Genomic DNA, 72,089 nt, shown 5'->3' with positions numbered 1-72,089 from the left:
TGTTAAAGGGGTCACTGCATCACAACACATAGAGTAGGTATATATATATATATATATATATATATATATATATACATACATACACACATGTCAGTCAGACACATATGTATCTATATTACATGGAAATATACATAGCAGAATAGGCAATATTTAAATTGTTGGCTTCTGGAAATCATTACAGAATCAAGACAGTAAACCATTGAAGAACAGTTTGATTTATAATGACCTTTCCCGATGCCTGCGCACTGCAGTACTTTCCTCTGCCCTCAACAGGGCAGCTAAGCACGCTTGCGCAGGAGCTCGATACAAGGGAGCCATGAAGCAAGTGTGGCGCCCCTGAGGGTCCGGTCGCCACAGAGGTACTGCACCTCATCCAGAGGTGTGGTATCCCACACTCAGGTAAGGAGGGAACACCACACAGGACTCCTATCACTTGCACCCAATACACAGACTGGCCATGAAAGGGTGTTGGGAGGCAGATGGGAAAGGTAGAGTGGGAGGAGCTAAGGAGATGGGGTGACAAGGAGTGTAGCCAATCAGATTGAGGAAGGTGACAGTTGGTGGGAGGAGTTAGCTCTGAGGTAAATAGCTCTTTCTAGAGAGTAGTCAGTCGGTGACAGGATAACGGAGGAGCAGGACTGACGCAGTGAGAGCTCCAGTCAGTGAGAGAAACATCCAGAGGGAAGCTCCTGAGAGAAGAGAAGGGGTCTTTGGGGCACGGATCATGCGTTAAGCCAACCGAGGGACCCGCATCCTGAAAGGGAGGACCAGGTCGCAGTGAGGAAGCCGGCCCCTCAAACTAGTGAGTACTACAAGGCTTAGCTGGAAAGCCGGAGGCTGAGGTGACTAAGTACCTCACCCACAACCGTACACATTGCTAGCAAAGGTGGCTGTAGAGGATCCCGGGGCCTGAAGCCCGGTGAGATACGTGGCTGCCGGCTTGGGGACATTGTGTGCAAAGGCGCAGGGCAGGAGAGAGAGAGGAGTGAACAGCGCAGAGAGACGGCCTAGAAAGGTTAACACAAGGAGGAGTCCTGAAACGGTGTCACCAATTTACCTGGGAGTTGGCTGGACCCCCTCACCCGGAGGACACAGTACCAAGCGGGTCTTCAAGTAACAAGAAACTTGTGAGTAAAAATCCAGAAACTGCACCGAATTGTGTCCTTTGTCTTTGTACATCTCTCCTGCCATACACCGCACTCATCACCGGCTCAACTGCCCTGGGACACAGCTCAACCTGTGGAGAGCTTTACCATCCCCGCTGCCCTAACACCTGTCCCAGAGGAACTGCAGAGCAGCGGTCGGCTTAACACCCGCATTGCCGAATACCACAGGTGGCGTTACGAATCCCCTTTTCATAATTCAATTTCCTACCATCTTCCCCTTACATCTGAACTTCCATCATTGACATTGGACCCCCAGGGCCACGGACCAGGTCACCATCACCACCGTGACACACTTCCCCTTTGAAAGAGAGCCTGAAAGGCCCGGTACCGAGTAACCCCCGGCCCCGCTGGGCGCTCCATAAGCATGATGGCAGAATCGCAAGAAGATGGGAGGCGCTGTAACCGGACCTGTGACATCCATCGTACATCCATCCTTGAGGCAGCGTTGATTTTTTTCTGATTTATAAAAAGTAACAATCATCTTCAAAGTGTTTTGAACACATTCGGAAATTGTCGTTCAGCAACTTGGTCAATGTTGTCAAATTGTACTGTGATGTAGCCAACAATTTATTCTTTCCATAGAGCATGGAAAACCATGATTATTCCTTCCAAAAAGGTCTTCTTGTTTGTATGACTACCATATTCACTAACAATGCAGCCAGGCATTTCTGTAAAAAAAAATAAATTATGAAATTAATAAAAAATTAAAAGTCAGAATTTTTTTTTAAAATGGCTTTTTATATCTATAAATACGGCATTTCCCATTAATGTACTGTTTTTTCTTAAGTGTATATGCCATGCACAAACTCCATATACCATCTCCCCCCGTATATGCCATGCACAACCTCCGTATACCATCTCCCCCCTGTAAACGCCATGCACAAAACGGTGGAGAGTCGAAAATATTATTCAAGCACGCTGAAGTCACTCAGCACACAAGCATACTCAGATAATGCCTTATATGAGCATGTTCGCTCATCACTAATGCCTCTGGCCTAAGGAAAGTGACATATCCTCAAATTCTGTGCACAGTAGCCTGCTAGTGACATTCAGAAGCCTGGTCTTTGTCCAGCAGCGATCTTCAATTAGACAATAAGTCGTATAAAGAATCACTTATAAGATGCACTTTTCACCCATATTTGTTGGGAAAATGGGGGTGCGTCTTATAATGCGAATATATGTTACCGCTACTGTTGCTGCAGGCCACAGGCTGGGAGGAGGGGGTGTCCGGCGGTGCTCCGAGTGCCCGGTGCTGCGGGGGGCTCTGCCGACATTTTGTGAAAGGCCAGAGCCCCCACAGCTCGGCGGTGCATGCGCAGATGGAGATCTCGGCACCAAGATTTCAGAGCTGAGATCTCATCTCCCGAGATCTTGGTGCCGAGATCTCCATCTGCGTATGTGCCGCCCCCGGCGGCCATTTTCCTGGAGTCCACCGCATGGGAAACCATGCAACTGCGGGGGCTCTGGCCTTTCACAAAATGTCAGCAGAGCTCCCCAAAGCACTGGACACCGCCGGAGACCCTCGAAGCAGTGCTGGAGACCCCCGCAGCAGTGCTGGAGACCCCCGCAGCACCACCAGGCACTCGCAGCACTGACTGACACCCCCTCATCTCAGGAAAAGATGGTCCCCTATCTAAATAGACACCCGCTGAGAGAAAAAGCAGCTCTGTTGCTTTCCAGTTTTTCTGTTGGTTTTACAATCCCCTCCCCACCGTTTGCTATACCCCAGGTTCGTAAGAATTTGCGTTCCGCGTTAGAGCATGGGGACGTGGTTTCGGAAAAGTTGGGCAAAGAGGTCGCGTTGGGCCGTATGGCGGGCCCTTTCGGATCCCCACCATTTGACGACTTAGTGGTTTCTCCGTTGGGGGTGGTACCCAAGAAGGAGCTGAATAAATTTCGGCTCATTCATCATTTATCTTACCCCCGGGGCATGTCGGTGAACGATGGTATTGATCCGGAACTTTGCTCGGTGGTCTACACTTCTTTTGACGAGGCGGCACGGTGGGTCAGGAGGTGTAGCAGCGGGGCCCTTATGGCAAAGACGGATATTGAGTCCGCTTTTCGGTTGCTCCCGGTTCACCCAGATAGTTCGAAGTTGTTGGGTGTTTTTGGAATGGGGAGTTTTATGTTGATCGCTGTTTACCCATGGGTTGTTCATTGTCGTGTGCATATTTCGAGGCTTTTAGCTCCTTTTTGAAATGGGTGATACACGAGGTATCGGGTTTTGTGTGGGTCCAGGTGAGTCATCGTATTGTCTAAGCATTTTGAGGTCATTGGAGTGGGTCATGGGGCATTTTGGTGCCTTTGGCTCCGAACAAGACAGGAGGCCCAAGTACTTGTTTGCGTTTTTTGGGCATATCATTGACACGGTAAAATTGGAATTCCGTTTGCCAGAAGAGAAAGTCATTGCCTTGCGGATGGAGGTGGCTAGGGCTCGCCGTTTGAAGAAATTGTCTTTGAGGGACTTACAGTCGTTGCTAGGCAAATTGAACTTTGCTTGCCGTATCATTCCGATGGGGTGAGTTTTTTCCTGAAGGCTGGCCAGTGCTACTGCGGGTGTTCGGGCGCCGCATCACTTCGTTCGGCTCTCTGCGGAACACAGAGCTGACCTGGCGGTGTGGTATATATTTTTGGAGGAGTAATACAATGGTCGTTGCTTTCTCATGGAGGAGGTGGTGGACATTGATGTTTTGGAGTTGTTTACGGATATGGCAGGTGGGATCGGTTTCGGTGCATATTTTAAAGGTCAATGGTGTGCAGCGTGTTGGCCCGATGGCTGGTTTTCTTCTGGTTTGGGTCGGAATGTGGCATTGCTGGAGATTTTTCCGATCTTGGTGATCGGGCTGGTTTTCTTCTGGTTTGGTTCGGAATGTGGCATTGCTGGAAATTTTTCCGATCTTGGTGGCGGTTAATCTGTGGAAACATGAGTTTCGGAATAGGCGGGTCCATTTTAATTGCGACAATCAAGGGGTTGTGTGTGTCATTAACAACATCTCGGCATCTTCGGCTCCAGTAGTTCAAGTGCTTCGTCAATTGGTTCTGACCTGTTTGTCCTTGAATTCTCAGGTGTCGACGGTTCATGTGCCTGGGGTCAAGAATGAGATTGCTCATTCCCTTTCTCGCACAGTGGGACCGTTTTCGCGCAGTGGCACGCACTGGCGCCCGAGGCGGAGATCCAGGGGCTGGAATGCCCGGAAGCACTCTGGAATGTGGTATCCGTGCTGCCGAATCGCTGATAAGGGCTTCGTTAGCCCCTAAGACATGGGCTTTGAACCAGGCGGTATGGGATACTTGGGAGGGTTTATTGACTTCTGATTTGGGCCCGGTTTCACCAGATCATCAGGTGGGCATTTTGCTTTCATGGTTGGGCCGAGGGGCTGTAACAGGTTGGTCTTCGGCAAAGGTTTCTCATATGATGGCTGCTTATGCCTTTGATTTCAAGATGCGTGGTCAGTCGGACTTAACGAAAGTTTTTCTTGTCAGGCAGGCGGTTAAGGGTTTCAGGAGAAAAGGGAGTCAGGGGGACAGGAGGCGTCCTGTCTCTTTTGGTCTTTTGGAAAGTCTGGGGAGGGTCTTGGTTTCATGTTGCAGATCTTTTTTCGAAATTTGTCTTTTCAAGTTGGTGTTTTCCCTGGCGTTTTTTGGGGCCCTGAGGGTAGGCGAGTTGGTTGCGCCCAGCAAATTCTCTTGTGGTGGTCTTCAGGTGAGAGATGTGGTGGCTACTGAGCGTGGTGTTGAATTCTGGCTGAAAAAGTCAAAAACTGATCAGGAAGGCAGGGGCACGTTGGTGACTTTGGGTCCGGTTCGTGATTCATTGATGTGCCCAGTGGTTTGTTTACGGAATTTTCGCGCTTTGCGACCTAATCACGATGGGCCTTTATTATGCCATGAGGATGGTTCCTTTTTGTCTAGGTACCAGTTCACAGCTGTTTTTAGGGCTGCGCTGCGGGAGTTGGGTTTAGACGAATCTCGTTTTGCAGCTCATTCCTTTCGTATTGGGGCAGCAACAGAGGCTGCGGTAGGCGGGCTTGGGGTGGAAGCGGTGCAGCGCATTGGCAGATGGCGGTCGAGGTGTTTTCGCGGCTACGTCAGGCCAGAGGAGGCGAATTCAAGCTCGTGTCTTTAATATGTTTTGTTCATGTTCTTGCCGGTTGCTGAGGTTGTTTTTTCCATCTGCAGGTTCCACCCCTTTGCTTGTTTGGATCTTCGGCCATTCGTACATCCATTGGGGAGCCTTGCGGGCCGTGTGAGGAAGGAGGGCAGGCAGCTCGGTCTTCCTAGGAGTTCGGCAATCGTCAGGTGGCTCGGATTTCAGGGGATGTCCTGGAACAGGGTGCTTCGCGAAATCAACAATAGCGTGCATTTAGACAGGGTTCCAGACATCCTGGTGTTACACATGGGGGACAACGACATGTGTGTTAGGCCCTTCAGGGAGTTGGTCAAGGACATTAAGCTTGATTTGTTGAAGTTGTGGATGTCTTACTATCGTGTGGTTGGAAATTGTGCCACGCCGGAATTGGCGGCATGCCAGGTCTGTGGACAAAATTAATAAAGCCAGGATCAAGGTGAACAGGTCAGTGTCCGCTTTTGTTATTAGAAATGGTGGCCTGGTGGTGAGACATTTTGAATTAGAAAGAGGAACTGAAGATTTTTGATTGGCGGACGGTGTTCATTTGAATGGTGTGGGCAGTGATTTATGGGCTCTTGGTTTGCAAGGAGGTATCGAGGGGGCCATAGCTTTTCATTGTGGGGGGGGTCTTGGGCCTTTGAGGTGCTCCAAGGCCCTAGTTGTGGTGGTATGGGGGGAGTCCTTGGAGTTGGTTTACAATTGGTACAGGCATCCATGGGCATTATGGTTTCCTCTGTCTGGAATTCAATTTAATTGGATCTGGTGAAATGGGGTGGGGAAGTCGGCTAAGAGGTCGAATCCCCAAGGTTTTGGAGTGAACATTTGGTATATCAGTGGTTATGGTGCTCCCAAGCCAGTGGGGTAACGGCTGGGGGTAAATAATTTGGTGGTTGTTCACTTCCTATTTGGTACTTACCAGATTTTTCGGAGCTTCAAGGACTCCTCCAAGGGGGTATAAAAATGTTATTTATCTGAAAGTTTTGTTGAATGTTATTTAAATAAAAGGCTGCTGTGGCCATAATTATTCCAAAGAAGTTCAGTGTCAGTGGTTTTATTTAAAGGGGCTTCGCTTGGTGTGGGGGGTTATCACGGGGAAAATTCACCAATACCAGTGTCAAGTGAAGGCCGGAGCAAAGCCGCCCCTCCTTCCCAGGCGTTGGCCTGCATGACAATGGCTTTGGTGAGGAATAGGGATATTCATTAAGGGGAAGGGTTAAGGAGGCAGTTATAAGGCATGGGCTAGGGGTGGGACTTACCATTTCCCGCTCTCCTTGTCTGGATCCGGTCCCGCCCGCCCTATTTTTTGTTTTGTTTTTCTATTCGGTTTAATCACACGCGTCGAGGTGGCCTTATGCGGTTTGGGGGGAGTCCTTGGAGTTGGTTTAAAATTGGTACAGGAATCCATGGGCATTATGGTTTCCTCTGTCTGGAATTTAATTTAATTGGATCTGGTGAAATGGGGTGGGGAAGTCAGCTAAGGGGTCGATTCCCCAAGGTTTTTGGAGTGAACATTTGGTATATCAGTGGTTATGGTGCTCCCGAGCCAGTGGGGTAACGGCTGGGGGTAAATAATTTGGTGGTTGTTCACTTCCTATTTGGTACTCACCAGATTTTTCGGAGCTTCAAGGACTCCTCCCAGGGGGTCTAAAAATGTGATTTATCTGAAAGTTTTGTTGTATGTTATTTAAATACAAGGCTGCTGTGGCCATAATTATTCCAAAGAAGTTCGATGTCAGTGGTTTTATTTAAAGGCGCTTCACTTGGTGTGGGGGGTTATCCCGGGGAGAATTCACCAATACCAGTGTCATGTGCACAGCATATATTTTGCTCATATCCTTGCCAGTAACAGTGGCTAGCGCTGAACGCTCCTTCTCAGAACTAAAGTTAATAAAAAAAGTACCTGAGGTCTACAATGGGACAACAAAGGCTAAGTTTACTAGCTATGCAGTCCATTGAAAATGACCGTGCTAGAAAGATTAACTTAAAATTATTGATGAATCTGCCGAAAAGGCCAGAAAAATGAGTTTTAAGTAAACTGTTCACACCTCCACACGGATTTGCTGTTTTAAATCCATTTCCAGTGAACATTTCTAAATTCAAACATTTGAATGGCTGACTAAAGCCCAGTTATCTTGATTTGATTTATTAAAATGGTTTTTAGTATTTGGCAATAAAAGGTACAACTGTTTACTAATTATTATTAAATGGGTTGTCCAAAACTATTCTATTTTTTTTTACTATAGGTCTATGTTTACTTAACTTTGTTGCGTTATGGGGGGGGGGGGTCCGGGAAGATTTCTTGCACAGGGGCCCTCTGCAGTCTGTGTCCACCCCCGATATGGAGAATTTAACAGGGTCAGAAGATTATGTTAAGACTATGGGTCTTTTCTGAGGGAAAGCCGTACAGACTTCATGCACCTTTTGGATTGAGAGTATAAACACGAGGCTATAAAAAAGTTTCTAATCAACTAATCATCTCCCTGATAACAAAAGCACATGTGACTTTTTCCCCACCCTTTAGCTCCCAATTTAACTTTATCAAAACTATAGCTAAAAAATACCTGCCAGTTTTAAATCAGGATGATAAATTAAGCACAATTGTGAACAATCGTTGTCGCTATGTAGCGAAAAAAGGTTTTAGCCTTGGTAATGTTCTCTCACCAAGTTTATGGAGAGATTTCTACATCTAAATCTTGGTTTTCCACTGAAGGTTTTTATAAATGCGCAGGAAGTCAATGCTCTGCATTTGCCTTTGCAGTGGATAAAACCAAAGAGATATTTCCTTTCTCTGTTCCAAGTTTCGCCTTCAAAATCTCTTCATTTATAAACTGCAACTCATCGTTTATTGCACTTTTTTTGTACAGCATGTCAGAAACAGTATATTGGTTGTGTTAGGCATTGGGTTTCGACCTCTGCACAGGAGTAATCCCGAGCTTGCCTTCTGCGGTCTCCTCCTATTCAGTCCTGACTGCAGAGGAGGCTGCTCAGCAAAGGCATCGTTCCCGGTGTCTTGCTCAAGCTAGTGCAGTCAGGTTGGTTGCTGCTGCCACCTCTGGTCCAGCTTTAGCAATCCGCACTAGCCAGCAGCGAGCAGCTCCAGAGGCTGTCTTTTTTGCAACCTACTGAGCATGCCCAAGGGACGACCTCTCATTGGCGGTCGGTGGTCACATGCTCAGGTCCTCAAGCAGCTCGGATTGGACCATCAGGAAGGTCCCGGAAGAACACTGCTATAAAAGGTTAAAAGGCTAATATAGACTCTGATGACTAGTTGTGTCTGATGACGGATGTATGAGACTGGTGACTGACTCATTATGAAACCCCTACCATCGGTTGTGTATGTGTTAAGGTTTAGGGAGATAGAGTCAGCGCCAGTAGTGGCATAATCTATGTGCCACAGAGCATCCCGCTCTCCACATGAGCGGTAGTGCCAGTCAGCACAAGGCACCACTGGACCGCACTTGCAGCAGCGTTCCTCGCAGTGGCGCCGTGCGCAACTCAAGTGCTTACCTCTCTGCTCTGGGTGGTTAGTGGCATCCGCTGAGCCGATGCAGTATGCACGTGGTGTAATTATATTATTAAGTTCAGGCATCGCAGTTGCGGTGTCGAATGCTAGTGGGACTATAGGGACTCTACCTTGCGTCCTTGAGGCAAAGTCCTGAGTCTCTTAACTAGTGTTCACCTTGTCGAGCCCTGTGAGGTTAACAAGCTCCGGAACTTGTGTTCTGCGGGTCTGTGCAGTTTCTGAGTTCGCTCCTGTACACACCGGGTCAACGGTTACCCTGCCGGTGTTCAGTCCGTGTTCGCCATTACCGAGCAGCAGTATACCATCTCTGCGAGGTGGACTCCGTGTTGCGGATGCACCTTATTATATTTTATTTGGTGCGTTCCGCCAACCCTAAAAGGTTGTACAATTAGAAAAATAAAAAAACGCATTGCAGAACATTTAATAAATATATTAAATAAAAATGCTTACTCAGGTGCAGCAAAACATTTTGTTAATGTGCATCAGGGAGACACCTCAACTTTCAGGTTTTTTGCTTTTGAAAAAAATTTTCAGCCAATACGAGGTGGCAACAAACAAAAAATACTGTTCACGCTTGAAGCATTCTGGATTTTAAAACTGGACACGAAAATCCCTCAAGGAATGAATTCCAGAAATGATTTGTTCTACATTTACTAATGTTGGGCAGTTCACTTTGAGTTTCGCAATCACACCATGTGCATGTTTAATTAATGATTGACATGTTTTGATTGGTTCTTTGTCTGTATATAATGTTTTATCAATCTAGGTTATGTATCCTATGACTAAAGGTACTGTCACACTTAGCGATGTACCAGCGATCCCGACCAGCGATATGACGCGGTCAGGATCGCTGGTACATCGCTAAGTGGTCGCTAGTGAGCTGCCACACAGGCAAGTCTCACCAGCGACATCGCTGGGGACGGGGATCGCTACTTACCTGTCACACCAGGCGATCCTGCGTCCTCCCGCCCGGCTCCACGCGTCGCTCGTCCTCACAGCAGGAAGCGCCGCAGGAAGCTGACGACGAGAAACAGTCCAGGACGTTCTCGCGCGATCAGCGATAACCAGCGGGGGAGCCGGTCGTAGGTAAGTATCACACACACAGATATCGCTAGCAATATCGCTATAACGTCACAAGTTATAGCGATATTGCTAGCGATATCTCTTAGTGTGACAGGCCCTTAAGAGTGCAATTGACGCACCCGGAACGCGTCAGGCTCCGTGTTTTTAATAATGGCTTGATTTGCAGCAATAAAAGTTTTTTAATTTTTAATTTTTTGGTGTGCCGTCACCTTTTCTATTTTTTTCTGGTTACTATGCTTACTAGTTTAGATGTGTACCCACCCGCTTTGATTATGTGGCTCAACTGATGTGATTACATGGACTGAGTTCGTGGCAGCTCCAAGATTCCCTTCCTCTGCACCTTTCTGCTAAGTGGTGAGCTCCGAAACTTCGTGCAATATGAACCGAATTCTAATGTGATTTAGATATAGTTTTTGCAAACTCTCGTGGTTTCCCAACAATTTTTCAAATGACTTCATCCATTGATGCTGGACTTGAAAAATTAGCTCAAGTCTTTTATGAAACAGATGTCACAGATGAAGAGTCTTCTCATGTGAATGATTTGTTTAATAAAATGGATGAATTATTAGGTCAAGAATTAAAAACATGGAGGGACCATAATACCTTGAGGAAGTATCTTGAAAAAGAAATGATTCCACATGGGCTAAGGTTAAAAAAGTTACCTACTAATATATTTTCAGATGACTTTCTTGTCAAATGGAATTTAATCCTCTCTCGGTGCTCTTTTAAACTCACGGAGTTAATTATTTCCCATGAAGAAACAAGGATGGCTGATTTAAAAGTAGAGATTGATACCACTAACAATGAATTGAGTGGTTTTTCTACTTGGAAGGACACTGATAAACGCATGGCAAAAATGAATGAAAATATTCACATTATGGAAGACAATATTCTGAAAATTAAAAAATCCAAATTGGCCAGAGACACGCATGACTATAAAAATAATAAAGTCTACAATTGGAAAAAAGTCTGTCCTTCAAGAAAGTCCATTCTAAAGAACCAACCATTTGAGCAAAATAAAGGATATAAAAATAATAGAACTGTGACCTTTTCCTCATCTGAATATTTTAGCACATGCTAAAAAGGAAGAAAAAAAGGTTTATAAAATCGAAAGAGGGAGGCATATCTAAAGAAGAATATAATGCTGTCTGCAGAACCTGCAGGGCACAAATCAGATTATCTAAAGCTGAAAATGAATTGAGGCTTGCAAGAGATGTCAAAAGCAATAATAAAGGATTTTGGGGATATGTCAAAAGTAAAAGAAAAGTCAAAGATGCTATAGGGCTTTTACAGGATGAAAATGATGAAATGGTAAGACAGGATGTTGAGAAGGCTGAACTTTTAAATTCCTATTTTGCATCTGTTTTCTCTCAGAAAGGAAATGTAACATCAACTGTTATTCACTGTCCTATTAAGGGAATAGAAGAATCCAGGATATCTATAAACAGAAAGATAGTGAGGAAACACTTAGCTAGCCTAAATGAATTCAAGTCTCCAGGTCCAGATGAATTACACCCCAGAGTACTGAAGGAGATAGCAGAAGAAATTTTTGAACCCCTCTCCATAATCTTTGAAAATTCTTGGAGAACAGGAGAAGTGCCAGAAGACTGGAGAAGAGCAAATGTTGTTCCTATCTTCAAAAAGGGGAAGAAGGTGGACCCAGGCAACTATAGGCCGGTGAGTCTGACTTCTATACCAGGAAAGATCTTTGAACACATTATTAAACAACATGTATGTCAATACCTGGATAAGAATGAAGTGATTAAACAGAGTCAGCATGGGTTTGTAACTAATAAGTCATGTCAGACTAACTTAATTTCCTTCTATGACGGAATCACTGATTGGGTGGATCAAGGAAATGCTGTAGATATTGTATATCTTGACTTCAGCAAAGCATTTGACAAAGTCTCTCATACAATCCTTATTGAAAAAATGACTAAGTATGGAATGGACAAGGCAACTGTTAGGTGGATTCATAACTGGCTTAGTGATCGGACCCAAAGAGTGGTCGTAAATGGCTGCACATCCAGTTGGAAGAATGTCTCAAGTGGGGTACCACAGGGCTCTGTCCTGGGCCCTGTATTGTTCAACATCTTTATCAACGATTTAGATGAAGGAATTGAGGGTAAACTGATTAAATTTGCTGATGACACAAAGCTAGGAGGGATAGCTAATACTAGAGAAGAGAGAGGGGATTCAAAAAGATTTAAATAAACTGGAGAAGTGGGCAGCAACTAACAGAATGGTTTTTAACAGGGAGAAATGCAAAGTACTACATCTGGGCAATAAAAATGAAAAAAGCATATATAGAATGGGAGGAATAGGGCTAAGTGACAGCACATGTGAAAAAGACTTGGGTATACTAATGGATCACAGACTGAATATGAGTCAACAGTGTGATGCAGCAGCAAAAAAGGCAAATGCAATTCTAGGATGTATTAACAGAAGCATACAGTCTAGATCACGTGAAGTCATTATTTCCCTCTACTCCTCTTTGGTCAGACCTCATCTGGAATATGGTGTCCAGTTTTGGGCACCACATTTTAAAAAAGACATCAACAAACTGGAGCAAGTTCAGAAAAGAGCGACCAGAATGGTGACCGGTCTGCAAACCCTGTCTTATGAGGAAAGGTTGCAGGATTTGGGAATGTTTAGTTTGCAAAAGAGAAGACTGAGAGGAGACTTAATAGCGGTCTACAAATATCTAAAGGGCTGTCACATTGTAAAAGGATCATCTTTATTCTCATTTGCACAAGGAAAGACTAGAAGCAATGGGATGAAACTGAATGGGAGGAGACACAGATTAGATATTAGAAAAAACTGAGTGGAACAGGCTGCCACAAGAAGTGGTGAGTTCTCCTTCAATGGAAGTCTTCAAACAGAGGCTGGACAGACATCTGACTAATGATTTAGCGAATCCTGCTTTGAGCAGGGGGTTGGACCAGATGGCCCAGGAGGTCCCTTCCAACTCTTCGATTCTATGATTCTATGAATCAGATTCTTCCTTTTGTAACATGGAGCGCCATCAAACAGATCTAAATAATTCTGCATTTTCAAAAAAACACAGGAGGTGCAGGAGGGGAGGTCAAAGAAAAAGAACCGCATGTGTGGAAACAGTATCCCATGAGGGAAAGAAGGATGAAGTAGTGAATTTTCCTCCCTCCAGTGTTTTAGTATTATGTCCTGCAATATTATCTCAAGAGCAGTACAATGTTCTCTCAAAAGGACTAAATTTCATACCCACCAAAAAATTTGACCTGTTCGAAACTATCAAAGATGTGAATAAATTCACACAACTCCTGATGGTTAAACAACATTTTTTTTTTAGATGATCAAGCTAATTTGGACACTTTGGACACATCTCAGAAGTCTTTTGAAAATTTGTCTTCCTTCCAATTTAATGAATTAAAAGCTGTGATGACTCTATCCACGTTACAGGACCCACGGTCTGATCCAGACGCTGTTCAAGACTCAGATATTCACATTTGTCCACAAAATGCAACTTATCCGCTACAATCCCGTGTTCCCTGCCTTGATCTGTTCCAATCTTTGGTGTAAAAAGATCTTAGGAAGTTGAAGCAATCCACAAATCAAAGTTCTTTTCACCACAATCTGTCTTTAAAAGAATCTAAAGCTATTTCTGAATTGCACAGTAATTTTAACATTGTCATTAGACAATCAGATACAGTTGCATGGTAATTTTGGATGGTGGTCTATATGTACAGTCTGTGAATGGTGTTCTATATGATTGTTCTACTTATTTGCCACTTCAATCTGACCTTATATCTGGTTTCAAATTAGAATTATCAAAATTAATTCAAGATGGTTTGATGTCTGGGATACTCGACTCCAAGGTTGCTAAATGGCTGTTACCTGATTTTCCAATTATTCCCATTTTTCACGGATTACCTAAAGTACATAAAGAGGTTTTTCCTCCACCTCTCAGACCAATTATTTCCAGTATAGGGTCTTTAAATGAAAACTTGAGCTCCTGGGTGTACAGCCACTTGCCTCCTTTGGTTTTGAAAGTACCAGGATATTTAAAGGATTCAACGTCAGTTCTGACTGCATTGGATAATTTACAGAGGTCTTCTGATTTGTTTTTTCACTTGTGATGTGGTTAATCTTTATTGTTCCATTCCTCATGATTTAGCTATCAATGCCATTAAACATCACTTGGATAGTTACAGTAAGTTTTCAAGTAATTTGAAATTATCAGATCGCTCACATACCTGTTAGGGCATAATTTTTTTATGTTTAATAAAAGAAGCCGCATTTTTAATTTACCTGCAGGGGCGAGAGAGTCTTCTGGTATGCGCAGTGGAAGAAAGCGGTCCCGCGCTGCCAAAAAAACATGCAGGGAATGTTTTTTTTGCAGACGCCGGACAGGCATTTTTCGCCGTATCCAGCAAAAGCCGGACACGCCGCATGACCATCAGGCGCAATGTGGTGATAATGCTAGTCTATGGCAAAAAAAACGGATCCGGCTTTTACATTTTTCGCCGCATCGCGCCTGGTGCAGAAAAACTGAAGTCTGAAAGTAGCCTTAAACAGGTGTGGAGTCCAGAGTACTATGTATTGCACATGCCACTTTTTTTCTAGCCCTTTTGGGCATTGATATACATAGCTCTGACTCATCCCTTGAACTCTTCCTTATAGATACTGGGCACACCAAGCTAATCAATAGGTGCACATACTATTGCAAGAAATCTATTACAAGCACGGTATGTCACACATCCTTCCTGAATGTTTTTCTGATCTCTCTTCCACCCACCTCCCCTAGAATGGATTGTGCGTGATGTCTGGTGTTAATAAGCTGCGCTATTTGAGGATATATTTATATAACCATGCATTTTTCGAGTGTATATACTTTGCTTATCATTACCAACTTTTTGTGGAAATTTTGCTTTATGTTCTTTATTTTATATATTTTTTATGTTAACCCTTATACCTGTATATTTTATTTTGTTATTTTACCCTGTAGTAACTGAAGGTCATCAATTGACCGAAACGTTTTGCCTTCATACTACAATAAATCTTTTTCTGATTATACTTAAGTTGAGTGCTAAGTTTATACCTACTATCTATATGGTTTGGGAACCTAACTTTAGCACCACCCTCTATAGTTGTGCTCACGGTGTTTTGTTTCACGTACTCTACCCATACGTGTTAGCACACTACACGGTCATGACCACAGTTTTCCTACAATGCAGAGGAAGCCGCCAGTATTCTCGCACAATCCAATTTTCCTAGTGGTTTTCTTCAAATCCCTCCACGTGAAATCCGTGGGTGGGACCTGGAATGAGAATTGAGATTCTTTACCAATACTGAATTACATTGTGCTATGCTGTCCGAATACCTAAGGGTCTAAAGGATCCCAACGGGACTCTGGGTTCCTCTGCATCCTACACTGTTCCGGAAGTCACCTGATTTCTGTGCGAAGTTCGAAAAAATACTAAACAAGTGTTCTCTTGACCTCATCACTTTGACAGTAGAATTTCTTCAAAAGGCAATTTCTACCAGTCCTGAACAAATCAAAGTCATTGAAACTCAACTATCGACAAATGTCACGACTGAAGTAAGCTCTCTAAAGGCAGAGATCCAGGAGCGAATTAATCACCATAAACGCAATATAGAAACCAGAAAATGGAATAAGTTCGCTAGGGACGCAGAAGATTATAAATTGAACCGGGTCTACAGATGGCGAGACAACTTGAAATCCTCCAATACCAGGCCAAGTCTAACAGCCTCTTCAGGCTACTCAACTTCCGGTTCCGAACAGGAACAGGGACTAATTGCCTCTACTTCAGGTCCTTTTTTAGGTCAACGCAGACGGTTCACTTACAGAAGAAGACAAGACGGGGACAGAAACATAAGAAGGAAACAGGATCAAGGACGAATCACACGATCCAAGGTACGAACAATTTGGTGATCAACATCTCCTCAAGAACATTGAGTATTATGGAAAATGCCATCTTCCAAAAAGGTCTTTCCTTCTGTCCATCATATATATTCCGTACCTTTGATCAAGAAATGGACCTTCAACAGTTTTTCCATTTAATAAGACTCAAGGTCCATTTCTCCAACACCCCCCACCCCCAGTAATGATTGCATTCCACCAGTCACGAACCCCAAACTCTTATCTTCTCAGAGACTGGGTCTTCGTAATAAAAGTTACTTTTGTCCCCCTTTGTCCTCTTATGCAGTGGAAACCTTTTTAAATTTTGTCCAGAATTCTTTTCAAACCCTGAGGGATAATAGCGATATGGGCTCTCTATACTATCCACCCAACCTCACATCAGAGGAACGTCATGAATTTAGGTCCCTACAGCAGGACAATTCCATTATTATGAAACCAGCGGACAAAGGTGGAGCCCTGGTCATTATGGATAGAACAATGTACATGTCATGTCAGAAATCATGCGACAACTAAGTGACAACTCTGTATATCGCTTACTACAGAAAGATCCAACTTATGACATCGGTCGGGAGTTTGACATCATCCTCCTTAAATACTCTGCGTTTAGGGGTCTTAGACCAAAAAACTTGTGATTTACTCACCAATAAAAACCCGATTACACCAGTCTTTTATACCCTCCCGAAGGTCCACAAGAATTTAGAAAGACCACCAGGTATAGAATCATAGAGTTGGAAGGGACATCTGGTCCAACCCAAAGCTCAAAAGCAGGATTCGCTAAATCATCCCAGACAGATGTCTGTCCAGCCTCTGTTTGAAGACTTCTATTGAAGGAGAACTCACCACCTCTCGTGGCAGCCTGATCCAATAATTGATCACTCTGTCAAAAAGTTTTTTCTAATATCTAATCTGTGTCTCCTCCCATTCAGTTTCATCCCATTGCTTCTAGTCGTTCCTTGTACAAATGAGAATAAAGATGATCCTTCTATGTGACAGTCCTTGAGATACTTGTAGACAGCTATTAAGTCTCCTCTCAGTCTTCTCTTCTGCAAGCTAAACATTCCCAAATCCTGTAACCTTTCCTCATAAAACAGGGTTTGCAGACCGGTCACCATTCTGGTCGCTCTTTTCTGAACTTGCTCCAGTTTGTTGATGTCTTTTTTAAAATGTGGTGCCCAAAACTGGACACAGTATTCCAGATGAGGTCTGACCAAAGAGGAGTAGAGGGCAATAATTACTTCACGTGATCTAGACTGTATGCTTCTGTAAATACATCCTAGAATTGCATTTGCCTTTTTCGCTGCTGCATCACACTGTTTACTCATATTCAGTCTGTGATCTATTAGTATACCCAAGTCTTTTTCACATGTAATAGACCAAAAATAAAATTCACTGCGCTTACTCTCTAAGAATTAGCATGAATATATACCAAGAAAAACATTGTATCAAAACGATACTCAGGATAGACCATTCACTGCCACTGCCTGATAACGATTAGTTAAATAGCAGACAGTGGCTGTGCCGCGAAAGCACTATAGGAATTAGCCTCACACTACTAACATCAGAGAGTGATGGAATGTAACCTCCGCTGGTAAGGCTATGAGATAAGGTTGACAGGTTCTGCTGATTGATCAGGAGACCGTCACAAAGATGCTGTATAGATTAACAGCCTGCCACTGTTAATAGACGGTGGCGAAGTGAAGCACTTACTTGCTGAACTTGTCAGGCACCATAGCCAGATGGTCAATCAGAATGCCATATAACATAAAGATGGGAGGGGTATAAATTGGCATTGGAAAATTTCCTTGCAGGCCTTAATGAAAACCATCTCGGCCTAGAGTTCATTTTCTCCTTCACCTTTGATGTCTGATGAACTCCCTCTGCTGGTGAAAGGAGGTAGTGAAATTCATCTGGATGGGAAGAACCTGTCATCTGAACAGGTGGAGTGTGATTGGACATCCGGAATTTCTGAGTGGATATAAGGCAGCCGACGCCCTGCAGGGTTGCTGGTGATCCTTTCTGCTCTGAGCTCTGGCATCCAGTTTAGTTCCTGTCTACTAAAAGCTAAGTTTTTGCTCTGCTATTTTTCCATGAGATTTTGTCTGTTTACTTAGTGTTTGTGTTCAGCCTGCCCTGGTTGGGACGGGCTGAACTCCATTTTTGTCTCTGATCAGTTGATCTCTTTGCTCTGTCTTCAGAATATACCTGAGAGCTGATATAGTGATTTTTGAAGTCTAGTGACTTCAGGGCCTTTTCTATCAGACGTGTTGGACATTATTTTTGGCAGGGATTTTTGCGTGATTGCAGCCAGCATCTTTTCTGTCCTTTCCTATCTAGTTAGTTGGGCCCCATCATTTGCTCAACCTGTCTTTCTGTCTGTGTTTTTGTTTTCATCTGTTTTTCACCGACAATACATGTTGGGGGCTGTCTATTGCTTTGGGGTCTGCTCTGGGGCAGTTTAGATTTCCCCTTTCTTTCTTTAGGCTTATTTAGCTCTCCGGCTGTGACAAGGGGTCTAGGGCACCGTAGGAACCCCCCACGGCTACTGTTAGTTGTGGTGAATAGGATTAAGGGTCTGCAATCTGCTAGCTACCAACCTCTCCGGTTTTCTGGACTTAGCTTGTGTTTTTGTTTTTTCCTCCTCCGGTGACTCATTCATAACAGATATTCGCAGCTCTCCCGGAATGTGGAGGACATGTTAGACATAGAGAAACCTGGCCCCAGTACTCGGGCACCCACTATAACTAGAGCTAACCCTGGTAAACCAGTAGGCAAAGCAATTAGGGGCTCATTGAAGCCAAACCTATTGCCCAACCAAACACATCGTGTACCCACACCTAGTGGTACCAGTACCTCTAGAAGTCACTATAGATCCAAAACCAGTAATACACTGAGGAGAAATAGAGGTCCTGTATTCCAATCCACCATTTATAGGAATTTTTTTCGGGTAAACTCTGGAATACTAAAAGAGGTAAGAGGGGTGGGAAACTCACCAAAAAGAAAATAACCCAAGGCGATCCATCGCAACAACAATCTTTAACCTTAGCTCCCACTCACTAACCTCCAATGAGCAATTATTATTGCAAAAAGGATTAAAATTTGCCCCTACAAAAACTACCAGTTCGTTCAATCTATTCATTAGTGTTAAAAAATTCTTACGGAATTTGGCCCTTAAAAAGTATTTCATTAAAAGAACTAAGTCAGTGCATATGTCCACTATACCCACTCAAAATAGCAAACCATTCATTCATACAACATTGGCCAATCCGTCTGTATTCAATCCAGTCAGTGAATATTCTAGTGCGTTCCATTCATTCCAAACCCTGGACACCTCTGATTTGAGAAAACTATATAGGGGGAAACCTAAATTTTCAAAGAGTAACCTTAGCAACCAGGAAAAGAAAATCACTTATTGATCTTCAGGAGAATAATAATATAATCATAAGACCGGCAGATAAAGGGGGAGGCATTGTCATCCTTGACCGTAAGCAGTACCATCTGGAATCAACAAGATTAATGGAGGACACTATTACTTACCGTAAATTATTAGGTGACCCCACTACTGCTTTTGTTAAACAACTGAATGAATTGGCTATATCAGGCAGAACCTCAGGAATCCTTACTAAGAAGGAATATTCATTCATCACCAATAAAACACCCACATTGGCAGTCTTTTATCCGGTATCAACTGTCTAACAGCTAACCTGTCCAAATATGTGGACACACATTTACAAAAAACTATGTGTCTTCTGCCAGCATATTTAAAGGATACCACCCACATATCAAGTTTTGCAAACGGCACAATGGAAACCGAATTATGTTCTAGGCACACTTGATATTAAATCCCTCTACACGGTGATCAACCACAAAAAGGGATGTGAGGCAGAAATTTATTTTCTCCAAAAACTGGGCATTTATGAAGAAAACCAAGTCAATTTCATTGGAAAAAGCATTGAATTTATTCTCAAACACAATTATTTTAAGTATGAAAACAATATTATTTACAGATATGTGGGACTGCAATGGATACGCGGTTTGCGCCCAGTTATACCAACACATATGTGGGCATGTGGGAGCAATCCGCTATCTATACTAATGAAGGTCAATTGTTAAAGGGATTGGGTTTATGGTGTCGCTTTATAGACGACATTTTTTGTTATCTGGGAGGGGTCTAAATTGACATTGGAAAATTTTCTTGCAGGCCTTAATGAAAACCATCTCGGCCTAGAGTTCACACCAACTATTAGTCAAACCAATGTCAAGTTTCTTGATCTTACAATTTTCATTGAAAATAACCAACTAGTGACGAAGTGCCACAGGAATTCTGTGGATTCTAACAGCTATATTCATCTAGACAGCTGCCACTTACAGATCTGGCTAACTAATGTCCCTAAAGGACAATTCATTAGAATTCGGAGAAATTGTACTAACAACGATGACTATGATAATGAATCTGGACATCTTATCCATCAATTGGTAGTCAAGGGGTATGATCTTGATACATTGGAGAAAACTCGACTAAACATTAAAAACATCTCCCGAAATAACCTGATTTATAAATCCATCCCAAAAAAGAATTCTCCCAGTCTTCAGGAACAAATATACCAGTTACCTCTTATTACCCAGTTCCATTCAGGACATACTAAGTTTAATAAAAATATTAAAAAATACTGGCCGGTACTGAAGAAAGAAAAAATCATTGGTAACCTTTTGCCGTCTCACCCTAAATTTGTATATAAAAAAGCCCCAAATTTAGGTCTTCTTCTAGCTCCGACCACTAAAACCATTTTTCCTCCAAAAACATCTAAAAATCATTTTTTGACACCAAAATTGGTTTTCTTTCATGTGGCAAATGCGCATGCTGTCTGCGGACAGGCACTAAAAAAGAGTTACAAACCACTTTTCATAATTCGGATTATACGAAGGAGTTCAACATTAAGTCTGCTATCTCATGTCAATCTAAAGGAGTGATTTATTTACTGAAGTGCCCCTGTAATAAGATGTATGTGGGCCGGACAAAACGAAGAATTACAGTCCGCATCAAAGAACATTTGGACAACACTAATAAGGGGTTTAAAGGTCACCCCCTATCCCGCCACTTTACGGATACCCACAATCGATCTTGCCATGGTATCTCCTTTAGTGGTATCGAATTAGTCTGTCCTAATCCAAGAGGTGGGGATTTCTTGAAACAGATGTCCAGAACTGAATCCAGATGGATTTTTCTTCTGGATAGTATGGCCCCTAAAGGCCTTAATTATGACACGGAGATCTATGCCTTTTAAAACCTGAATTCCCTGTTCCTCTTTTCTCTTAATATAAAAAATTTTAAATTAGCATTTTACAATTCCCCTTGCACAAAATTCCCAGTGGGCATTTTTAGGGACTTATATTCATCTTGTGCTTTGAAAAGACACAGGAGTCTTTTATCCCTTGTTTTTATATTTTTTATTTCTTTTCCTTCAGTAGGATTCCTTTTCCCGCTTTCCTACCCCATTTTTATTTTTTATTTTATGTTTTTCTTATTTTGTTTGTCATCTCAAGAAGTATAGTGGATATGGGGTACTCCCCCCTTTTTTTTATATACATGCATTTAATTTTAATAACGGTTTAATAAATTATGGTTTTTAATTTAAATCTGCATAGTTCATTCTATATATATTGCGCACTATATTTAAGTTTATGGTATTCAACCACTCAGATGTCATGTATTCTGCAGCTCCTAGTCCGTGCAATTTCACTGTCAAGGTGGGCTTATTTTTCCAACCAGGTGGGCGGAGCCAAACTGGGAGGTATGGGGTTTATTAGGATGGACAGGGGCCAACACCTATAACCTTGATGAAGAGGGACCGCGTCCCTCTAAACGCATCGTTCGGATTGACCCTGAGCACCACCCGTCTAGCACGGCGGCTGGTCACGTGACGTCACGCCCCGGCTCTCCGTGCTCTGCAGTGTGTTGGTGGCGGGTACTTCGGCCGGAGCCCCGCCATCAGCCTCTGCTCATTCCAAGCTCCCCGCCTGCATTCCTCACGTGCCAGCAGCACGTTAACCCTTAGCAGCACATTGGAAGCTTACATCTTTATGCTATACGGCATTCTGATTGACCACCTTGCTATGGTGCCTGACAAGTTCAGCAAGTAAGTGCTTCACTTCGCCACCGTCTATTAACAGTGGCAGGCTGTTAATCTATACAGCATCTTTGTGACGGTCTCCTGATCAATCAGCAGAACCTGTCAACCTTATCTCATAGCCTTACCAGCGGAGGTTACATTCCATCACTCTCTGGTGTTAGTAGTGTGAGGCTAATTCCTATAGTGCTTTCGCGGCACAGCCACTGTCTGCTATTTAACTAATCGTTATCAGGCAGTGGCAGTGAATGGTCTATCCTGAGTATCTTTTTGATACAATGTTTTTCTTGGTATATATTCATGCTAATTCTTAGAGAGTAAGCGCAGTGAATTTTATTTTTGGTCTATTACTTGTAGTTCATGTAACAGGATTTGTGCAGTGCCTGTCTTCACCTGCAGCTTCTCCATTAGGTGTACTCTTGGAAGGAGCGCCAGTGTGTATAATTGTTTGTTTCCTCTTTTTCACATGTGCTGTTGCTTAGCCCTATTCCTCCCATTCTGTATATGCTTTTTTCATTTTTATTGCCTAGATGTAGTACTTTGCATTTTTCCCTGTTAAAAAAACATTATGTTAGTTGCTGCCCACTGTTCCAGCTGATTTATATCTTTTTGAATCCTCTCTCACTCTTCTCTAGTATTAGCTATCCCTCCTAGCTTTGTGTCATCAGCAAATTTAATAAGTTTACCCATTGTGGCGTCTACAGACTATCCTGTCACCCATAGCAGTATACCTAGAGAAAATACTTACTCCATTGATCAAGGAAACAAGATCCTTCATTTTAAAGACAGGTTCTTTTCTGAATCATATTCAACAACTTGAGACTATTCCACAGGGTGCACTATTGGTGACACTAGATGTCAAAGATCTCTACACCTCATTTCCCCATTCAGAAGGTATAAAATCGACATCACACTTACTATCCTCTACTAATATGGATACTGACCAAATATTATTGTGGGGCGATCTTCTTAAATTGGTGCTCACCTCTAATTTTTTCCTATTCCAGGACGACTTCTATCTCCAGATACGCGGGACCGCAATGGGCTCCAATGAAGCAATCCCTTATGCAAATGCATACATGGCTGATTTTGAGGAAAGCATTATCTATAAAAATGAGTTATTCCGCAACCACGTCATCATATGGAAACGATATATAGATGACATTTTCTGCATTTGGGGGGGCTCTTTGGAGTCCTTGCTTCTGTTCTTCAATACCTTAAACTCATGTTGACACGGTATTCAGTTTACCATTGGACATGACCCCTGGCGCATCAATTTCTTAGATACCATCGTCATCAAGGATGCCAATGGTAATCTTTGCACTGATCTCTATACCAAAGAGACAAACCGTAACAGCCTCCTCCATTTCCACAGCTTTACACCCCACCTCTGTTAAACGTGGAACCCCAAATCACAAAATCAGAGAGTGAAACGCATTGTGACGGATACCAACACCAGGGACCAACGTCTCAATGAGATAACCCCTTTCTTCAAGCTTATTGGTCATCTAACCTCCCTATTGAAGGAGGCTAGAGATTCACCTACCCGGTCACAGAAGAAAACTTCTCCCTGTATACCATTCGAACACACCTTCCACCCCTTTGCATACATTCTCCATAAATCCATTAGGAAAAAGTGGCACCTGCTATCCACAGCTCACCCAGATGTACCAGACTTTAAACAACCTTTCCTCCCGTGTTCTAAGAGAGCACCAAATTTAAAGGATACTCTCATTAAAGCTGACATCGGCCCAAAACCCGCCATACAAAAACAACGTTTTCTACAGAGGACTAATAGTAGTAGAAGCAGCAAGGCACTCAAAAAATTAGTAGCAGGTGCACAAGTAGGGTCTCCAGCCCACATAGTAATATAAAAGAACTTGGCACTCAGATTGGCAAATAGAGTAAATCTTTTTGTTTTATTTGCATCCAGATTATGTATTAAACGTTTTCGATCCGACAATGGATCTTCATCAGAACGTCTCTGTATTTAGTACATAAAGGGAAGTAATGCGCTTGGTATAGCGATCTAAGTCGCTTATTTTGTGGCGCTGTTCCCTCTGGCCCAAGTAGCTAGCGGTGTGACCGCTGAATATGCTAGGTAAACCGCGGTGTTCCCGCTGAAATGGATGCAAATAGAGTAAATCTTTGTTTTATCTACAGAGGCCTAAGACGGGTACTGGTACTTTTCCATGCCTACTGTTGTGATTGGGTCACCAAGGAGGAGAGCAAGTCCAAGCTAAGCCACAGAAAACCAGAGAGGTTGCTTACTAAGCATATTGCAGACCTCTGATCCTATCCACACAACTTGCAATAGCCGTGGAGCGTGCCTACGATGATCCTAGATGCCTCGGCACAGCCGGAGAACTAACTAAGCCTAAAGCAAGAAAGGGGAAATCTAAACTGCCCCAGAGCAGACCTCAAAGGAATAGATAGCCCCCAAACATATATTGTCGGTGAGTCAAGAAGAAAACACAAACGCAGGTAGGAAAATAGACTGAGCAAACGATGGGGCCCACACTGACTAGACAGGACAGGAAAGACACTGTCTGCAATCACGCAAAAAACCTGCAAAAAAGGTCAACACGTCTGATGCAAAAATACTGAAGTCGCACGACTTCGCCCACTATATCAGCACTCTGGTATATTCTGAAAGCAGAGTAAAAATAGGCCAATCTAATAAGGGACAAAAACAAACTGGCACAATCAGTAACATATGAATGGTGATTCAGCACAGCCCCAGCCGGAGCTGGCTGACCCACACAATACTGAAATAGACAAAACCAGATCAAATGTGAACAGAAGAGCAAAAGAACACTTAGCTGAGCATGCAGGGACTGAGCTGGAAACTAAGATCTCAGGAGGCAGGAAAAAAATCACCAGCAGGGATAGAGGGAGTCGGCTGTCTTAAATCCAGTCTGAAACCCCAGATCTCCAATCGTCATCATCATTATCAGGTGGCAAGCCTCTGTTAATCAGATCAGCTCCATTACCTCCAGTAACCACCAGAGGGAGCCCAGAAAGAGAACTTGCAACCCCTCCGTCAACCTGACCAGCTCCACCATCTTCAGCAGTAACCACAGGTAGGCCAGAAAGCGAATTCACAACAGCCTACACTGTGTACAGTGTAATAACGTCCCTAAAGGAGACAAATTTGCTCATCCTTAATCGGGCAGAGTTTAAGATCCAGAACTTCTTTACATGTGACTCTGCTTACGTGGTTTATCTGATAACATGCCCCTGCGGTCTTCTATATGTAGGCGAGACATCCCAATCAATACGTGACTATCTCAAAGCACAAATTGACAATAAGATGTAAGAATCTCCTCCCCATCCCACACCATTTCATCTCAATGGGCCACAATATTTCTTAATTAAAATTCCAAGTGATCGAACAAGTACCACCTCCACGCAGGGGTGGCAACAGTATTCTACATTTAAAAAAATCGCGAAGCCTTTTGGATCCATACATTGGAGACAATGAGTCCAAAGGGTCTCAATAGGGAATACGAACTATCAGCTTTTAAGAATATCCGTATAGAGGTTTTCATTACTAAGAACTACGCAAAGTTGTTTGCATGTCCTACTATATCTGTAAAAATTTTACTTTATCATCTGTGAAATTGCATACTAGGTCCCTACTATTACATTATTCATGGTATAATGATGCATTTAGAATATTGCTATTTTGATCAAATTACTAATATTACTCTTCTTTTTCATAGAGTCACCTATATTAATATTTTGGAGCCGGACATCATTGCTACTGTATATACATATTTTCACCTCTATGGAACCTCTTATCACGGTCACCCCCTTGAGACCACACGACTCAGAAAAGGATAAGGAAAATTCATATCGCACCATCCTCACTATCTATACAGTATGCTGCCTCCTGTATATGTCTGCTACCACCTATAGCCTTCTACAATAAACTATTCACTGCTTATAGACCTCAGTCACAATGTCTTTTATTTGCACAGCGGTCACTGCTCTCTTCCTAGTGGTCTCATTGCTCCATGGACTGTCAACGTCCACAGTGATGTCACAAAAAAACATGATGCCCCAATTCTCTTTCAAATTCCACAGCCCGCAGCTCATAATATGCCCAGACACAACCGCTATGTTTTGGTTATAATTTTATGCATAACTGCTCAATAGGGCTCATTTGTATGCGCTAGAGCGCACATTAACATGATATGTAACGATCGGCCATGTTGTTCCGGTTTGGAACTTCCGGCTTGCCGCATTCCTACACCTCATTGGCCGCCATTAGTTTAGCACAGTCCTCCCTCCCTCCTTATACCCACGGAACTCCGTGCTCAGCCAGACTTGCGGCAGATCCCGAGTCTGGAGGCACTTATGCCCCTGTTCCACTCCATAGTAAGGTAACAGTGTTCTTCCTCCTTTTTAGGGCGATTATCTTCCCTCATTCTAACAAGCTAACGGCCAGTATATTGGAATCTTTTATAGTTTACCAGCCAAGCCTGAGGACAATACGTCCCAGTAAGTAGCTGTCACATCCTATACATATCCCAGCTTCATTTTAGCTCTGACTCATCCCTTGAACTCTTCCTTATAGATACTGGGCACACCAAGCTAATCAATAGGTGCACATACTATTGCAAGAAATCTATTACAAGCACGGTATGTCACATATCCTTCCTGGATGTTTTTCTTATCTCTCTTCCACCCACCTCCCCTAGAATGGATTTTGCGTGATGTCTGGTGTTAATAAGCTGCTCTATTTGAGGATATATTTATATGACCATGCATTTTTCGAGTGTATACTTTGTTTATCATCAACTTTTTGTGGAAATTTTGCTTTATGTTGTTTATTTTATATATTTTTTATGTTAATCCTTATACCTGTATATTTTATTTTGTTACTTTACCCTGTAGTAACTGAAGGTCAGCAATTAACCGAAACGTTTTGCTTTCATACTACAATAAATCTTTTTCTGATTATACTTAAGTTGAGTGCTAAGTTTATACCTACTATCTATACGGTTTGGGAACCTAACTTTGCCTCTCTATCTGGACACCTCACATCCATGAATTGTCTGGTTCCTTATTGTGCCTCCTGATGACCGTGTGGACGGGGAAACGCGTCAAGGCTGGAAGCTAAGTTTGGGTTAACCCCCAGCTGTTTCTATAATTTTTTTTTTTGGCAATAGGTATCATCCATTGCCTTCTATGGGAACCAATATGGATATAATTCTGATGTTCCTTTATTGAACCACACTATTTTTTACCTCTTATCTGTGCTTGTCTGATTTTACTGCAGTGTTTTTTTGGCTTTATTTGATAATGCATATGGAATCTATGTTTTCTGTAGTCTATTAATACCCAAAAAGACAAGATTGCCACTATCTACTGGTAGCTTATGGAATCTATAGTTTCTGTGGTCTATTAATACCCAAAAAGACAAGACTTGCTACTATCTATCGGTTATACAAGAGGTTTCTCTATGTTTACATGTAATAGCCTGTCTTTTATATATTGTACATTAATAGCCTGTGTATTATATTAAGCACTATCTTTCATCTCTTATTTGCTTATTGTTTTCCCACCTGTAGTTTATAAGGGTCATTTAGGGCGAGTCTGGGACAGCCGCCGCGGAGTGGGGGCGCCAAATCTATCTTTTAGGGTGCCAACCTCCACTGTCAGGAAGGGATAGCAGGCTAGTGCAGGGCTATCATAGGTTATTATTGTATAGAGTTTATTAATTGTGTTATTGCACTAGGGGGGTGTTTTTTACCTCAATTTATTAAAGTTTCATATTTTTAAAGGGATTATATGATTGCACTTTGGAACCTAACTTTAGCACCACCCTCTAGTTGTGCTCACGGTGTTTTGTTTCACATTTCTACGGCTTGTCCTATAAATAGATTATCTCATGTATTGATGTGCATCAGTGGACATTTTTCTTATGTTTTTATTTTGTATAGTCTAGCTTTACGAAATCGGCCTTTGGCGGACAGAGGCAGAAATTGAACTGAATGAAACAAATATGCAAAAAAACCCGTTTGGGAGAGAAGAACAGACAATTTGCGGCGCCCTAAGTGCATAAACACAATATTGTAGTCTTTAAAGGGTGCACAATTTTATGCACTCACCTGATAGAAGACTAATATAGCTTTGGATTATGTATCCTCAAAAATCCTTCCTTTTGGGATACTTCTCAGAAGACAGGGCTTGCAGCTTGCCTCGGGTGGATCCAAGTGAAAGAGCCAGGTTCAGGCTCACACAGGATGAGTAAATCAAGAAAAACACATCCAGCCCATAAACGGCAGCGCTTCCCAGGACTCACATCCAAAGATGATATTCCATATTTTTTTATTTCATAGGTTAAAAAAGAGATACAACGCGTTTCGGATACAGTGTATATCCTTCATCAGGTATCATAAAAACACAGTACAAATCCTAATAGTATAAAATTCAGTTACACTTATATATAGTAGCAACCTTTTATCCCAGTCTCAGAAACTTGATTTAGGGTGTGGACCAAGTTCAGGAACACACCCACTGATTGATCCAACCTTGACAACATGGATGCAAGACAGAAGAAAAAAAAAAAAAAAAAAAAAAAAGCAACGTTCAAACTCTCTCTATGATATCATTCAATCCATTTGGATATAATGTTCCCAGATGATATATCCAAAACGTTTCTTTCCCGTTTAAAAGAGCATTCCTATTTGCAACACCAGAGGGTAGCTGCTCCACCGGAGTTACTTTTATGTTAAAAATTTTGTTATGTTTAATTAGTAGATGCCTTGAGAGACTATGTTTTAAAAAGCCGTTTTTTGCTCTATTTCTGTGACCATTAATGCGGGACCGCAGTGTCTGCACAGTGCGTCCCACATATTGCAAACCGCAACTGCATGTGATTACATATACAACAAAATCACTGTTACAGCTGAGTCTTTGTGAAATCTCAAAGACCTCACCAGTACTATTACATTTGATGGTTTTAGCCCCGTGATCTAGGATCCCACAGGTACAACATTTTTTAGAGGTGCATTTAAAAACTCTGGTTCCTTGAGAAACACCACATAAAATTTGATCCATACTTTTTTTTTTTATAGTTTTTTCTTTTTGAATCCAACTGTTTTTTTAATTTACTGGGGGCCACCAAATTTTTCAAAGTTTTCCCCCTTCTATATGTAATCCCTGGTTTATCAGGGAGATGTTTTCCCAAAACAGGGTCACGCTTCAAGATATACCAATATTTTGAAAGCACAGTTCTTATTACTTTATTTCCCCTATTGAATGTGGTCACAAAATTCAATTTCCAGCGATCATCACTTTTTTCTTTATAGTCAAATTATCCCCCTTCCTATTTTTTCTTTTTAAACATTCCTCCTGTGTTTTTACTTTATTATCCCTATATGCACTAATTATCAAGTTTTTTGGGTATCTTTTTCCTTAAATTTTCTTTTTAGAATTTTAGACTGAGCTACATAATCAGATTCTCTCGTACAATTCTTTCTTATACGAAAAAATTGGCTGTGGGGTATATTAACCTTCCACTTCTTGTAATGTGCACTGTTAAAATCTAAAAAGCCGTTTGATCCGGTTGGATCAATCAGTGGGTGTGTTCCTGAACTGTGTTCCTGAACTTGGTCCACACCCTAAATCAAGTTTCTGAGACTGGGATAAAAGTTTGCTACTATATATAAGTGTAACTGAATTTTATACTATTAGGATTTGTACTGTGGTTTTATGATACCTGATGAAGGATATACACTGTATCCGAAATGCGTTGTCTCTCTTTTTCAACCTATGAAATAAAAAAATATGGAATATCATCTTTGGATGCGAGTCCTGGGAAGCGCTGCCGTTTATGGGCTGGATGTGCCTTTCTTGAATGAAACAAATGGCGTTGATCTGGGAGTTGGTCTTCATTCAAAGTAAACTGCCTTGACAATCATTCAACATATATCCTCAGAAATTACAAAAGATTTGTTTTCTAAAATTGTTAGTTGTAAAGCTAAGTTGTGTCATATAATTGGTGAATCATCCACTGTATCTCAGACGCGTGTTCTGGTTATCTATGTACGCTGTAATCTACCCACTTGTCCAGACCCTGTCAATGTCTTTGTTGATCTGAAGAAGCTTGAGTCTACTACCGCTGAGGCCATAACCAATGCTCTCTTTTCATGCTTGTGTGAAAAAGGTTTTAACAAAGAGTATTTAATGGAAAATTTGATAGGATTTTGATCTGATGGAGCTAGTGCTAGTCTGGGGTGGCTGCCAGAGTTCTAAAAGAATATCCAAAAATTGTCATATGGCACTGTTTAAGCCACAGAGTTCAACTTGCTCTTGATGATGCAATCAGTTCCATATCCCAAGTGAATCACTTTAAAATTTTCCATGACATAACATATAATATTTACCATGTCTCTATCAAAAATCAGTTAGAACTTCATAAAATAGTAGCAGATCTAGAGTTGGAAATAGTCAAGATTGGTAGAATTCTGGGTCCTCGGTGGGTAGCTAGTAGTGCTCGTGCTGCAAAAGCTGTGTGGAAGCACTTTTCAAATGACAAATCTTTCTTGGGGCTAAAAAAAAATTGGAAAATTTGTGTTTCTTAAAAAATTTGGCTTTAATGATAGAAATTCTGGAGGAGCTTTCTCTTCTATCCTTTGCTTTACAACAACGGGAGATATCTCTTGTAAGGGCTGCCCATCTACTTTGTAGATGCATTAGGGCACTTAAAAACTTGAAGGAACGTCCAGGCCACCATGAGACACAGGCTTCTACAATGATTAATGCAGAGCCATTTAAAGATATTCCGTTTCAAGTGATTGAAAAAAATACTGGGATTCCACAATCACAATTAATCCAGAGTGTCATTGACAATATGACAAGTAGGTTGCTTTCCACTGCTAATACAAGACAGATGGACACTGCTACACGTGAACAAAATGTAAACCACTACAAATATTCATTGTCCCTCTTATTATTGGAACTAAATTCATGGCCATCTGAGCTCATACTATCTCCATGGGCTGAAGGAGAACGCAAGCTACAAAATTTAAGTGACATCCTCAAAATCCGCATCAAAATTAATGATTTTCGTGACTACATAGACAACCGATATCTTGCAACTAGTAGCGTTCCACCCTCCATTCAAGAAGCAAAGAAAATTATTTGTGTTATAACAGTCAGTAGCGCTGAAGCTGAAAGAGGATTCAGCATCATGAATAATATTGCTACACATGAAAGAATCAGCCTTACTGTTTCTAATATTTCACACCTTATGACGATCAAAATTCTTGGCAAACCTCTTTCCGACTAGGGTCCAGAAAAATATGTGAAGCCTTGGTTAAGGAAAAATCACCACAATGCCATAGACCGTAGAGTGAAAAGAACCAAACACAACATTATGATGAAAATGTTGTTGCCATTTGGTCTCTGTTTTAATGGTGAATAAGTACACTTCAGTTTCTCTGAACAAGTTCCTTTTGCCTTCTAATCCATCTTCATTGATTTAAAATGGGTTTGCTGGACCTCAGCACTCCTCCCTATCATTGCGTGCTGACAACCTATGCAGTCCTGTACGTGCGGCATGGCAGTGTAAGGGGGTGAAGTATAAGAAGGACAAGAAAGGGTTTACCTCCTCTGCTCCATGCCCGGAACCATATAGCTGCGCAGTAAGGTTGCCAGGGGGAAGACTCTGGCAACCTGGACCGACTGCATCTAGGGCCTGTCAGTAGTTGTGGGGAGAAGCAAGTGGTGCTGCACACGAAGGAAGCCGGGCAGAGGCCGGGCAAAGAGCGGGAAAAGCGCACGCACAGACCTCAGAGCAGCTTGGGCAGCAGTCAGGACAAGATGGAGCCGCGCTCCGGGGAGGAGAGAGAATTCCTGTTCAGAGGGCAAATACCGGGGGACTGCACAGAAAGACTGCATCTCGTGATTACATGGAACCGTAGTCTGCAGTGACACCAGAGGTGCGTCCTGACCCCCCATGCAGAGACAGTGGCCCTTGTGCGAAGCCCCAGTGCCCGCAGTGATAGTGCAGAGACCCTGATTACTGTGGAGAGACTTAACTGTAGTGTTGGAGCGAAGAACTCGGAGCAGAGGGGACCTCGCTTGCCTTGTACCCAGTCTGGCTCCAGCAGTAACCCCTGAGACCCCGGCTGTGGATTATTAAAGACCACAGAGTTCACAGAGACTGGAGACGACAAGTGCCGCTGTTGTTTGGCACCAACGTGGGAGAAGTTCGACCCTTCAAGCCAGTCCCTTTCAGACTGATAAGTTCTTTCCAAGAAATACCGTTTATTACTGTTTATACTGTTTGCCTGTCTGAGAACCTGTTTCACTTTGCTTATACTCGCACAACATGTTATATTGCCAGTGTTGATCCCTGTAAATAAACCCCTCTTTAACTGTTGGTCCGTCTGTTCCGTGGTGACATACCCAACACCTGCACTTTATTACAGCAGGACGGTTTGGCTGCATAATGTGTCAGGTATTGCCAGGCAATATTAGGGAGTACTGGAACTGGTGCCTGTGAGTAGCTCTGCTGGACCTCAGCACACCTCCATATCCGCTGCCCCACTTACACATACCAAAACTCGCAAAATCAACAGACAGCCCTGGCACACCAGCCTGACCAAAGAGCTGAGGCGAGCTTCCAGGGCTGCTGAGCGCAGATGGAAAAGATCCCACTCCAACAAGCACTTCATCGCATTCAAACAGTCCCTCACTACTTTCAAGACCACACTCGCCACAGCTAAACAAACCTACTTCTCATCTCTCATATCCTCCCTGTCTCACAACCCTAAACAGTTATTCAACACCTTCAATTCTCTCCTCCGCCCCCCAGCACCTCCTCCCTCCCCACTCATCTCAGCTGAAGACTTTGCCTCATTTTTCAAGCAGAAAATTGATAACATCAGGGACAGTTTTGGTCAACAACCCCCAGAGCCCTTCCTCCCGACTTCCCAGCCCTCCACCTTCAAAACCAACTTCTCCACCATTACAGAAGATCGACTCTCCACTCTACTCTCAAGATCACATCTCACCACCTGTGCACTCGACCCGATCCCATCCCACTTCATCCCAAACCTCACCACAGTCTTCATCCCAACCCTAACCCATCTCTTCAACCTGTCACTAACAACTGGTGTTTTCCCCTCAAGCTTTAAACATGCCTCCATCACACCTATCCTCAAAAAGCCCTCTCTTGACCCATCCTCTGTATCTAGCTATCGCCCTATATCACTTCTCCCATACGCCTCCAAGTTACTGGAACAACACGTCTACCTTGAACTGTCCTCCCATCTCTCTTCTTGCTCCCTCTTCGACCGCTTACAATCTGGCTTCCGGTCACACCACTCCACTGAAACTGCCCTTACTAAGGTCACCAATGACCTCTTAACTGCCAAGAGCAAGCGACACTACTCTGTCCTCCTCCTCCTGGACCTGTCGGCTGCCTTTGACACAGTGGACCATTCCCTATTATTACAGACCCTCTCATCCCTCGGCATCACAGACTTGGCCCTCTCCTGGATCTCATCATACCTAACAGACCGGACATTCAGCGTCTCCCACTCACACACCACCTCCTCACCTCGCCCCCTATCTGTCGGAGTCCACAAGGTTCAGTCCTTGGGCCCCTGCTGTTCTCTATTTACACCTTTGGCCTGGGACAGCTCATAGAATCTCATGGCTTTCAGTATCATCTTTATGCTGATGACACACAGATCTACATCTCTGGACCAGATATCACCTCCCTACTAACCAGAATCCCTCAATGTCTGTCCACTATTTCATCCTTCTTCTCCACTAGATATCTGAAACTCAACATGGACAAAACAGAATTCATCATCTTTCCCCCATCTCACGTGACCCCCCCTACGAACCTATCAATTACAGTAAATGACTGCCCACTCTCCCCAGTCCCACAAGCTCGCTGCCTCGGAGTAATCCTTGACGCTGATCTCTCCTTCAAACCACATATCCAAACCCTTTCCACTTCCTGCCGACTTCAACTCAAAAATATTTCACGCATCCGTTCATTCCTCACCCAAGAATCTGCAAAAACCCTAGTCCATGCCCTCATCATCTCTCGCCTTGACTACTGCAACCTCATGCTCTGTGGCCTCCCCTCAAACACTCTCGCACCCCTCCAATCTATTCTAAACTCTTCTGCCCGACTAATCCACCTGTCCCCCCGCTATTCCCCAGCTTCTCCCCTCTGTCAATCCCTTCACTGGCTCCCAATTGCCCAGAGACTCCATTACAAAACCCTAAACATGACATACAAAGCAATCCACAACCTGTCTCCTCCATACATCTGTGACCTCGTCTCCCGGTACTTTCCTGCACGCAACCTCCGATCCTCACAAGATCTCCTTCTTTACTCCCCTCTTATCTCCTCTTCCCAGAATCGCATACAAGATTTCTCTCGCGCATCACCCCTACTCTGGAACTCTACCACAACATATCAGACTCTCACCTACCATCGAAACCTTCAAAAAGAGCCTGAAGACCCACCTCTTCCGACAAGCCTATAACCTGCAGTAACCACCGATCGACCAAACCGCTGCACGACCAGCTCTACCCTCGCCTACTGTATTATCACCCATCCCTTGAAGATTGTGAGCCCTCGCGGGCAGGGTCCTCTCTCCTCCTGTACCAGTTATGACTTGTATTGTTTAAGATTATTGTACTTGTTTTTATGTATACCCCTCCTCACATGTAAAGCGCCATGGAATAAATGGCGCTATAACAATAAATAATAATAATAATAATAATAATAATAATAATAATAATAATATCATTGCATGCTGACAGCTGACAACCTATGCAGTCCTGTACATGTGGAATGGCAGGACAGTAACATTTTTGTATATAATTGTCTAATGTGGATTTTTATCTGCATGTTCTGTTGAATATTAAATTATCTAATCAGCAAGTTGCATGTTATTTTTTAACTAACAAATTAGTATTTAGTTCAAATCTCTTAATCTTTCACACCATGCCACACAGTTCAGTATTTATTTTGACATTACTATAGTTATGGAAATATGACAATTTAACTCTGCAATTAAAATCATCTTAAAATCATCATTGTTTGACATAGATAGGACTTGAGTAACACCAGTTTGCAGGAAGGGTATGGTGATTTTTACTTTTAATTACCATTAGGATGCAGACAGACTGCTGTATGAATCAGAATATAGTGCACAGCCTGGCCAGCCGGTCAGTCAAGTGAGACAGCTGCATAGAAATATATGCAGCTGTCACACTCCAGTCAGGAGAGCCACTGGCCAGAATGTGCACTGTTCTGATCTCATTCCAGTTTTTTTTCTTTTTCATTTGTTTGCGCCCCTACTTGTATATGTTTGAGGAAAAGGTGCGTGTAAATGGGTGTGGCTTAAAAAATGGGTGTGGTTTTCCTACACACAAACACAGAACCTGCTGTTAAAAATTTGAATCCCACCCCTGATTGGGTTTATAGTTTTATTGTTACAGTAGTTCCTTACTTTAAAAAAAATTGCATCTGCCTTAAGTGTAATGCAGTCTCTATGCTTCTCTTTCCATTTTCAAACAACTTTATTGAAATTTTAAAAATAACAGTAATATTTTGCCATGACTTTTTTAAAAGTAGAGGTTACATTTATACAAATGACAGGGGGAGGAAAAGGATAAGGGTTTCGGAATGAGTTTAAAATTGCTTTATTAGACAGACAAAGGGTAAAACAGAAGGAAGGGTAGGGAAGGGATATATAACAGTAATGTTATGTGTAGAAATAAGTTGTGATATAAGTCATCTAACTAACTGAGTCGTGTCTCTTCGATATGATTGGGAATGAACAAACCCCATAAGGAAGAGACAAGATGAACTAACAGTATTGTGTCTTTGAATATTTTTTAGGAATAAACCCCAAAAGTAGACAAGCATACATATATTAATATACCTGTAAAGAAAGGTAAATTACGTTTCAAATCTGCTTTCTAGTAGGCCTCAAACTATATCAGTTTGCAATATACCTGTAAAGAACTTCAAATCTATTTTTTAGTAGGCCTCAGACTATATCACCTATAAGAAAAAGGAGTAATAACCACCTAATCTGTTTCAACATAGACTACTGAATTATCAAATTGCTTATCAAAGAAATCTATATGTAGACTTGTCTCTTTTGGTCCGAGTAGACAAGTACCCATGGACCAAAAAGGAGGAAAGTTCGGCTTCTTTTTCAAATTTTACTCGTGGAATATGAACCACAGACCATTAAAGTTACTATTTTTAAGAAAGTTCTTATAGTAATCCGAGTGAAGAGTAGACCAATTCCAACAATCCGCTAAAGCGAGAATCCCCGGCAGTCCACAAATAGTCCATGAGCCAAGAGCCAATTTTGACGATATCAGTACCACCCGGAGTGACTAATTCTCTTTGGTGTTTTTAGGTAGATGCATGTCTGTAGTTTATGTTTTGATATGATAGCCCTTGCACATCAGTAGCTTAACCCCTTCAGGCCTATTTGTACCCAAATGCCTAGGCCATTTTTTGTAAATCTGACCTGTCACTTCATGCGGTAATAACTTTGGGACGCTATCACCTACCCACGCCATTCTGAGAATGTTTTCTCGTGACATATTGTACTTCATGGTAGTGCTAATTGTGAGTCAATAGATTTTACCTTTCTGCATAAAAAATTACAAAATACACGAAAAATTTGGGAAAAATTCGCTATTTTTGAACTTTGAAATTCTCTACTTTTTACAAAAAATGCTGATACCCCCCATAACAGTTATTAGTTTACATTCTCCACATGTCTACTTCACATTGGCATCATTTTGGAAATGAAATTTTATATTTTTCGGATGTGATAAGGCTCATAGTTTTATACGCAATTTTTAAAGTTTACGACTAAATTTCCAAAACCCATTTTTCCAAGGACAAAGTCAGTTCGGACGTCACTTTATGGGTCTTGTATAACAGAACCCACCCATACATTACCCCATTTTGCAAACTACACCCCTCAAGGTGTCCAAAACGGATTTTCAAAACTTTGTTAACCCCTTGGGTGTTGCACAGGAATTCAAGCAAAATGACAGTGAAATATCAAAATTTCAATGTTTTGGCAGATATTCCATTGTAATCCAATTTTACCTGCAACCCAGCAAGGGTTAACATCAAACCCAAACCAAAAATTGGTTACCCCAATTCCGCAGTTTATAGAAACACCTCACATGTACACGTAAACTAAATTATGGGCGCGCAAGAGGGCTCAGCACAGAAGGAGAGCTAGGCGGTTTTTGGGATAATAGATTACACTGGAAGAAATCCAGTGGGCCATGTCTTATTGGAGAGACCCTGAGGTACCCCCAGAGTGGAAACCCCCAAAAGGTTACTGCACTTTGGAAACTACACCCCCTAAGGAATGTTTTAGAGGGTATAGTAATCACTTTGACCCAACAAGCGCTCCATTGGAGTTTCATGCACTTGGTTGAGGAAATTGAAAAGTACGTTTTTTACCGAAAAATGTCGCTTTAGGCCCACATTTTTCATTTTGAAAAAGGGGACCAGGAAAAAGTACACCCCACGTTTTATTCCCCATTGTGTCCCGAACACGGCAATACCACAAATGTTGTCTAAATCCATTGTATTGGCGCACGGCAGGCTTCGTAAGCGAAGCTGCGGCAAAATTCACTGTAAGAAATCTATGGGGCCATGTCACATTTGGAGACACCCTGAGGTCCCGCACAGTGGAAACCCCAAAAAAGTGACCCCATTTTTGAAACTACACCCCCTAAGGAATGTTTTAGGAGGTACAGTAACCACTTTGCACCGGGAACCGGCTCCCGACCCGCGGCGATCGCCCGGCATATGATCCAGGTACGATTCGCCGTACCGCTACGGCGGCCGGTGCGAAGGGGTTAATGGTATTTTTCACCTTTTGAATAGATCCTACCTATATTTCCAAAAAATAATGATTAAAGGTCGATTTAGGGGAAATGCCAAAATGTCAATACAATGCATGTAGTATTTGTAACAAAATTTAATCCAAGTTATGTAAATACACACTGAACATGTCATGGGCTTGTCCATACTAGTGTGTATGTATATATATATATATATATATATATATATATATATATAGTGTGTGTATGTATAATTATATAACGTTACTCCATAATATCTTCAACATCAGACTCTGAATCTGACTGTTGTTCTACTGGCTCGTCTTCAATACCCTTGTTCTGGCATGTCTGTAACCTGCACATGTCCGTGCACTTCAGGCCATTGCTGAGGCAAGTACACTGAGGAAGTTCGCATGACCGCACACACTTGCAGAACAGTAGCTGGATAATAGCTTCTGGTGCTGGTGCCCCTCGCATCCACTTGACAACAAGCTTTCCGTCATTATCTATCATTCAACCGCAGTCTGTTGGGTTTGCAACAAATGGCTGGCTCTGCAGACTTCTCCTCCAGATCGCAGCCTGGTAGTTTGCACGCAGTGCATGCATGAAAAGGCAGTCTTGGCAAGGAGGGAGTTGACTTGACTCTACCACTCCATGTCTGGCACAGAACAGCTGATACCGGAGCCTGTTTACCTCAGTTGTTTGGGTAGTTGGCAGGTACATGTGGCAGGTGATTTCCTGTAACTTCTCAAAGAGTTCGGGAGACACTTCCCATGAACGACCAACTTCCTGAAAGGCATCCTGGTATGTCTTGTTCATCTTCAACTGCTTGAGTGTCATCATCTTCCCACGGCCAGCGAATGCACCGACTGTGTCACAGCCTGTAAATGCATGCATACCAATCAATGAATCACACACACTGCCTCCCAATGTTCTGCTCAGAGTGGTGATATCCAGGAATCTTGTCCGGTTCTGTGTACCGCATTTCTGGAACAGGTGGGATGGGATTTTGTGGCACATGCCCAGACACAGGACCATGACATCAGTATCCTCTGAAGTGATGATGACAGACTTGTAACCAGATTCTGCTGCATGAAGAGCATGGAGAAGGAGGCGTGTGTCTGCTTCTTCTTGACTTGACTTAAGGTCAGCAGCCTCTTCCCACTGTTCTTTGGTGATCTTAAAGCAGAGCTGCTCACATGTGACATACATCTCCTTCTCCTCAAGCTTCTCCCTGTGGTGTTTCGCCTTCCATTCTTCTACCAGAAACTTTATGAGACTTGCCTTGTTGGAGGAATTACTTAGTAGCTTTCTCCACTGCTGGATGTTGTGCCCATGTTGAATGTTCTTGAAATGGATCCCTGTGCCTTCATATCTGTTGACTCTTTCTGAATCTTTGATGGATGTCTCCTTGTAGACGTCAAAGACAATATCAATGCGCTTGCTCTTAGCACCCTCATGGATAGCGCGACTCATTACTGTGCCTGCTAACTCGGCAAATGTTGCATCGTTTCCCTTCAGTTTCTGAACCAGGCTCATCCCATCAATGATGGTTGCAGAGGGCTCAGGGATCACCTCTGCAGGAGGAGCATTCCTCTCCAACTCCCTTGCTAGGGCAGCCTTGTTGGTCTTTCGGATAGACCCATCACCGTTGGCAAGTGCCCATGGCAATGGCCCCAGGGGATGAGTCAAGACATCACTCATTTGTAGCTTTCTGTTCTCAGCTACAAGTATCATCTGGCCAAATAGGTTCCTGTCAGCCTTCAAAATTACCACCTTGCCAAGGCCTTGTCTGTGTGTCTTCATTCTGATGTTAGAGAACGTTTTAAGATTGTTCTTCGTCATCTTGTCATGAAACAGTGTAGTTGGCGTATCGGTACCCAAACGCTCATCCTTGAATGTGTGATATGCATCCTCTCCTATACTGTATGCCCCTAGAAGGTCTTTGGCTACATCTGGTGGTGCTGCAGTCGCTGTTGATAAACTGATAAGTTCACCATTATGCTCTTTGTTGAAGGGGTTCAACCAACCAGTCTCCAGCAGTTCAACAAAAGATCGGACATCGGCTTCATCTCTTCTAATCCTGGACACCTGTAGGTCTGAATGACTGAAGTCAGTATATTGTTGGCCTACTAGGGCCCTCAGCTGCCTCAAATACATGCTGCGGTACTCCGATGTCAGGTAGAATCTGGCGACAGCTCCAACTTTGAGGCTGAAGCCTTTTGTGCCCCCTGGTGTCTGGGTGTCTTTGCTGATTGTTTCTTCAATGGTCTGGTCCACAGGAATCCGTCCAAAAGGATTCTTGCTACCGATCTGGACCGAAAAGCCACCTTTCATGAAGTACTCATGGACCTCTGGGTGGTCTATGGGCAGCCGAGACATCGTAGCATAGTAATAGGTTAGGTATCGGGCATAGTTGACCTTGTCATAGGCAAAACACCACGGTATCATCTGTGGGATTGCTCCTAGGTGAAGCATCCAGTTGCCTTCTCTTGAAGCTCAAACCAGGGCCAGCATGCTCTCGACCATGTCCAAGTAAGACATCCAGAATGCTGAGAGTTGTTCATTTCTGAAGGTCTCAAGATGAACTTGAAAGAGCTTCAGGGTAAGTGTGCAAGATTCATTATCCAAGAACTTTTCGAAGGATCCCTGCGACACACTGATGCGAAAGTTTGTGATGTTCTTCAGTGTTTCATCCAGATGGTGAAGGTCCCTTGCATGGTTTTCTTCTAGCCATGGAAGGAAGTTTTTCCATGCAAGCCTCATAAGTGCTTCATAGACCAGCTTGTGTAGTCTCACTGCTCTGTTGTACCTCCGGCCGTCCATCACTCCAGACACTGATCCTTCAGCGTTGACACCGGATTCACAGATCTCTAAGGCCTGCATCCTGAAATCTCTTACCTATGATGGAGAGGAGATTACAGATCGTGTGGAAGACACCTACGCGTGCAACAGATTAAGTGCAACAGGATAAAGTGTTTTGCAGTTAGACAATGCATTGAAGCTGATGTTCCTCTCTTCTCTTCTTCACACAGGTATTTCATTCCATCATCCATGTGTGCTGTCTGACAAGTGTGAACTGCATCATATAGTGCCAGATATTTTTATGGTATTTCATTCCATCATCCATGTGTGCTGTCTGACAAGTGTGAACTGCATCATATAGTGCCAGATATTTTTATGGTATTTCATTCCATCATCCATGTGTGCTGTCTGACAAGTGTGAACTGCATCATATAGTGCCAGATATTTTTATGGTATTTCATTCCATCATCCATGTGTGCTGTCTGACAAGTGTGAACTGCATCATATAGTGCCAGATATTTTTATGGTATTTCATTCCATCATCCATGTGTGCTGTCTGACAAGTGTGAACTGCATCATATAGTGCCAGATATTTTTATGGTATTTCATTCCATCATCCATGTGTGCTGTCTGACAAGTGTGAACTGCATCATATAGTGCCAGATATTTTTATGGTATTTCATTCCATCACTCCTGTGGTGGGTCTTTATTTTTTATCTATTTGGTTTCTGCTTTGAAGTGTAGAAAGGTGTGTTTTTTTTTTGTTTTTTTTTCCCCTTTCTCAGTTTGATGGCCTTGTCCAGCGTTAGTTATTTACCCTGCATAGTAATGCCTGCTCTGGCCTTGTGCTAATTGGTTAATTACTGATTGTGGCCTTTTGGTGGCTGAAGCTAGCAGACATTTCATTTCATATATATTTAGCTCTGGCTGGGATAGCACGCGTGCGGGCTTACGCGTGCAACAGATTAAGTGCAACAGGATAAAGTGTTTTGCAGTTAGACAATGCAGTTGGACAGGGCAGGAGACGGGTAAGGTGCATAAGTTTTTCATGCACGCTTGCTTCTTGGTTAGTTGTACTAAATATGCATTGATCATATCAACCTGCTGCTTATTTGTCTTCACTTCTGCTTTTTAACAACTCGCCTGCCCTTTTACACATTCTGTGCACTCTCTGCATATCCACCCCTCCCTTTTCCCCTCTCCCATGTTTAACTCTGAGGCTCTATTGACATTTCTTACCCACACCAAACCATCCAAAACCTCCATGCAGCACTCAAAACGTTCATACAAATCATCCCACCACCTGCTTTTTCTGTTTTTTCTCCTTTTAATAGTTGCAGGTGACATCTCCCCCAACCCTGGGCCTCCCTCCACCAGCATACATTACTCTCCTCCAGCTGCATATAGAAACCCTGCTAATCTTATTAACATTCAGTGCATGCCTTCTCCTCTCACTTTCCAATGTGCTCTCTGGAATGCACGGTCTGTGTGTAACAAACTGACTTACATTCACGATCTTTTTCTCTCTAATTCCCTTAACCTTCTGGCTATTACAGAAACCTGGATCCAGCATTCAGACACCACCGCTGCTGCCGCTCTCTCGTTTGGTGGGCTGAAATTTTCACATACCCCCAGACCTGAGAACAGACAGGGTGGAGGTGTTGGTTTGCTCCTTTCATCACAATGTGCTTTCCAGGTCATCCCCCCGGTTCCATCACTTACATTTCCTTCCTTTGAAGTCCACGCCGTCAGACTCTTTAAGCCCTTCTCCTTACGAGTGGCGGTCGTTTATCGCCCTCCAGGCTCCTCCCGCCAGTTTCTAGACCACTTCACCACCTGGCTTACTCACTTTCTGTCCTGTGACATCCCCACCCTCATCATGGGAGACTTTAACATCCCCATCAATGATCCGCTCTCCCAGTCTGCCTCTCATCTTCTTTCTCTAACTTCTTCATTCGGCCTCTCACAGTTTACTAATTCTCCTACACATGAGGACGGGAATACTCTGGACCTGGTTTTCTCCCGTCCCGGCTCGCTGCACAACTTTACTAATTCACCTCTCCCGCTCTCGGACCACAACCTTCTTTCCTTCTCTGTCAAGAATTGTCTCCTCACCCGGGACACCCCCACTTACCACACTTATCGGAATACACGTACCATTAATACCCAACAGCTTAGGGACAATCTCCACACATCTTTAGCCCCCATCTCCACCCTCTCCTGTCCAGACATAGCATTGTCACACTTCAATAATACACTGAAGAATGCCCTAGATGAAGCAGCACCTTCTATACGCAGAAAGACCCGACACAGACAAAAGCAGCCCTGGCACACAACACAAACACGCTCTCTTCAGCGCTGCTCGAGGTGTGCAGAGCGGCAGTGGAGAAAATCTCTCTTAGCAGAAGACTTCATCCACTATAAGTTCATGCTCAAAACCTATAACTCTGCCCTTCATCTGGCCAAACAATCCTACTTCACCACCCTCATCACCTCACTATCCAACAACCCAAGACGACTTTTTGAAACCTTAAACTCCCTCCTGAAACCTAAAGTACAGGCCCCCATCACCAACCTCAGCGGTGAGGATCTGGCCACTTATTTCCTAGAAAAAATCAACCACATCCATCAGGATATCTCAGCCCTATCTCCTCAGTGCCTGGATCCCCTTCCCTGCCGCACCTCAAGCTCACTAGACATCTTTGAGCCTGTTTCAGAAGAAGAAGTTTCCAAGCTCCTCGCTTCTGCTCGGCCTACAACCTGCAACAGTGACCCTATTCCTTCACAGCTCCTGCAGTCTCTCTCACCAGTGGTCACCACTCACCTGACTAAAATATTTAACCTCTCTCTTTCTTCAGGTATATTTCCCTCCTCATTTAAACATGCCATCATAACCCCTTTACTTAAAAAGCCATCCCTGGACCAGAACTGCACTGCTAACTACAGACCTGTCTCTAACCTTCCCTTCATCTCTAAACTCCTGGAATGCCTGGTCCACTCCCGTCTAATCCGCTATCTCTCGGATAACTCTCTTCTCGACCCCTTACAATCTGGTTTCCGCTCTTTACACTCTACTGAAACTGCCCTCACTAAAGTCTCTAATGATTTAATAACAGCTAAATCGAAAGGTCATTGCTCCCTGCTGATTCTCCTGGATCTCTCTGCCGCATTTGACACTGTGGATCACCAGCTCCTCCTCACTATGCTCCGCTCTATAGGCCTCAAGGACACAGCCCTCTCCTGGTTCTCCTCCTACCTCTCTGACCGCTCCTTCACTGTATCTTTTTCCGGCTCCTCTTCCTCTTCTCGTCCCCTTACTATCGGGGTCCCGCAGGGCTCAGTCCTAGGCCCCCTCCTCTTCTCTTTATACACTGCCCCTATTGGACAAACAATCAGCAGATTTGGGTTCCAGTATCATCTCTATGCTGATGACACCCAATTATACACTTCTTCCCCTGACATCACCCCTACCCTAATTCAAAATACCAAGGATTGTCTGTCTGCTGTCTCTAGCATCATGTCCTCCCTCTATCTGAAACTAAATCTCTCTAAAACTGAACTTCTTGTGTTTCTCCCCTCTACTAACCTCACTCTACCTAACATCGAAATAACCCTGGAGGATTCAACCATAACTCCCAAGCAGCATGCCCGCTGTCTTGGGGTCATATTCAACACTGAACTTTCCTTTACTCCGTACATCCGATCACTCAGTCGCTCTTGTCACCTGCATCTTAAAAACATCTCCAGAATCCGACCTTTTCTCACCTTTGAAACTGCTAAGACTCTTACTGTCGCTCTTATTCATTCTCGTCTGGACTACTGCAACTCTCTTCTGATCGGTCTCCCTCTTACCAAACTTTCTCCTCTCCAATCCATCTTGAATGCGGCAGCCAGGGTCAAATTTCTGTCCAGCCGCTTCACCGATGCCTCCATCTTGTGCCAGTCATTACACTGGCTACCTATTCGCTACAGGGTCCAGTATAAACTCATCTCTCTCACCCACAAAGCTCTCCACTGTTCTGCACCGCCTTATATCTCCTCTCTCATCTCTGTCTATCGCCCTACACGTGCCCTCCGTTCTACAAATGACCTAAGACTAACATCCCCCGTAATCCGAACCTCGCACCTCCGTCTCCAAGACTTCTCTCGTGCTGCTCCAGCTCTCTGGAATGCACTTCCCCAGACGATCAGACTGATACCTAGCCCTGACCTATTCAAGCGCGCTTTGAAAACCCATCTCTTCAAAGAAGCCTATCACATCAACTACTCAGCAAGCTAACTTTGCCCTGTTCCCTCCTTCCAAATATTATTCTGAATCTGCACCCTACTATTCATCTGTCTCCACACCCTTCATGCACATGATAACTGCACTTGATACTTGTCTATTGCGCTTAAACACACGGGCTGATGACCGGATCATGCAGCTTTATATGAAAATCCCTATTATAATTGCCAGACCTGAATTAACAAGCATTTCTCACCTACTGTGTCCCCCCATTTCCTTGTAGATTGTAAGCTTGCGAGCAGGGACCTCACTCCTAATGTCATTGTTTGAATTGTCTTAACTTGTATTGAATTTATTGTCTGTACATGTCCCCGCTTAATTGTAAAGTGCTGCGGAATATGTTGGCGCTATATAAATAAAAATTATTATTATTATTATTATAATGTTCTTGAACTTCTCCTGTTTCCAGATAACCTCGGCAGCTTTGGCATAGAGTGCTTGATCAAACACGCACACAATTCTGTTAAGCTTCAGGGTCTGCATGATGGCATGTGTTTGCTCCAAGACTTCATTCACAGTGGACATGGCTGTTGCAGGAGCATTGATAGTGGGCAGGTAGCTTACAGTGTCCTGGGCCACTACAATGTCGCTGCAGATTTGGATGTTGAACCCAGTCCAACTGCTAATGGTCTGATCCTCATGGTATGACATTCTAGCCAGAAGCCAAATATGGTTCTTGGTTTTTGAATCCTGGACCTCCTCGGTAGTGTTAACATTCGCAGTCTCAATCCTGGGTGGCCCTCCCCGCCGCCCAACATTTTATATTGGTAGCATTAATTCTGTCAGAATTATGCTTCTTTTCTTCGACTTGGTTACATCTGGCAGGACTTTTGTCACAGAGCATGCAACATTGGACTGAACAGCGATGCCATTGACTCTATGAGATGTACCTGCTCCACTTAGTGTCTCCTCAAGTCTGTCAATGTTATCCCAGGCCAAGGTTGTGAACACACCAGGGTAGATATTTGCTGGCATTGGGATGTCATCCGTTGAACATTCCAACTTCTGGATACAAAGGGCTGTATCGATCGCCTCAGCCGTTGAATATGACACACAGTGGCCAAGACGATTCAGAGTTCGAACCAGTTCTGTATTGCCGGTCAAAGACTTAATTGCAAAGGACAGCAGTACGTGCTTGGGTGGCTTTGTCTTTCCATTGGTAACAGCAAAAACCAAGTCACTGCCGAAGGATGTGGCAAGACATTGAGCTCTTTCAGAGGGAGTTTGGCACTCAATCTCCTGTAAGCAGGGTTTGCAGGAATTGAGTGACTAATGAAGGAACGACATTCTGATCTGTATCGGGAATCATAGAATCGTAAAGTTGGAAGGGACCTCCTGGGCCATCTGGTCCAACCCCCTGCTCAAAGCAGGATTCGCTAAATCATCCCAGTCAGATGTCTGTCCAGCCTCTGTTTGAAGACTTCCATTGAAGGAGAACTCACCACTTCTCGTGGCAGCCTGTTCCACTCATTGATCACTCTAACTGTCAAAAAGTTTTTTCTAATATCTAATCTGTGTCTCCTCCCATTCAGTTTCATCCCATTGCTTCTAGTCTTTCCTTGTGCAAATGAGAATAAAGTTGATCCTTCTACAATGTGACAGCCCTTGAGATATTTGTAGTCAGCTATTAAGTCTCCACTCAGTCTTCTCTTTTGCAAACTAAACATTCCCAAATCCTGCAACCTTTCCTCATAAGACAGGGTTTGCAGACCGGTCACCATTCTGGTCGCTCTTTTCTGAACTTGCTCCAGTTTGATGTCTTTTTTAAAATGTGGTGCCCAAAACTGGACACAATATTCCAGATGAGGTCTGACCAAAGAGTAGAGGGAAATAATGACTTCACGTGATCTAGACTGTATGCTTCTGTTAATACATCCTAGAATTGCATTTGCCTTTTTTGCTGCTGCATCACACTGTTGACTCATATTCAGTCTGTGATCTATTAGTATACCCAAGTCTTTTTCACATGTGCTGTCACTTAGCCCTATTCCTCCCATTCTATATATGCTTTTTTCATTTTTATTGCCCAGATGTAGTACTTTGCATTTCTCCCTGTTAAAAACCATTCTGTTAGTTGCTGCCCACTTCTCCAGTTTATTTAAATCTTTTTGAATCCCCTCTCTCTCTTCTCTAGTATTAGCTATCCCTCTTAGCTTTGTGTCATCAGCAAATTTAATCAGTTTATCCTCAATTCCTTCATCTAAATCGTTGATAAAGATGTTGAACAATACAGGGCCCAGGACAGAGCCCTGTGGTACCCCACTTGAGACATTCTTCCAACTGGATGTGCAGCCATTTACGACCACTCTTTGGGTCCGATCACTAAGCCAGTTATGAATCCACCTAACAGTTGCCTTGTCCATTCCATACTTAGTCATTTTTTCAATAAGGATTGTATGAGACTTTGTCAAATGCTTTGCTGAAGTCAAGATATACTATATCTACAGCATTTCCTTGATCCAGCCAATCAGTGATACCGTCATAGAAGGAAATTAAGTTAGTCTGACATGACTTATTAGTTACAAACCCATGCAGACTCTGTTTGATCACTTCATTCTTATCCAGGTATTGACATACATGTTGTTTAATAATTTGTTCAAAGATCTTTCCTGGTATAGAAGTCAGACTCACCGGCCTATAGTTGCCTGGGTCCACCTTCTTCCCCTTTTTGAAGATAGGAACAACATTTGCTCTTCTCCAGTCTTCTGGCACTTCTCCTGTTCTCCAAGAATTTTCAAAGATTATGGAGAGAGGTTCAAAAATTTCTTCTGCTATCTCTTTCAGTACTCTGGGGTGTAATTCATCTGGACCTGGAGACTTGAATTCATTTAGGTTAGCTAAGTGTTTCCTCACTATCTTTCTGTTTATAGATATCCTGGATTCTTCTATTCCCTTAATAGGACAGTGAATAACAGTTGATGTTACATTTCCTTTCTGAGAGAAAACAGATGCAAAATAGGAATTTAAAAGTTCAGCCTTCTCAACATCCTGTCTTACCATTTCATCATTTTCATCCTGTAAAAATCCTATAGCATCTTTGACTTTTCTTTTACTTTTGACATATCCCCAAAATCCTTTATTATTGCTTTTGACATCTCTTGCAAGCCTCAATTCATTTTCAGCTTTAGCTAATCTGATTTGTGCCCTGCAGGTTCTGCAGACAGCATTATATTCTTCTTTAGATATGCCTCCCTCTTTCCATTTTATAAACATTTTTTTCTTCCTTTTTAGCATGTGCTTAAGTTCTGTATTCATCCATCCTGGTTTCCTTAAATGCTTCCTATTCTTCCCTCTTTTCGGAATTGTTAACAACTGTGCTTTGAGAATTTCATTTTTCAAGATTTCCCATCCTTCCTGGACATTTTTGTCTTTAAGGATATCCAGCCATTGGATCCCTCCAATTCTCTTTCTGAATCCCTTAAAATCTGCCTTTCTGAAATCTAACCTTGACGTCTGAGTCTTCACCGGTCTTCCACCTCTAGTTATCCAAAATTCTAAAATAGCATGGTCGCTACCTCCTAGGGTTCCAGCCACTTTTACCTCCTCAACCATTTCCTCCCTGTTTATAAGGATTAGATCCAAGGTAGCAGTTCCCCTTGTTTTCTCCCCTACCTTTTGGAAGATAAAGTTGTCAGCAAGAGAGGATAAGAATTTCCTTGACCTGTTAGTTTTGCCTGAGAGAGATTCCCAACAAATGTCTGGATAGTTGAAATCTCCCATTTTTTGGAGAACTTGGCCATTTGATGCATAAAGAGTTCATCCATATCTTCAGCTTGCACAGGCGGCCTGTAGTAAATGCCTACAATGGTGTCCTTTCCATTGTTCTGTCCTTGTATTCTTACCCAAACAGTTTCCACAGAACTCCCAGTCTCTGAAGCTTCAATCTCTGTGCAGATATACGCGTTTCTAACATACAATGCGACACCTCCTCCTCGTTTATCAAGTCTGTTTCTTGCAAATAAGTTGTATCCTTCTAGTCTTGTACTCCAATCATGTGTATTGTCCCACCAAGTTTCAGTGATTCCAATGACATCATATTTCTTTTCCTGTGTTAGTAGTTCCAATTCTCCTTGTTTGTTGCCCATGCTTTATGCATTAGTATAGAAACATTTTAGTTTGTGATTGGTTTCTCTTTCTCCAATATTTGTATTAATTAGATTCTTTCGTCTTTGTTCTTCCTTTCCACTTCTAATAGCATAGTTCTCAATAGCATTTGTCAGGTGTATGGCTTTTTCTGGCCTTTTGCTTCCCTTCCCTTGTTGTTCTAGTTTAAAGCTCTCCTTACAAGTGTAGCAAGGCGATTTCCAAATACATGCTTTCCAGTCTTCGTAAGGTGCACCCCATCTCTAGCAAGTAGTCCATCGTATAAGTAGTTCACTCCGTGATCCAGAAATCCAAATCGTTGCTGACGGCACCATCGACGTAGCCAGTTGTTCACCTGCAGAATCTTATTCCACCCCTCCTTGTTCCATGGCCATCCACTGGGAGGATGGAAGAGAAGACCACCTGCGCTCCCAGTTCTTTCACTTTCTTGGCCATGGCTGACTCACATCTTGCTTCTTGATCTCATTCCACATCTCCAGAGTTAGCGGCTCTTGCTTCTTGCAGATTTTTTGTCATGCTGTGTGCTTGCCGGGCAAGGTCGTCCATTGATAGGCTATATGGATAGACTAGAAGCTTACCTTTCTCATCGGAGAGAAAGCGGAGTGATTCACCAAACTCTGTTTCAAGTTTTCGGCGAACATGTTTCTTTGTCGATGGTTTCAGTTTGATGATACCACGGGACATCATGCATCTCTGAAGCCTAGATGTGAGGTTTATCATAGGCAGTACTTCTGGGTTTGGGAACAATTCAGTCCTTATATACAAGAAGAGTTCCTCAATGGCTTCTCTTTCTGCCTCTCCATAGCGTACTTCCTTGCTTTATTCCTGATTTTCTGCTGCACCAGACCTACAGGCCACTTGGGAATCATCTTTTGTGAATAGTTTGTAGCACGACTTGTGGTAGTGCCCCTCTGAAGCAACAAGGTCTCTGCTAAGTAAACCAAGGATTCTCTGTGTGCCTTTCCTTATCGCTGCTCTGCGGATCGTCTCATCTGCTCGTAGCTCAACACACTGGACGATTGGCTCCCTTGTTTTTTCTCCTTTGAGATACTTGCTTGACTTCTCGCAGAACATACATACTTTGGCATACACCCTGCTATCACTGGGGGTACCCCTCGGTAGCCTCCTCCTGGGGATTTCGCTTGCTGTTTCGACATTGACACCCTTGGCAAGGATAGAATCCAGTGACTTCTTCATTGTAAAGAGACTACGACATTTACGGTGATATTGTATGTGTGGTATTTCTCGTTCTTCAAGGCCCTTAGCTGCTTCCAGGACGGATTCATGCTGTCTGATCTCTGCAGCCCTAAGCAATGTTTTCCAGGAGTCCAAATCCTGTAGGGACGCCAGATCATCACTGTCATCATTAGAGCAGTGTATGATACAGTCGATCCGTGATTTCTTCCTCGCTGGTACTTCCATCATGCCATTAGATATGTCAGTAAACACCTGCAAACAAAGAAAAACATTAAAACCCTTGGCACACACACACACATACAGTCATGGCCAAAAGTATTGACACCCCTGCAATTCTCTCAGATAATATTCAGTTTCTTCCTGAAAATGATTGCAAACACAAATTCTTTGGTATTATTATCTTCATTTAATTTGTCTTAAATGAAAAAACACAAAAGAGAATGAAGCAAAACATTGATCATTTCACACAAAACTCCAAAAATGGGCCGGACAAAAGTATTGGCACCCTCAGCCTAATACTTGGTTGCACAACCTTTAGCCAAAATAACTGCGACCAACCGCTTCCGGTAACCATCAATGAGTTTCTTACAATACTCTGCTGGAATTTTAGACCATTCTTTTTTGGCAAACTACTCCAGGTCCCTGATATTTGAAGGGTGCCTTCTCCAAACTGCCATTTTTAGATCTCTCCACAGGTGTTCTATGGGATTCAGGTCTGGACTCATTGCTGGCCACCTTAGAAGTCTCCAGTGCTTTCTCTCAAACCATTTTCTAGTGCTTTTAGAAGTGTGTTTTGGGTTATTGTCCTGCTGGAAGACCCATGACCTCTGAGGTAGACCCAGCTTTCTCACACTGGGCCCTAAATTATGCTGCAAAATTTGTTGGTAGTCTTCTGACTTCATAATGCCATGCACACGGTCAAGCAGTCCAGTGCCAGAGGCAGCAAAGCAACCCCAAAACATCAGGGAACCTCCGCCATGTTTGACTGTAGGGACCATGTACTTTTCTTTGAATGCCTCTTTTTTCTCCTGTAAACTCTATGTTGATGCTTTTGCCCTAAAAGCTCTACTTTTGTCTCATCTGACCAAAGAACATTCTTCCAAAATGTTTTAGGCTTTTTCAGGTAAGTTTTGGCAAACTCCAGCCTGGCTTTTTTATGTCTCGGGGTAAGAAGTGGAGTCTTCCTGGGTCTCCTACCATACAGTCCCTTTTCATTCAGATGCCGACGGATAGTACGGGTTGACACCGTTGTAACCTCGGACTGCAGGGCAGCTTGAACTTGTTTGGATGTTAGTGGAGGTTCTTTATCCAACATCCGCACAATCTTGCGTTGAAATCTCTTGTCAATTTTTCTTTTCCGGCCACATCTAGGGAGGTTAGCCACGGTGCCATGGGCTTTAAACTTCTTGATGACACTGCGCACGGTAGACACAGGAACATTCAGGTCTTTGGAGATGGACTTGCAGCCTTGAGATTGCTCATGCTTCCTCACAATTTGGTTTCTCAAGTCCTCAGACAGTTCTTTGGTCTTCTTTCTTTTCTCCATGCTCAATGTGGTACACACAAGGACACAGGACAGAGGTTGAGCCAACTTTAATCCATGTCACCTGGCTGCAAGTGTGATTTAGTTATTGCCAACACCTGTTAGGTGCCACAGGTAAGTTATAGGTGCTGTTAATTACACAAATTAGAGAAGCATCACATGATTTTTCGAACAGTGCCAATACTTTTGTCCACCCTCTTTGTTATGTTTGGTGTGGAATTATATCCAATTTGGCTTTAGGACAATTCTTTTTGTGTTTTTTCATTTAAGACAAATTAAATGAAGATAATAATACTAAAGAATTTGTGTTTGCAATCATTTTCAGGAAGAAACTGAGTATTATCTGACAGAATTGCAGGGGTGTCAATACTTTTGGCCATGACTGTATTAGTATGGACAAGCCCATGACATGTTCAGTGTGTATTTACATAACTTGGATTAAATTTTGTTACAAATACTACATGCATTGTATTGACATTTTGGCATTTCCCCTAAATCGACCTTTAATCATTATTTTTTGGAAATATAGGTAGGATCTATTCAAAAGGTGAAAAATACCATTAACCCTTTCGCGTCGGCCGCCGTAGCGGTACGGCGAATCGTACCCGGATCATATGCCGGGCGATCGCCGCGGGTCGGGAGCCGGTTCCCGGTGCAAAGTGGTTACTGTACCTCCTAAAACATTCCTTAGGGGGTGTAGTTTCAAAAATGGGGTCACTTTTTTGGGGTTTCCACTGTGCGGGACCTCAGGGTGTCTCCAAATGTGACATGGCCCCATAGATTTCTTACAGTGAATTTTGCCGCAGCTTCGCTTACGAAGCCTGCCGTGCGCCAATACTGTGGTTTTAGACAACGCTTGTGGCATTGCCGTGTTCGGGAGACAATGGGGAATAAAACGTGGGGTGTACTTTTTCCTGGTCCCCCTTTTCAAAATGAAAAATGTGGGACTAAAGCGACATTTTTCGGTAAAAAACGTACTTTTCAATTTCCTCAACCAAGTGCATGAAACTCTCCAATGGAACGCTTGTTGGGTCAAAGTGGTTACTATACCCCCTAAAACATTCCTTAGGGGGTGTAGTTTCCAAAATGCGGTAACCTTTTGGGGGTTTCCAATCTGGGGGTACCTCAGGGTCTCTCCAATAGGACATGGCCCACTGGATTTCTTCCAGTGTAATCTATTATCCCAAAACCGCCTAGCTCTCCTGTGCTGAGCCCTCTTGTACACGTAAACTAAATTATGGGCGCGCATGTGGGGTGTTTCTATAAACTGCGGAATTGGGGTAACCAATTTTGGGTTTGGGTTTGATGTTAACCCTTGTTGGGTTGCAGGTAAAATTGGATTACAATGGAATATCTGCCAAAACATTGAAACTTTGATATTTCACTGTCATTTTGCTTGAATTCCTGTGCAACACCCAAGGGGTTAACAAAGTTTTGAAAATCCGTTTTGGACACCTTGAGGGGTGTAGTTTGCAAAATGGGGTAATGTATGGGTGGGTTCTGTTATACCAGACCCATAAAGTGACGTCCGAACTGACTTGGTCCTTGGAAAAATGGGTTTTGGAAATTTAGTCGTAAACTTTAAAAATTGCATATAAAACTATGAGCCTTATCACATCCGAAAAATATAAAATTTCATTTCCAAAATGATGCCAATGTGAAGTAGACATGTGGAGAATGTAAACTAATAACTGTTATGGGGGGGTATCAGCATTTTTGTAAAAAGTAGAGAATTTCAAAGTTCAAAAATAGCGAATTTTTCCAAAATTTTTGTGTATTTTGTAATTTTTTATGCAGAAAGGTAAAATCTATTGACTCACAATTAGCACTACCATGAAGTACAATATGTCACGAGAAAACAATCTCAGAATGGCGTGGGTAGGTGATAGCGTCCCAAAGTTATTACCGCATGAAGTGACAGGTCAGATTTACAAAAAATGGCCTAGGCATTTGGGTACAAATAGGCCTGAAGGGGTAAAGCTACTGATGTGCAAGGGCTATCATATCAAAACAAACTACAGACATGCATCTACCTAAAAACACCAAAGAGAATTAGTCACTCCAGGTAGTACCGATATCTGGCCCGGCTCATGGACTATTGTGGACAAAATGTCTGCAAGGAGCATTCTTCAGAACAGATAACGTGTGAAAGTTGTTGCGGTCATCAGTAAAGTAGAAAAGGAACCGTTGAAAAGAGATATTCCTGCAGCATGTTTACTGCAACTTTTATATAAAAAAAACTTTTAGACAAAAAAGCATTATAAACAGTTATATCGAATGCGTATATTGGGCGTTTTAAGCCCGTTCAGTTACTCTTTTGTTTTTTTTTTTTTGCACAGTAATGTTTTGAATTATTCACATCTTAGGCTGTGCTCCCACTGGCGCTGGGGTCTGCCAGGAGGTGATCCGTAATGGATCTGATCTCTTGGTAACTCCAGTTAAGGCTGCTGGAATGCCAGGATTCCGCCAGCCTTAGCTGGGGTAACCAGGAGGTCAGATCCATTACAGATCTTCTCCTGGCAGACAAAAGCGCTAGTGGGAATGCATCCTTACTTTGCAATTTTCAAATAAACTTTGAAAATTATTTTTGTTTGAGTTATTCCATGTTATTTGCACACGGGCCTAAAAGGCCCCAGGTATGTGAAAGTGTAGATTTTTATGGTCATGCGTTCTAGGGTTAAGTGATGCCGAAAAACATTTTAAAGTTACAGTTTTTTTTCCAAGTTTAGACATTATAACATCTCAGCTTCAAAACAGGTTTAGGGGACTTGATCAGTCCTCTTCTATCAGTGACCTTGCCCATCTCCTTTTGGTAGACAACAATGCCCTTTCATCCACATTGCCAGATGTGTGTGTAGCCTTTCTGCTATTTTTAACACTACCTGTTACAGTAGCCAGTGCTGAAAGATCGCTTTCTAAACTAAAATTAATAAAAAACTACATGCGGAGTACCATGTCGGAGAAAAGACTTTCTGGCCTTGCGATTCTGAGCATTGAAAATGAGAGGGCTAGGAAACTAGACATAGACAGCATTGTGGACACCTTTGCTGAAGTCAAGGCACGCAGGTGTGTGTTGTAAGAAACGATGGTCTGCCTAAGTGTAAAGTTCTTTGGGAGTTGGGAAGGTTTTGACTACTAATCGTTGAACAGTTTCAGGTTTTTGTTGAACTAACACAGTTTTACTACCAAAGTTTCAAGTTAAAGTTCTATTGCATGATTGATTTTAAGTTACACTCCAGAAGGGAGTGGCACTTCGTACAATGTCAGGGGTTGACAAGATACATTGAAACTACTATGGGATGACTATCAGTAAATTACCTCAAAAAGTAGTAATTTTAAGAAAGTGGCTAGTATGCATGATAGGTTATTGAATTTATAGTCTGTCACAAGAAATCTTGTCTGGGTAAGAGGTGCTTTTTCAAACTGATGATGTTCTGGAAAGTTTTCACTGTATATGTAGCCCTAACATTGTTAAAAGTTGGCAGTAGCCATTTGAAAGCCTTTCTGATGTGGCAATATAGGGGAAGCTGAAATCATGGACTAAACCGGCACTTTGCTGATATCTACCATAGATATAGGCATTGTTATGGAGTAGGAAAGCTCAACTGTCAGTGTCACTAGACAGTATTTTTTGCATGCTCCATTAAAGAATTGTCACAAAGGGGTTAATTTTCTGCAGCATGCAGTGGCATTCTGTGTGTCCAAAGCATGTTGCAGGCCGCACTTGGCGTGCCCCGTCACAACCGCATATGGATGACATGGTCGTGACGAGGCAGGGGGCGAACATCACCCCCCGAGAGCCAGCGAATCAGTGGCGGCCAAAGCTGTCGATGAATTGCTGTGTCAGCCCACGGCAGGCAGGTATCTGCCGAACTGTCAGAAGTGACAGTTTGGCAGATAGATCGTGCCATATACGTGGACCCAAAGTTTTGTTTCTATGTTGATTAGGTGCCTGAATTATTGACTGAATTAATGTAAATACTGGACTTTACATTAGTATTACAATTAATATTAAAACATAATATTAATTGTGTCACTGTTGCTTTTCTTTTAGGTTGATTCATCTTTTTATAGTTCTATTGGAGTTCAAGTTTTGTTAATGTAAGTATGGAATTTAAGTTTTAACAGTAGTATTGTAAATGAAATATATAGAACTTATTAATTTATAGAACTATAAATGTATAAAACAGAAATGTACATATAGATTGCTTAAATTTCGTTCTTTGGCCTTTAGGTTCCCTCGTTTTGAAACTTAGACATTTTATAAGTTGAAATACATTTTAAAATTGCAATTGCATATCTTTTCAAGAGATGAAAACAAGTTATTTCTGCTACAGTTTCAAGTGAGTTTTGTTGACTTACGTTTAAGTTTAAAAATAAGTACATTTTAACTGAATGTTATACTGATATTTTAGTTTACTTTATGAGACATTTTATGATGGTTTAATAATTGTCTTCTTTTGGTTTTAGGTTGTACTTATACATTTTAGAAGTTAGAACGGGTTATTAAGCAAGAAGAGATAGAAACTTGTCATGTCCACGGTAGTACTTCAAATTTCAGGTAAGTGTTTAATGAACTATTGTGTATTTATATTTACATAAGGGGGCAACTTAAAATATAAAATTATCAATGCTTAACTAATTTGATTGTATTGACTGAGTTACAGGATTAGGAATAATTGTGTTACATTATTTCTAATTCTGTTACTTAATGTGACTCTAGTATGCATTATCAGTAAGAGGGTGCGTCTTGAAGGGGGTGCGTCTTGAAGGGGGTGCGTCTTGAAGGGGGCCCCGTTTAAAAGTTTGCTCTGGGGCCCAATCAGTTCTAGTTACGCCCCTTATCAGGGATGTTGTACGCCGGCATTTTGTGCCTTGACCTACGGTGAGTTTTTCATCCGAACATTAAGCATGAAGAAACACCTTTGATATCGGGATTCAAATTGACCCAACAATTTTTTTTTTTATTAAGCACTTTTAAATGTGATTTTTGATCTGAGCATTATATGGAAAATTACTAAGCTAAAGGTGTGGGTGTGTAAAATATATATATATTTTTTTTTAAATCAGATCATTTTTATTGAAAATCAAATCATGGTTACATAATTTTCCAATGCTGGCAAAATAAACCAGATGGTTTCATACTGTGTATATATACTAAATCCATGCAGAAGTATTAGGTTATACATTTTCCATGTAGCCAATTTATCCCTCTCTTCTGACCCCCATAATATTTTTTAATTTTTTCACTTTCTTGATCAGAACAATAAATTTAAAAAATTCTAAACACACCGCATTCAAATCCCTGCACGAACGTCACTTGAAATCACGTCACCACGCCAATCCGAAGGAGAAGTGAGCAATACAAGCGACCAGAGGTTTAGGAGCCGTCCCTAAACATTTTCTAGGAACCTGGTTAACATGCTCTGGGGAGTGAGGGATTATTTACACAGAAAACATAGCACCCAAAGTATGAAATGACTATGTGGTAAGTTACATATGGGTGAAGAGGCCCCGTAAAAAAAGCACGGTATTAGCGCTACCAAACAACTCGTGTTTTTTGGCAGTGTTAATTGCGTGTGTTTTTTTCACTCGCCATCCATCTGTAAAACCTCCCCCCATGGAGATCATCAGATACAGAGCATTTATTCAGAAAGCCCCAAATGCAAGAGACTTCACAATGTCGATTCATGAATGTGGGAAAAGTGATAAGCCAAGTTGTATGTCAGCAGTTGAAATTGGTGTTACAATTGTCCCTTCTCTTGCAGAAGCGGATACCAGCTTTGTGCAGTTTAGTGTGTATAGGAATGAAGAGAACCAGAGGCTGTGCTGACCTGCTCCTGTGCACAATTTCTGCCCTCACCTGGCTGCTCTGTTTCAGGATGGAAGCTGCATTTGCCCGTCCGGTTTTCATACATTCAAATGTAACTGTCAAGTTGGGGAAGAGCGTCATTTTAAGATGTTCGCTTGAGAGCTATGCTGATGTAATCACGAATACATTGGCTCAAAATGTTAAACAGAAAAGACATGTGGCCTTAATCGGGCAATACAATGACGTGATGAATTATCTGAACGTCGGTAGAACACAGTTTGTAAGTAAGAGCAAACTAAATGGGACAGTGGAAATAGAGCATGTGAACCTAAGGGATGATGGGGATTACGTTTGTTTCGCCATCGGAGATGATAGTGGATATCTGCACTTAACAGTTACTCTGACCGTTCTTGTTAAACCATCTGTGAATATAGAGAGAGCATCCTGTCCATTAATAGATGGTGCAAAGGAAACTGTAGCAGCCACATGCACAGCTGCTAATGGAAATCCTGCTGCAATAATAGCCTGGGAAGATAATGGTAGCCCTCCCCCGAATCTTATGTAGGGGGGGTCTCATGGGAACATGGACCCTGAGCTTATGAGGTTCTATTATTTCAATTAATTCAGTCAGATTTACATCTGCGGTCAAAAGGTCAAATATTGCAGTAAGCTGTGGTAACACGAGCCTTTTTTTTCCAGCTGTTATTGGCACCTTTTTTCCTGTATTCTGACTGATTCAAGCGTTTTTAGCGCTTTTTTCTGTTATGCTGATTGGTTTACTTGGAAAAAACCAGGAAGGTTTTTGTGTATATATGCACACCTCTGGTAACCGTTGCTTTCCTCAGTTCAAAATTTTAAGAAGAAAGAAGTTACCGTTGAGCCAAGAAGACGACAGACTTGCTTCAGAAGATTATGGAGAGAGCCAGCGAAGAGGACGGAGCGGAGTGGATGCGGAGCTGCCTTGCTTTAAAACCTGCCCTGGCAGCGGGCGAAGTCTCTGCCCCGGCTCCTTTCCCATCGCTCCCCAGCCAGTCGGCAAGTGCACCGCCTTGTGAGACCCGTCCCAGTTTCGGTGCAGGGAGGAAGCGTCAGCAGAAGACTCCGAGCTGACAGGATCAAGTAACCTCTGGGACTCCCGCGATAACCCATACATGACAGGCGGCTGGAAGTCTCGCAGCCCAACGCGAGCCCCACAGCAACGCCGGCCGCGTCATACAGCAACGACGGCCGCGTCATACAGCAGCGCCGCCTGCGTTAGCAGGCCCTGCGAGGGGAACATCCAGCCGCCGCAGCCGTACAAGCGCTGCAGCGGCCTGGGCCTCCTCGCCTGAACTGTCTGGCAGCTGCTTCAGGGCTTGGGCGGCAGGGCCCTTTGACTCAGCCCCCTCAGAAGCTTCGAGAGTGCAGGAAGCTGACCAGGAGGAAGAATCATCACTTGTTGGACAAGCGCCTAAGGTGCTCTGCTCGCCCCATGCATCGGGTTTGAGCGGGAGTGCCTTAGAAGACCAGAACACAGCTCTGCAGCGGAAAAGTGAGACATTCAATATTCCCCTGTCAGTCTCCCATAGCGAGCTTAAATCTCTAATTAGCTCCCTTTTAGCCAAAGCTATGGGTAAGCCTGCTGCTTCAGCAGCGCCCATCCAGCTCCCTCTTAATGTTAACAGTGTCACTCCTGGGGTCCCTCAGTCTCTTTTGAAGTAAGCACTCACTTGCGAGGTTTTCACACTCGGATTCCATTTGAGTGCTGCCATCAAGGAGCTTACAGTATATGGAGTAAAGGGTATGTTAATATATTCTCTCTTCTGCCCTTTCAGAAAGACCAGCAAGTCAGATCAGATAGGATGTTAAACGATGATAAAAAGACTGGGGTTCCAAAATCTTTTAATAATTGGCTTCAAGCCTTTTTAACTTTTGCTGCTGTCCTTGGTGAGAAACGCCCCCATCTTTGCTGTGGCCTTTTTCAGCACATCGATATTATTTTGGAGGCTTCCCGCAATTTTGGGGGCATGGCTTGGCTTAATTATGACGAGGCGTTCCGCCAAAAATTGGCTGTGCATCAAAAAATTTCTTGGGGTGGGAAAAACGTAGGGCTATGGTTAAATTTGATGCTCCCGCAAAGGCACTCATCTTTAAAGCAACCTCCATTGCCTCTAGTTAAAAAAAAGGTATCTGCTTTTCTTTTAACAAAGTTTCCTGTAAATGGCTCCAGAATTGCAGATTCAGGAATGAGTGCTCATTTTGCGGCGGGTCACATCCGGTGATCAAATGCTTTGGCTCCCAGCAAAGAGAATTTTCTGAAAAGCAACGACCCCCGTGATTTGGGAAAGAATTTTCCCATGGCTAAACAACTACCCAGACATAACAAATAGTGATCTTCTACTTAACGGGTTCTCCACTGGGTTCTTTATACCTCCATTCAAGGGTCTTGGTTGTACTGTAGTGAAGAATTTTCCCTCGTTATATGAATTCCCAGCTATTGCCAGATCCAAAATTAGTAAAGAATTACAGATGGGAAGGATTGCAGGCCCATTTGATAACCCACCTTTTTTGAACTTTCGTGTTTCACCACTTGGGATTGTCCCTAAGAAAGAGCCTGGGGCCCTACAGGCTTATCCACCACTTATCTTACCCCCACGGGTCTTCGTTGAACGACGAGGTGGATAAGTCTGTTGCTTCCGTTCATTATGCCTCTTTTGATTCCGCTGTAGATATGCTTCAGGTTTTTGGGAAAGGCGCTCTTTTGTCAAAGTCAGATATTCAATCTGCTTTCAGGTTGCTTCCAGTGAATCCACTGGGCTTAAATTCTTTAGGTTTTTTCTTCGATGACAAATTCTTTTTTGATAAATGCTTGCCTACGGGCTTTTCCCTCATGTTTTTATTTTGAGGCATTCTCGTCTTTTTTCTAAATTTTCCAAAGGGGGCGCTATTCATTATTTAGATGATTTTTTATTTGTAGGACCTCATAATTCGAGCTTTTCTCTTGACCTTTCTACTTTTATTGCTACTGGTTCTGATTTTGGGATTCCAATTGCAGAAGAAAAAACAGTCCAACCCACTCAATCTCTGGAATTCCTAGGTATAATTTTGGATTTATCTAATTTGGAATGTAGGCTACCTGAGGAAAAAATATTTAAACTGCGGAAATCACTTCTTCTAATGCTTAGCAGAGAAAAGGTCACCTTAAAGGAACTTCAATCCCTTTTGGGTTTGTTAAACTTTGCACTAAGTGTTCTTCCAATGGGGAGGGTTTTCTCAAGGCGGCTGTATGGCGCTACAAAGGGTCTTAAATCTCCGGGCTCTCATGTGAGGGTTGGAGCTGAGGTAAAAGAGGATATCAAGGTGTGGATTGAGTTTCTCTCCGATTTCAATGGCATATCATATTGGCAGACCCCTTTCACGAACTCTGATTCCATTCCATTAGAGTTTTATACTGACGAATCGGTGGGTTTTGGAATTAGGTGTTCGTCCCATTGGTCCAGGCAGGATTGACCATTATCTTTGTCTTCCCTTAATTTGACTGGGAGGTTGATGGTTTTAGACCTTTTTGCTCTATTCTTATGCATCTTGCTGTGGGGACATTTGCTAAAGAATAAAAGAATCCTTATAATATCCGACAAACAAAGCGTGGTATTCTCAATTAACTCGCTGTCTTCCAAAAATGTTTCTGCTGCCAAGATTCTGAGATTGATTGTCTTGCACTGTTTAAAGCACAATATATCGCTGAAGTGTAAGTTTGGTTCTAATGCTAACTCGTTAACTTGTCATTCCATTTGTCACCGGCAGGTCATTATTCCGTCAGTTGGCCCCAGATACCAACAAAGAACAAACACTGAAAGTGGCGGTGCCTGTCATGAAGAGACACAGGGCCGTCCCGGCGCGGGAAGAGCAGGTCACCTTACCTGCAGCGCCGGCCGTCGGTCTTCTGAAAGCGCAGTCCCCAGGGTCTCCGGGTTCATGCGGGTGCGGCCTCTACTATGCGGGGCGCTCCACCGTGCCTCCCTCACGACACACAGCGTGGAGAGCCGGGGACGGTTTCCCGCCACCGACGTCAGCGGCGCAGGGCATGCTGGGAGTGCGCCTGCTGACGTCAGATGGCGCCTGGTGCGACGCCGGCCGCATGGAGAAGAATAGCGCTTGGCCGGCGGGATGGGAGGAAGAAAAGGAAAAAAAAAAAAAAAAAAAAAAAAAAAAAAAAAAAAAAAAAGAGGGAAAACGCTCACCGTGCTGGACCTACTTAAAGGAGGAGGACGTCAGTGCGGCCAGGTAAACCATGGGGTCAGAACAGGAGAGATTGCCGTCTCCACCTCCATCACAAACCACCGCTCGCAAGCATGGCAGCAGTTCAAGCGGCAAAAGCAGCAGTCACCCGAGCCACAGGTCGGGAGACTCCTCGATGTCCGGAGAGCACAGGTCACGTGCTCCACCACAGCCTCCGAGTCCGGTACCCGACTTTATGGGTGGTCAGTGATCTCCGTGAATGTTAGTATGTTGTTAACAGGGTCCTTCTTGTTTGTTAACTTCCGTATATATTCTGTGACTGGTGAGCTTATAGTTATATTCACTTGGCAAATTTAGGATGATTAATTCAGAATTGCTGTTGTTCTAACAGTGTGCCATACCACTATGGATTTTAAGGCCAGAGAAAACTCCTGGCTGGCTAAGGAGACTGAAGTTTTCAAGAAAGGTACAGCATCAAATACAGGTTCTAGTGGGTAATAGTCAGGAATTTTAAAAAAAAAAAATACAGGAACGCTCTCCACAAGAAGACAAAATTCTGGTGGACTAAGACTGCCTTACAGAACTATTGGGATCAGAAAATTATCCCTCGTGGATTGAGAAGCCAGGTGCATCCATCCTTTGACTTGGAAGATGAGACTTTGATCCAGAGATGGATCAAGGCAGCCAACAGTTGTTCTTTAGAATTTATCCAGATAATCATAGACAAAAATAATATGACTCTGGCTAAACTTGAGGAGGACATTATGGATTTGGAAAGAAAACTTAAGGTGGAAATGACGGCTGTCAATTTTCAAGAAGCCATCTCCAATCTGGAGAAGGACATGGAAAAATGGGAGAAAACAATCAGTGCTGATAAATTCAACAAGTTTGAGAGAGATAATTCCGATTTTGCGACAGGGAAGAACTTTCGTTGGCAGATGGAAAAAAGAGCAAATAAAAGGGGTTTTTCATGAAGCTCCTCGATACAATCTGTTTCGTCTGTGAGTGAGAGTGATGGCCATGCCTCAAATTCTGACACCAGGCCATGTACTAGGCAATTTGGAAGGAGAGATCAGCCTTCATTTAAAAGAGATCGACGTGATGATCAACTAAAGGTAATTAACCTTTCTCAACAAACTTTAACAGACAGCCAGATTTCTGTACTACAAAAGGGGCTGACCTTTTCTGTTTCATCCCATCTAGACCCCTTTACGTTAACTAAAGACTTACATTTATTCTCAAGAAAGTTGGTACTTCCAAAAATCCATGCAAAACCCGAGCAACTTGATCTTTTTCCTACAAGAGAGGAGCAGGAAGCCTTGGCTAATTTGCACTCTTTTGGATGAACAAGCTGAGGAGGTGAGCAATGTTCCTAACCATCTTATTGGGAAATCTCAAAAATTCCCCCCCACTTTCTTTAGTACCAGCGGTGGAGGTATTCACTAAACTTGTATCTAGGGATATTGTTTCACTCTCACTAGAGGAAAAAAGGGTCAAATTTGACAAACCAAGAAAAGAGGGCTTTATTCACAATGGAAGCTTGGGATGATGTGGTGTTCAAGATGGCTGATAAAGGTGGGAACATTGTGATTTGGCCAAAAATCATGTACATAAGTCAGGCTGAAAAATTATTAAATAATAAGTACTGCTATAAACATCTCACCTTTAATCCAACCAGCAAATTTTAAACTGTATTGGTGGATATTTTGGAGTCGGCTCTTGAACAACACGTCATCCCTTAAAGATTGGTGGATTTGATTAAGAACTTGAAACCCAAATTACCAACTTTATACCTCATTCCTAAAGTTCCTAAAAATATCTTGGACCCGCCGGGACGACCAATAGTTTCCAGTAAGCATGGGTTATGCGAAGTGATCTGCAACATCCTTGATTACTTCCAAAGCCCCTGGTGGAGGAACTTCCATAATGTATCAAAGATACGACAGCAGCATTGAATCACTAGAACCATGTCCACTTGAGTGCTGATATGGTACTAGTGACGGCAGATCTAGAGGCACTTTACATGTCGATCCGCAATGAGGATGGCATTAGAGCCCAAAACCCATGACTGTTTTACTGATTGAGTTATTAGAATTTGTTTTGAAACACAATGCGTTTATTTTTGACAAAAAGATTTTTTTACAGCAACAAGGTACGGCCATTGGTGCATCGTGCGCCCCGTCATATGCGCATGTTTTTGGGGTTTTGGGAGCGGGAAATTTTTCTAAGTGAAGCAATCCCTGGAATGAACCGTATCCATAATTGGATAAGGTTCATTGACGATGTTTTGTTCATCTGGCAGGGGTCAATAGAAGATTTGGGAGCCACCATGAGAAGTCTCAATGATAATCAATATAATATTCATCTCACATATAAATTTGGTCGTTCTATCGACTTTTTGGATCTTTCAATTTCAGCTTCTAAGGAAGGGCTCATTTCTACCACCATTTTTCGTAAAGAAACGGCCACAAATTCTCTTCTTCATGCCAACTCGTTTTATCCCAAATCATTGATTCAAGGTATTCCCATTGGTCAATTTTTGCGGGTCAAGCGGATTTGCTCAGATAACCAACAATTTGAAAGACAATCTAAGGAATTGGTCTAACGTTTTGAGGAACGTGGGTATAGCCAAAAGGAGTATCCGTAAGGGATACAATAGAGCTAAGAGAACTCCAAGGGATGCACTATGTCAGGCACGAAGAGGACATCAGGGAGACAATAAGGTGAGATATATAACCCCGTTTCACAATCAGTGGAATGAATTCAGGGATGTCCTGAAAAAAAACACTGGAGTATTTCTCACTGATCCAACTTTGGTTAGACTACTTGACCCCTTTCCATCTATGGTGGCTAAATGGGCATGTAGCTTGCGAGACCGATTGGTACATAGTCATTTTGAGTCAGATAGGAAAAAATCCACTAGTGGGAGCATTGGCTTCTTCCCTTGTGGGTTATGTAAAGCCTGTGCCAATTTGGTGAGAAGTAGCACTTTTGTGAACCATGATGGGTCACAGGTGTTTGAAATTCGAAGACACATCACTTGCCCCTCAAAAGGAGTAATATATCATGCTTCTTGCCCTTGCAAAAAGGTGTACATTGTCTTAACCTCCCGTGAACTGAAGATCCGCACAAGGGAACACTGTCTGGATACTGAAAAGGCCAAGGCTATTAGTGATGATACAACATTAAAAACGCTCCCCAGACATTTTAAAAAGTTTCATGATTGTAAGCCTCAAGGTCTGAAAATTAAGGGGATTGATTTGGTTGTATTGAATTCAAGAGGTGGAGATCTGGGAAAAGAATTGAGTAAACTCGAATGCAGGTGGATCTTTAGGCTGGGCACGCTCAGCCTGATGGGTTTGAATGAAAATGCTGGATTTGGGGCTTTTCTATAGGAGCAGTTTCTGTACTTTTCTCCCATTTGGGAGATTTTTAGTGTTTTATTCTTGACTTTTTATGAGGGTGATGTTATTTGCATTTTATTGTTTGTTTTTTTTTGTTTATTCTTGTTCTCTTTATTTTGCATATTCCTGGCATGGGTTTGGTGGAGTTTGTTACATTTCCATACTTCTGGCGTGGTGGAGTCATATTTCCATGGGAATAAGCCTGGATTGAAAATTATGTCCGTGGTGAAGTCAACGTGGAGGAACTTCGTGTCAAAATGTCAATTTCGTCAGTGCCTGGTCATGTCTTTTCTCCCATTGGAGGAAGCTATTCCGGCACAACATGGGACTTTATGGTTCAACAAGGAACTTTTATATGTACAAGATATATGATGGGATAAGCTAATATGGACAGTTCTAGACCATGACCGGACTTTGGCTTAAGGATACCTTATTCCAAGTTGGGAATTTTACGCTTTATAATAGTTTGTCTAAACAAAATTTATTTTTCTTGTTTTTCTAACTGGGATTTGAGACTTCCCTCCTACCTTAGTCACCATTCATGCCATATGGTATCAAATTAAATAAATATAAAAAAATTTAAACATGGGGGGGTGGGATTTGCTAGGGTCCCTTTAGGTGTGATCTATCGTATCTTTTCATGTGGTAATTGTAAAATACGCACCTCTTTTTAACATGCTCTATTTCGCATTTGGCACTGATTATGACTAAACTGGTATGGAAATGGGCCTTAGTTTGTATTTGTTTTTTAATGTATGCCCCGTCATGTATACTGCGCTGGGAAGCATTATGTATGAGCAAATTTTTCACGTGATTTGCATATTTCAGGCCATTTATTCTTTGCTGGGTATCCCCGTGTTAGTACCATGTTTTGCGCTGACTCCCGTGCTATTTAGGTGCTATTTAGATCTGATTTGGTGTCTCAGTGCCGGTACCACGCATGCGCAGTTCTTTGAGCGATAGAAACATACAGGTTGGGCTTTCCCACTCCCCTTCCAGCCTCATTTGTGCCAGTACGCATGCGTGGACTTGACCGCCGTCTGCATGCCCCGAAAGTGCCCACAGATGCTGGCGCCACATCCCATCACCGCGTCACTGTTCGCGAGGGGGTGTGGTATAGCCACCGAGACCGCGCCTGGTATGCCTCCTTTGATGAGAGCAATGCTCCGTCGGCGCATGCGCCAGCAATACACACATGGGCTGTGTTATCCCGGTTAATGAATAGGGCTCACACATTGGCTAAGGTGCATTTTTAAGGAGAGCTCACCCTGTGTCTGGACACGCCCCCCGAGGAAGCAGGGCGAAATGTGCACGTCGGGAGTCGGGTGACAAGGTTCCTGTTCACTGTCTCTTATGCTGCTGGGATCCAGGTAATGTGTACATGGGGGCTTTTCATCTCTGAGTGCTTTTTGTTATTTACTTTGTTGGGCGCATTGGACCCTGGTTTTAACCCTTACTAGTAAGATCCCAGGTGGAGAATCTTTTAGTGATGAGAGTTAATATATAGTAGGTTCATGGCCCCTGGTTCTCTGATGTGAATCCCTTTGCTGCATTATTTGACTTGTGTGGCTACATAGTAAATGTGGTGGTATTGTTTCACACAGGGATGATCATCATATCTAATACGCACTTTTTTTGAGATGGTGCCATGTCGCGTACCATGCGGCAATATATATTAATATTATGGAGCCAGTTTGTCATTAATATTTGGTTCTGTACTTTGTAACTTAATTATGCAAATATTTTAATGATTGATTAATACATTCTTTATATTTCAATTCAAGGGTTAATGCTCATGTTCTATTCGGGGCTCTGTTTGAGCCTCAATCTGGTGTATATATTCTGTGACTGGTGAGCTTATAGTTATATTCACTTGGCAAATTTAGGATGATTATTTCCATAGGAAAAGGCCAAAAAAGCAGGGAGCAAGAGGAACAATAGGGATTGTGCCATATGTATAAGCCCCCTAGCGAGAGATTGGCAGAAGGACCTTTGCACCAGCTGCATCCAGCGAACCATGGCGGAGGAGGCGCCGAGCTTTGCAACCAACCTCAGATCGATCAGGTCAGAAGTGGAAGGCTCACTTAATGTGTTGTTAAAGAAAAAGAGACAAGAGTAGGAAAGATTCCCCTGGCTCTTTCTCAGACTCTTCCTCGGCCGGATCACAGGCCGAACACCCGTCTTCCTCCTCCTTGGATAGCGACACGGGTGGCAAGCCGTGTTTTCCGGTAGAGGATACGGATGCTCTCCTCAAGGCCATCAGAGTAACAATGGGCCCACAGGAGGAAAAAGCGGCTAAGTCCCTGGAAGATATCATGTTCGGGGGTCTACAGGAAAGGAAGAAACGTACCTTTCCAGTCAATGAGAAGGTCCAGGAGCACTTCTCTCCTCTAAAAGGAGGTACCCCTTTGAACATAAAGACACGGAGATATGGGATAAAGTCCCAAAGACTGATGCAGCGGTGTCCAGGTCATCCAAAAAAAAAAAATCGGCCCTGCCCCTGGAAGATTCAGGGGTGCTTAGAGACCCGCTAGATAAAAAAGTGGATTCCTACTTAAGACATGCGTGGGAAGCAGCAGCAGGAGGACTAAAACCGGCAATAGTCGGCACCTGCACAGCACGTTCCTTAATGATTTGGCTACAGCAGCTGGAAGAGAAACTTGCTTCAAAGGTCTCGAGGGAAAAAATTTTGGCGGACATGTATCTTCTGCACGGAGCGGCAGCTTTCTTAGCCGACACTTCCACCGATTCCTTGAGACTGACGGCTAAAGCAGCAGGGTTATCAAACGCCGCACGTTATGGCTTAACGGTTGCCCAGTAGACCTACAGTCTAAAGCCAAGTTGTGCTCTCTCCCTGGATGACATCTTGGAAAAAGCAAGCGACAGAAGGGCTTTCCCAGGTTTCCAGTAGATCAAAGAAGGCCGTCCTTTCGGAGAGGAAAATTCAACAGGGGCCGTCCTCCGGGGGATGAGAAAATGGGAGGACAAAAGGAAGGAGTCCGGATTCATGTTCGGAGGAGCCACCTCATTCTCTAAAAAATCCCCACAATGATGCCGGCATCCCGGTAGGGGGGAGACTGATGCTTTTCTCCCAGGCCTGAGAAGGTATCTCTTCCAATGCCTGGATCTTAAACATCATAAGAGAAGGCCTAAAAATCCCATTTTTTCAGCGGCCGAGAGCATTATTTGTGGTGACCCCCGTCAGGAAGGGGATAGAAGAACAATTGGCCCTGGAGTCAGAAATCTTAAGTCTGCTAGACAAGCGCGTTCTGTCCGAAGTCCCAAGCGGACAGGAGAGAACGGGTTTTTACTCACCCCTCTTCCTGATAAAAAAAACCAGACCAGTCATTCAGAACAATCAGAGGCCTCAATCAGATAAAAAAATCAGACCTTCAAAATGGAATCAGTAACTACGGCCATAAAACTACTACATCACATTTGTTTTATGGCCGTAGTCGATCTAAAGGATGCATACCATCACATCTCGATCCACCCAGGTTATCAAAGATACTTAAGAGTAGCTCTCTACATCCAGGGCAATCTCACACATTTTCTGTTCAGAGCCCTTCCATTTGGCAAATCCATAGCCCCGAGAGTGTTTACCAAAGTCGTAGCGGAGATGACAGCCTTTCTCCGAATCCACAACACGTTCATAATACCCTATTTGGACGACTTCCTAATAGTGGGCAACTCAGAAGACCATTGTGCAGAGCGGGTAGAAATGGTAACGGACACTGGGGTGGATGGTAAACATCAAAAAATCAAAGCTACAACCCCTAAAGAGACAGATTTTTCTAGGGTTCATCCTGGACTCAGAACAACAAACTTGTTTGTTACCAGAGGACAAGATGGAAAAGGTGAGAAATATGACTTTGGTGGCCCTAGATCAACTTCACATGACTCTAAGAAGCACAATGTCCTTGCTGGGCACTCTGACAGCATGTATTCCAGCCGTCAGGTGGGCACAATTTCACATCCGACAGCTTCAGGCAGAAATTCTGTCAGCACAGAGGTCGCTGAGAGGGCGTTTAGAAGGAAGGCTGGAGCTTTTCTTAGAGGTCAAAAACTCTCTCAGATGGTGGTTAGACAAAACAAAATCTGATGTCAGGGATGTTATGGCACAGACCAGTGACCGGCATAATTCTGACAGACGCCGAGTTCCTCAGGGTGGGGGGGCGCACCTAAGGGGTCAGGAGGCCCAGGGACCCTGGAGGCCTCAAGAGCAAAACACATCCTCCAACTTGAGAGAACTACAGGCAGTAAACAAAGCATTAAAAAACGTTATCCCCGTCTAAAGGACCGCAATGTCCGGATCATGTCGGACAACAAAGTAACAGTGGCATATATCAATTACCAAGGGGGAACAAGGTCACACTCCCTAATGAAGGCGGCCAGCGAGATTTTTCACAGAGCAGAGCGACATCTACTCTCCCTGACGGCACTACACATAAGAGGGGTAGAAAACGTAGAAGCCGACTTCCTGAGCCACAATATGCTAAAGCAAGGAGAATGGACCCTAAATCAGTTAGTGTTTCAGAAGATAGCACAACTGTGTGGAGAACCGGTAGTAGATATCTTTGCCAACAAAAGCAACAGACAGGTAGAGAGGTTTTGTTCGTTAAACCCAAAAGAAAAACCATGGGCGGTGGACGCATTGCAAATTCCGTGGAATTTCAAACTAGGTTACGCATTTCCTCCAGTAGCTCTGATCCCAACAGTTGTGAGGAAAAGGGAAGATCAAGCCATAGTGATCTTAATAGCCCCGTTCTGGCCAAAAAGGCCCTGGTTCTCACTGCTGCAGATGATGTCCCTCTCAGATCCGTGGGTAGTACCAGAGATCCCAGACCTGCTAGCGCAGGGTCCAATATTACATGCGCAAGTCAAGAGAAAGGTCGCTTTTAAAGGATAGAGGATTCTCTCTGGGGTTGGTGGCTACGCTGTTGAAAAGTAGAAAGCCAGTAACAACTAAAATATATGGTAGAACATGGAATAAGTTTCTACAGTTCCTGGGGAAGCCGTTAGACCAAAAGCCCCCCATTAAGGCCATTTTGGAATCCTTACAAGCAGGATTACAGCTGGGACTAGCGGTAAATACCCTTAAAGTTCAGGTGTCTGCACTGGGCGCACTATATAACTTCAACATAGCGGCATTCAGATGGGTAGCTAGATTCATTAACTCCTGCCATAGGTCCAGACCTATCCCATTGCCAAGAATAGCCCCATGGGATTTAAACCTGGTGTTAGAAGCCCTTACGAAAGAGCCATTTGAACCAATTCAACAACTGCCTGTAAAATATCTTACCCTAAAGACCATTATTTTAGTGGCCCTTACGTCGGCCCGTAGAGTAAGTGACTTGCAGGTCCTCTCAGTGAATCCACCTTATACCCAGGTGTACCAGGACAGGGTCGTCTTAAAACAAACCCCACTTATCTACTGAAAGTATCTGATTTTCCACCGCAGCCAGGAGATTGGTTTCTCACAGGAGGGGAGGACAAACAACCCAGGGGAGGAGATATTCCACAAATTGGATGTTAAAAGGTCCCTGCTAGAATATATATTAGAGACTAGCCAGTGGAGGAGGTCCCAGTCCCTATTTGTAGCCTTCCAGGGTGCCAGGAAGGGCGATGGAGTATCAAAATGGACTATTGCCAGATGGATTAGGGAGGCCATCAGTATAGCCTACTCAGCTAGTGGTGTTCCGATTCCTGACGGCATCATGGCTTATTCCACCAGAGCCGTGGCGACCTCCTGGGCTGAAAAGGCAGAGGTATCGATTGAGCAAATCTGTAAGGCCACTACCTGGGCCATCAACCTTCTTTAAGCACTATAGATTAAATCTATCCTCCTGTGCTGACTTAACCTTTGGTAGAAGGGTGCTGCAAGCGGTGGTCCCTCCCTAAGGTGTTTCGAAATCTCCAAAAATCTCTCAGGTGTGCTGTCATGGGTGAAGGGAAAACCACCATGGTTACTTACCGGTAGCCGGTTTTTCATGAACCCATGACAGCACCCGTATATTCCCCCCCCCTTTTTCACTGTATGGGTGTGCACATTAGTAGGGTGTATTTGTGTGATGTGGTGTTGGATAAACATGTAACTAACCGGGAAGTCCTCTCGTGCTCTGTAACCAACTGAAGCGGGGGAGAGGTGCCACCCCTTATATTTCAGTAGGTTGCTGTCCTGGCGGGACGGATCCCTTTCTCAGGTGTGCTGTCATGGGTTCCGGAAAAACTGGCTACCGGTAAGTAACCATGGTGATTTTTAATAGAAACTCATTAGCTGACAAAACATGGGCTGGCTATTCAGCTGCATGGTTTGATTGGACCAGGTTTTGTTCTGTGTATGATTTTTCTTGTATGGAAGGTTCTCCTAAATCTGCTGTGTTGTTTGCTGAATATTTATTTAGAAAAGGTCCCTCATTCAGTATTGTCTAAGTCCATTGCAGGGGTGTCTTCCTAAAATTAGCTGGCGGTGCTCCGTTTTTAAGCTTTTTCCCCATGAGACAGTTTATGAAGGGCTTCAAGAGAAGCTCTTTCACGGAAGACACACGAAGACCGATTTTCTTTTGAGCTGCTTAGGGACCTTTGCAAAATTCTAAATGTAGTCTGCATTGATCATTATGAAGCTGCCCTTTTTCGCTCAGCTTTTTGTCTAGCGTTTTTTGCGGCCTTACGTGTTAGTGAGCTGGTGTCTTCAAGCAAGTCTAACCCTTCGGGCCTGTCAATCTCAGACGTTTTATTTAGAGACTCGTCGTTGGTCCTTTTTGTTAGGAAATCTAAAACGGACCAACTCGGAAAAGGGGTTAGCATTCAATTAAGTCCTATTTCTGATACGCTTAGCTGTCCGGTCGCTAATGTAAAGAAATGGTTATCGGTAAGGCCGTTATTCATCCATT

The sequence above is a fragment of the Dendrobates tinctorius genome, unplaced genomic scaffold, assembly GCF_039654945.1.
Source record: "Dendrobates tinctorius isolate UK_male_01 unplaced genomic scaffold, ASM3965494v1 ptg000075l, whole genome shotgun sequence".
In the NCBI taxonomy this organism is placed as follows: Eukaryota; Metazoa; Chordata; class Amphibia; order Anura; family Dendrobatidae; genus Dendrobates; species Dendrobates tinctorius.
The sequence above is the reverse complement of the archived record's forward strand: the minus strand, read 5'-3'. Positions refer to the sequence as shown.